The sequence below is a fragment of the Diceros bicornis genome, chromosome 12 (assembly GCF_020826845.1).
Source record: "Diceros bicornis minor isolate mBicDic1 chromosome 12, mDicBic1.mat.cur, whole genome shotgun sequence".
In the NCBI taxonomy this organism is placed as follows: Eukaryota; Metazoa; Chordata; class Mammalia; order Perissodactyla; family Rhinocerotidae; genus Diceros; species Diceros bicornis.
Window position 1 is genome coordinate 49,781,636 of NC_080751.1, and position 61,219 is coordinate 49,842,854.

Genomic DNA, 61,219 nt, shown 5'->3' on the forward strand with positions numbered 1-61,219 from the left:
TGGCTAATTGGATTCTAAGCCAAAAGTGCCATTTATACCAATGGTAGTAATACGCCAAAACTAACTGTATCCCAGGTCACTCCAGCTAACATTGCAATTGCCTCTGAAAAATAGGAAAGACAGATATAAAAAATTATTTCCAAGTTCCCCACAAGAGAAGTAAAATCTATAATCACTGAAAATTTCAAACAAGGAAAGAAAGCAGATGAAAACATGTTTACGCCTCATATCTGCCAAAGAGAATTAACTACCAAGCACTTTAAAACTCTTCTTTCCGTGGGGGATTAGGTGCAATAAAGCCCAGCACATTTTGTCTCAACCACGAAATATAATGATCATCTGCTTATCCGCCATTCATTTCACACAGAGGGCTCACACCAATACAGCTCTGATTTTATAGAGCTATGAAGGAAGATAAAACCCATAAAACATGCTGTACACTTTTATGGCTCAAAGATATGTCTCTCAGAAAGGTGAACCAAATATTTACAAACAAGCCTATCTCATTATCTTTTTTTCAGATTGATTTTTTTTCACAATATGGTAATTCCTCGGGTATCTGGAGGTCAGATTCCCGCAATCCTTTAGGTATCTGAGCATGATCATTGAATCAGAATTTCCTTATTAGGAGGAAAATATTCTTGGCACTGTTGTCTAATGTCAATGGGGTGGGAACAGCCCTGAGCTGACAGTAGAAAAAAATTGTCAGCCCCTCCCCTACTCACTGAAGCAGGAGGAAAGGATGGGACCAGAAGGCATAGCCGGAGTGGGACAGAGAGAGACAGCCTCTCTTCTGAATCAGCACTTAATTTGGGGGATTATTTTGCGGAATCTTGATTTTTTACTCTTTGGATTCTGTCTGTTCAATTCAACAGAAATTTATTTAATAACACTATAATCCAGACACTGGAGAGTTAATAAGGCCCCTCAAGGAGCTTATTACCTGGGAGGGAAACAGACAAGCAAACAGATGATTCCAATATAGTCTGTTATGGGTAAAATAGAAGGTACAAGCTCTGGTGGAGGACGTGGAGGAGGTCAACCCTGTTGGAGACAGGTGGGTTTGTGCAGATACTGCAGAAGGGTTCTCAGAAGATGCTTCAACATAATTGAAATGACGTATTATGATTGTATTAAACACTAACATTTTATATCTGTTAATGAGGTTGTAAAATACATAAACTACTTAATTTTTTAAAAAGATGACTATTTTTTTCTCATAAAATCATATAAAAAAGTATTACCTACAAGAAACCATACACTCTGACCCTGCTGTCATCATAGACAGGTCTCTGATTCCCTCTCCTTCTACCCATTCACAGGAGGTGGGGATAGAGATCAGAAACTGTGATTAGAACGATAGGGAAGAAGGAGTAAAAGTGCCAGGTATAAAGGAGAAAAGAAGCAGACCATACTCTCCCTTTTCTGACTTCAGACTTCCCATCTGCAGCAGCCTAAGCTGGAGAAAGAAAGATTTAACTTTAAATCAAGATTAAACATTTAACTACGACATGGGACTGGAAAGCATTTTTGGTTATCTGAAAATGATGAGAAAAGTTATGGGAATGGCCTTAAATTTCATTCAAGGGCAAAGAAAGAACTAGTCCCACAGAATAATAAAAAAAGAGTAGTAGACAAAAATAAAATTGCTTCATGATTTAACTCCAAAGCAGTGTTTATTCAAAATAAGAGACATAGCTGAAATCTCAGAAAGAAAGGGAGGGAGGGAGAGAGAGAAGAAAGGAAAAAAGACGAAGAAAAGAAATTTAGAAAGAGAGAAGAGTTGAAAACCACAGAAAAGGAAAACTTCCAAAAAGCAGAATAAAAAGGAAAGTCAAATGGGAGGAGAAAAAAGATAAGAAAAGAATCGATCTGAGAATTCTAACATCCAACTAATAGGATTTCAAAATTAAAAACAAGTGAAAGCCATATGATTCAGCAATTCCACTTCTGAGTATAAACCCCAAAAGTATTGAAAGCAGGGACTTGAAGAGATATTTGCACATCCAGGTTCATAGCAGCATTATTCACAATAACCACAAGGTGGAAGCAACCTAAGTGTCCATCAACAGATGAATGGATAAACAAAATATGATATATACATACAATGGAATATTATTAAGCCTTAAAAAGGAAGGAAATTCTGACATATGCTGCAACATGGAAGAACCTTGATAACATAATGCTAAGTGAAATAAGCCCGTTGCAGAAGGATAAATATTGTATGATTCTTCTTATATGAGACCAATGATTAATTTTATACGTCAACTTGGCTAGGCCGTGGTACTCAGATATTTGGTCAAACATCTGTCTAGGGGCCGGCCCTGTGGCATAGTGGTTAAGTGCACACGCTCCACTGCTGGTGGCCCGTGTTCGGATTCCAGGCACGCACTGACGGACGTGCCGCTTGTCAGGCCATGCTGTGGCAGCATCCCATAGAAAATGGAGGAAGATCGGCACAGATGTTAGCTCAGGGCCAGTCTTTCTCTGCAAGCTCAGGGCTGATCTTCCTCATCAAAAAAAAATCTGTCTAGATGTTGCTATGAAGGTATTTTTTATTTTTTTGTGTGAGGAAGATCAGCCCTGAGCTAACATCCATGCCAATCCTCCTCTTTTTGCTGAGGAAGACTGGCCCTGGGCTAACATCTGTGCCCATCTTCCTCCACTTTATATGGGACACCGCCACAGCATGGCCTGACAAGCGGTGCATTGGTGCGTGCCCGGGATCCGAACCCAGGCCACCAGCAGCGGAGTGCACGCACTTAACTGCTATGCCATGGGGCCGGCCCCTGAAGGTATTTTTCAGATGAGATTAATATTTAAATCAGTAGACTCTGAGTAAAGCAGATTACCCTCCATAATGTGAGTGGGCCTCACCCAATCAGTTGAAGGCCTGAACTGTACACTTAAAAAGGGTTAAGATGGTAAATTTTGCATTATGTATATTTTACCACAATTAAGAAAAAGCAAAACAAAACAAATGAGAGGACATTGTCATTCAAGGAGAACATGAATCCAGAGACTGGAAAAGACCACCAAAAGCCAGACTAGAGAATAAGAAAAGATCCACAATCAAGGCTTACCACTGTGAAATTCCAGAACACCAAGGTTAAAGAGAAGATTATAAGAGCTTTCATAAAGAAAAAAACATATAAAAGGTCACTTATAAAAGGATACCAGAGTGACTAAATTAGACTTCTCAAAAACAACAATGCAATCTGGAAGCAATGTTTCTAAAATTCTGAGGGAGGGACTGGCCCCATAGCCTAGTGGTTAAGTCCGGTGCCCCCCACATCAGCTGTCAAGTTGCAGTTCCTGAGCACGGACCTACACCACTCATCGGCGGCCATGCTGTGTGGCAGTGACCCACATACAAAATAGAGGAAGATTGACAGAGATGTTAGCTCAGGGTGAATCTTTCTCAGCAAAAAAATAATAAAAAAATAAAAATAAAATTCTGAGGGAAAATTATCTTCAACATGGATCTCTATACTTAGCCAAAGTATTAATAAAGTACAAGAGTAATTTAATATATTTGTTAGACATAGTGTAGAATATTCTTCTCCAAAATAAGTAAGTAAATCAAGAAACAGAGAGACTTAGTATCCATGAAACAGGGATCCAAAAGGGTGACAATGAATATCCCCAGAGGATGACTGTGCAACAGGCCTAGAGATAGGGACAGGAAATTTGTGGGCTAAAGGAAGGTCTCCAGAGAACAAGAGAACCTGGTAAATTATCTGAAGAGCTCGTCCAGGACAAAATTATATTGAAAAGTTCTCCCTCTCTCTCTCTCTCTTTCTCTCTCTCCCTCCCTCCATCCCCCCTCCCTTTCTCATTCTCTCCTTTTTTCTCTCTCTCTACTTATTCATATGTATATTTGTGTATATTATTCATAGGTATATAAATACATTTGTATAAACATTTTAATATATTTGTATGTACATAATAAAGCAAATAAAAAAGCTATGCAATTACTAATTTCAGGATAAATTTTTAAAAACTATACAAAAAATAAACACAAATAAGAAAAGCAAGCAATGAAATTGAAATTAGGCTGAGGAAAAGCATAGTTTCCAAGTGTTAAATCTTCATCCTTCATAATAGGAAATGAATAGATACTGTATAGAATTAATAAATTAAAACATTGCAGTGATATTTTAAAATACAGAGGCAGATACCAAAAGAAACAGGCAAAAAGAGTTAAAAGTATTTGCCTCTGAGAAACAGGACTCAGGATTGGGGAGGAGTGAATCCAATAGGTTGACTTTTTCCTTAAAAGCCTTTTTAGCTTTATTTAAATGTTAAAACCATATTAGAAAAAATGTTTTAAAAATTATGTAGGGACTACACACCTAGAAAAATCCAGGACACTGACAACACCAAATGCTGGCGAGGATGTGAAGCAACAGGAACTCATTCATTACTGGTGGGAACGCAAAATGGTACAGCCACTTTGGAAGACAATTTGGCAGTTTCTCACAAAACCGAACATGCTTTTTGCATATAATCCAGCAATTGCACTACTTGATATTTACCCAAATGAGCTGAAAATTTATGTCCACACAAAAACCTACACACAAATGTTTGCAGCAGCTTTATTCATAAATGCCAAATATTGGAAGCAACCAAGATGTCCTTCAGTGGGTCAATAGATGAATATACTGTGTATCTAGTATCTAGATAGATAGATACTATTCATCTATCTAGAATAAACTGTGGTACATCTAGATAACGGAATAGTATTCAGTGTGAAAAAGAAATGAGCTATCAAACCATGAAAGACATGGACAAACACTATACATATTACTAGTGAAAGAAGCCAATCTGCAAAGGCTCTGAAGGGGAGCAGAATATGCCGCCCCAAAATGTGCCACTTGGGGCTAAGAATTATTTTGAGCTAAAGGGAATCAAAAAGAAGCAGATACAAGAAAAGATCTCTGCCTTTCCCTTATTTGCTTAAAAACAGGATATAAATTTGTAAGATGTCCCCTCCTCCCCTCTTAACCAGGGGAGACAGAGGTGAAGGTTAAGAGGTTAAGACAGTCTTAACCTTAAGGACAGAAGTTAATCACCAGAGATAACTGTAGATGGCACCAGAGGAATCTACATAACAAACCTTGCTGAAACTAGCCTTTGTCTTCCATTAATTTCCTCATATATTTGCCTTCCCACAATTTGCCACCCTAGAAACTCAAAGTCCTTTTCTTTTGTCTTGTCGCTTTTCTAAAAATTTATTGTTCTTTTGTTAAGATGCTATATAAGCCCAGGTTCTAATCACCCCTTTGTGTTTCTCATCTCTGAGTGTTCCCATGTGAATGCACGATGCATATGTTAATAAACTTCTGTTTGCTTTTCTCTTGCTAATTTGTCCTTTGTCAGTCTAATTTATGGTTCCTAGCTGGAGAACCTAGGAGAGTAGAGGGGAAAAAGTTAAGTTTTTCCTCCCCTAAAACTGTACTGTATGATTCCAACTATATTACATTCTGGAAAAGGCAAAACTATGGAGACAATAAAGGACCAGCAGTTGCCGGGTTAGGGGGAAGGAAAGGATGACTAGGAGGAACACAGAGGATTTTGAGGGCAGTGAAACTACTCTGTATGATATTATAATAGTGGATACATGTCATTATGTTTATCAAAACCCATAGAATGTACACCACCAAGAGTGAATCCTAATGTAAACAACAGGCTTTGTGTGGTAATGACATATTAATGTAGGTTCATCTATTGTAACAAATGTACCACTCTGATGGAAGATGTCGATAAAGGGGGAGGTTATGGGAAACCTCTGTACTGTCAGCTCAGTTTTGCTATAAAACTGCATGTCATGAAAAAAAAAAGTGGTCTTCACGTAGGAAAGCATAACCAGGGCCAGCCCCATGGCTTAGCAGTTAAGTGCGAGCGCTTCGCTGCTGGTGGCCCGGGTTCGGATTCCGGGCGCGCACCGACACACCGCTTCTCCAGCCATGCTGAGGCTGCATCCCACATACAGCAACTAGAAGGATGTGCAACTATGACGTACAACTATCTGCTGGGGCTTTAGGGGGAAAAAAATAAATAAATAAATAAATCTTTAAAAAAAAATAAAAAGAGAAAGCATAACCAGGTGGAGCCAGTGTGGCATCGTGGAAAGAACGCAGATGTGGGGAGCTTGGTTCCAGCCTTGAGGCAAGCCCTTCACCACCTGGGTGATCTTGGGCATGTCGGTTTCCTCTTCTGGGTCCCATTTTCTACTGAAGCATGAAGGAGCCACACTAGACCAGCACTTGCCCTTGTTTGTTTGACTAAACAAGAGCCCCACAAAATGAAATGCTGGAAAAAAATTAATTTGTGGTCAAATAACCTTGGGAAGCACAATATAATATATTTCTTGGAGACTCCAATCCATATTAACATTTTAAAGGGGATGTGAAATCTTATAATAAAGAAAACTTTATATTTTTTTAACCTGCTTCGTAAATCTCTTGGACCATGTTTTCTCCTCACCAAGTTTCTTCTTTGTACCTATTGACAGTTCTCTAAACTATTGTTCTGTGGAAAACCAATCCTAGTCAATTCAGGCTGCTATAACAAAGTACCATAGACTGGATGGCTTATAGACAACAGAAATTTATTTCTCACATTCTGGAGGCTAGAAGTTTGAGATCAGGGTGCCAGCATGGTCAGGTTCTGGTGAAAGCCCTCTTCTGGGCTGCAGACTGCTGCCTTCCTGTTATAGCCTCACATGGAAGAAAGAGGGCAGAGAGAGCTCTCTGAGGCCCCTTTTATGGGACACTAATCCCATCATGAGGGCTCTACCCTCATGACCTCATTACCTCCCAAAGGACCCACCTCCTAAGACCATCACATTGGGGGTTAGGATTTCAAAATATGAATTTGGGAGGGACACAAACATTCAGTCTATAACACTACCCTAAGATAATTTCTAAGATGAATATTCTAACATTCCTTCGTTATATAAGACTCCACAGCAATCTCCATACAATGGCCCTTGGAGCAGTGATAGATTTGGGAAAATGCATATACTTAAATCATTTCTTTCTCTGATTTCTTTCTTCACTGCTACGTAATAACTTCATACGAAGTCGTTTAATATGGAGTTATGAATGTCATTTCAGAAATAAAATTCCCATAAAATGAATGATCATTCCAAAGCACAGCTTGGATCTACAGAATTGTTTTATCTAAAACTTTTTTATGTGGCATAAACTACATAACAGATAAATGTCTTCTTATCTGAAAATGAACACACACACAGAGGCCCTGCCAAAGTGTCATTCAGTGTTATAACAAAGAACAGAACCCATTCTGTTCTTAACAATTCAGTCCTTCCTAGGCAAATAGCAAATCTTCCTCTTTTGATAGAAATAAATCTGAATAAGAAAAATATAACATATTATTTCACAACTGTGAACTAATTTTCTCATGAATTTATGAACACAGCTGGTGAGAGCCTGTATCTGTCAATGCCACAATACAGAAAACACTTCTACTCAGAAGCAGAGAAGAGAGAACCTGATTAAAATGCAGTCGATAAGAGTGTCCGTCATAGATCACAGAGAGCTGAGAGGAGCTCTTGCTTTAAAGCCCTGCAAACCGTGGGAGCAGATGCTGTTATTGGCTCAGGAGAGTCATCAAGGAAACATAAATATAAAATAGCAGTAATGCAAGAATGTTTAGGGGCCTTGTGGTAGCAAAGGGAGAGGGTCTTCAAAGCGTATCTACAGAGATAAGGCACCAGAGAGAAGTCTAAATTTATAACAGTCATCAGCTATGGAAGAAACTGGAGACCTGGACACCATTAGCAACACCTCCAAGTAGATCTTTCCCCTGTGGGAAGTATTTATTGGTCAACTTACAGTCATTATCCCCGATCCTTCCAATTAGGATTACATGAAAAATCTAACCTGCCAGAATTAACATTCTATGGAGGCTTGTCTTCCCGAAATCATCACCAAAGCCAAGAAAAAAAAAAAATATCCCTGTCCAGGCCAATTTAAAAATAAATTGCCATCTGCCACCGGCAGGAAAATCTCATTGGCCACAGAACAAAGAGATTGTTCCAAAGCCATCGTTGAGTATATGCTGCAGCAAAGAATAAAAACAAGTGTCCCCATAGGCTCTGGCGAGCATAGTTACTAAAACAAAATACAAATATTTTCCACTCAGAGTTTAGTCAACTCATCTTTTGTCTTTTCAAGATCCACAGGCACACAATTGACTTGAAAAAGATACTTTCTCTAAATGTTATCTTTCAGATTAGAAAAAATACTGTATACCCAGTCCTCAATAGAGACTAGAATAAACCAAGCTGGTAAACCATCAAGCAGATAAAAACTTGTCAAGTAGGAAAGAATATTGTTAGATGTTAAGGACTACAAGCTAAACGCCAAAGAGTAGAAAAATTAAAGCTAAGAAACCCAGCTTTTATTGTGTGAGGAGGTAATTGCATTTTCACCTCCTACACCAATGTGTCACATGAGCCAGCAGCCCCCTCACCCCTTCTATACCATGAGGCACCATGGAATTGACCACGAGAGACACCAGTCAAGGTCCACTGACATAAGAATTCATTCCTGCTACTGGCTGAGGTTGCACAGTAAAGGGAATTCCAAGAAGCTCCTTTGTCTCACATCCATCGGAAGGAACACATATTTAGAGTTAAAATTAATCATGGTTGGCTTTCTAGGGAGATTAGGGAATATTTGGGGGTTTTTTTAATTGATATTTGTTAAAGTGAATTATACTTTTCTTCAAAAGGAACAGGAAATTATCCTCTGTATATTTTAAAAGGTTGTTATATTTTATAATGTTCAAATGAGTTGGTCTTTTTTGAAGGGGATCGGGACATGGCATCCCAAAATACGCCACTGTGACATAAAAATTATTTTGAACTGAATGCATTTGAGTTCCTGAAATCCCTCCTGAAATCCCAAAAGCAGAGACTCCCAAAAGAACTCAACTGTCATAACTGAGGCAACTTTTATTCTTCTCAAAGGCTAGGACTCAAGAAGTAGGCACCACAACCAAACAGACATTGTCACAAGACTATCGTATCTGGGGACGGCCCAGTGGCGGAGCGGTTGAGTGCACACGCTCCACTTCAGTGGCCCTGGGTTCGCAGGTTCAGATCCCGGGCGCGCACCAATGCACTGCTTGTCAAGCCATGCTGTGGTGGCATCCCATATAAAGTAGAGGAAGACGGGCATGGATGTTAGCCCAGGGCCAATCTTACTCGGCAAAAAAGAGGAGGATTGGCATCGGATGTTAGCTCAGGGCTGATCTTCCTCGCAAAAAAAAAAGAGACTATCATATCTCCTACTTATTCTCTTAAGAGCCCATTTATCTTAACAAAAAGTCATTTGTCTTCCATAAGTGCCCTTTCTCCCGTGCCACTTCTAAGAAGTCATTTGTTTTCCCAATGCGTTTCTCCTCTTCTCCTTCACCTATTAAGATAGTATATAAACCCCAAATTGTAACCCCCTTTGAGTTACTCATCACTGAGCATTCCCATGCGTATGCATGTTGCACTCGTAAGTAAACTCTGTTTTTAATCTTGCTAATGTGTCTTTTGTCAGTTTAATTTGCAGGCCTCCAGATACAGAATATGAGAGGGTAGAGGAAAAGTTTTTTCCTCTCCTACATTTTTCAGACAGAGGTCCAATTTGTTTTAGGATACATACAGAGATTTCTATTCAACAACACGAACACACTCAGATTCAAAAACTCATACCTCCTTTTGCATGCCCTCAAATCCTTCCTTTTGTTGCCCTATTATTGGCAGCACATGGCCTTGGATGGGTATTTGGAGTCTCAGATGAGGAAAAATTAAAAATTACGGCAGCTGCCTCTGGGTCTAAAGTTGAGACACAACTTATCTAGGGGCAGATTGTCTTGTTAAATGAGCTATTATTTGAATAGTAGCTCTTTTAGTGATGCACGTAAAAGGCAGGCATGCAGCTATGTCCTGCAGGAAGATGTAACAGAATTCTGTGGGCCTTGATAAATGTCCTCCACCAAGGACTCGCTTGTACGAAGCACTCAGGAGGAGAGGTTGACCGCTTTGCTTAAGGATCCCAAGACCCCTGGGAGAGAAGATACTTGAGGCCCCACATGACCCAGATAGGTTGGGGTGGCTTACACAGTAGTCCACTGGCAGGAAAAGATGTCAAGAGCCCCAAAGTGGAATCACTACAGGGAAACGGAGAGTCTGGACTGGTAGTCCAGGTTCAACTAAAAGGCGAAGTGTGGGAACTGACCCTGACACAGAGTCGGGCTGAGCCTGGAGCCCCTCTGGATCCACTGCGGCACAAAGTCAGGCTGTGGGGAAAACAGCCAAGCATGTATGTTGTTGGGGCCCAGGGCAGGCCACCCCAAAATATCCCACAACAGCATATTGATTATCTTGAATTAAAGTTACTTGAGAAGCAAAAAGGGCGTTCTGACCCTCCTGTCTGTTCCCCTGAAAGCAGGAAATAAATCTCCCCTGTGAAAGGTGTTCTCCCTGCATTCTTATCACCAGAGCGAGGGAATTCAGGGCCAAGAAGCCTGAATAAACAAAGTTTGCTAATTTACTACCTCAAGCCTAAACTCTGCTTAAATTCCTCACTAATTATGTACCTCAAATCTCAGTTTCTTTGTCCCGTCATTCTTTACAAATTTGTTTCTTTGTGTAAAATATACATACACTCCCTGCTTTCTTCACTCTCCAAGCTTCATTTCTCTATGATCTCCAATATGTACATATTTTTTTTAATAATTTTTATTTATTTATTTTTTTCCCCCAAAGCCCCAGTAGATAGTTGTATGTCATAGTTGCACAGCCTTCTAGTTGCTGTATGTGGGACGCTGCCTCAGCATGGCCGGAGAAGCAGTGTGTAGGTGCGCGCCCGGAATCCGAACCGGGGCCGCCAGCAGCAGAGCACGCGCACATAACCGCTAAGCCACAGGGCCGGCCCTAATATGTACATATTAAACTGGGTTTTTTTCCTATTAACCTGGTCTTTGTCAATTTTATTATTAGTCTAGCCGTAAGAACACAAGACGAGTAGAACAGGGATTTTCCCTCAATCCGACAATGTCCATGTAACCTTGGAGCCCAAGTCAGGGCACCAACAGCAGCCTTTGCAAGGATCTATGCCAGGAAAGGCATCACTGAAGGAAGAGTAATCCATCAGGCTGTCCAAGAGAGCCAGCAGTGGAACTCAGCAACAGCATCTGCAGCAACAGGCAGTTAACAAGCTGACTGGACTTCACACCTTGATCTCTGCCTGGTATGTGGAAGGACTGAAGCTATGGTCCAAGGGTTCTTGGACAATTGGGAAGGGCAGAAAAAAACCACAGTGGGAAATATTTGTGTTCTTGCCAAGTAAAACATGTGAGGATGAAGAACACAAAGTGATGTTTTTCCCCAAGCTGGTGAAACAGGTCATATCAATTTCAGAAAGATCATTTAAGTTACTTGAGTTAATAAATGTATATCTAACAGCTGTTAATTTAAATAAAACTGTTAATCATTTTTAAATGATGAAAACTAGCAGTCATACCCACCCCTCAACCACAGAAAGGAGAAGAAAGGGTCACTGGTTTGAGAAAAACATCTTATAAATATTTTTCCTTTTTAGGAATATACAGATGTCAATTTCAACAATATTACTAAGGTAAAAAGAAAAACAATCAGAATTACATGTTTCTCTTTGAAGGTTATTTTCACAGGACATAGCACTATTTTCTAAGGTCTTTAGAATCTTACAAGTTTCCTTTGTTTCAATTTTGCTTCCAAGCACAGATTTATATTAGCAGAAAACAAGTTAGCAACACCTATGAATATTCACAGAAATCTCTTTATTTCACAGAAAAGCAAGATTGAGAGTCTAATGAATGTTTCCAGTGCTTTATCAAATTAGATTATTCGGCCACTTTGAGGGCACAGAAAGCTCTCTCTCCCCTAGATGCTGTGAGGCAGAGAGAACCTCTCTTTTTCTCTTCTTGAGTCTCCTCATTAAATAGAAAGACACTTGCACTCACTAGAATTATAGGCAAAAAGCAGGCTGTAGATATCAATTTTACTGGTAGAAATGGGGTAAAAAATGGGTAGAGTCTTACTAACAGTGAAATAAAGAGATTATAGCACTACTCTTTCATTTTACTACACTGAGAATTTTGAGATTACTTTGGGTGACATGCAAATTGGATAACCCGTAATAACATGCGTACATGGCCTCTAAGAATTTTGAGAGAGAGAGGTCATAGCCAAAGAGAGATGGAGATGCCTCTCCTAGAATTTTATTTCATTGGTACTACCCAAGTGTGTGTGTTATTTTTTTTTCACTCTTATATACTGGGAGAGAGTATAAGAACAGAAAGTTGTGAATACAATTTACCTTTATTAGCTCTGCGTGTTTGGATAATTTAACTCAAGCTCTCTGAGCTGCAGCTTCATTCATAAAGATGAGAAACCGCCTATACTCTTCAGGTTTTCTGGGTGCTTCCTCACTTCAGGCACCTGGCGACGCTACATCACAGCCACGCTCCACACGTCCTTTTCACCGCTGTCCCTATGGCTCAGCCTTAGTTCCCCAATTTTCCAATTCCAAATTCACGATGGAGAAAAATGCCTGGCCCAGCTCATCTTTTCATGTGAGGGATCTTGGAGGACATTATTCTTAAGTTGTGTATTCTCCTCTCATACGGTCAACTACAACAGATGTGGGAGGACACGAGGTCATTTTGTTGGTGGTGGTTTAGTAAAGCAGAGAAAATTTCAACAGAGGGAAGGGGGGGAGGGCAGACAATGATCAACAGCTCTGGGCTAACAATAAAATATTTTAAAACTTGAAATAAAATATCTATTTTAGCGTTGCATTTGGAATAAATGTTTCTAAGGTTTCTCTTATCACTTCAGTACTAAACAAACTCTGAGATATCTTTTTTGTAACAGTGAAATAAAAAAGTGAAGCTCCATAAAATACAAATGCAGAAGGAAAAGGCAAGGCAATTCAAACAAATTTTAAGAATTTTAGTCACTTCAGAATACTATAGTTTGAGATCTGATAGATAATATGATCATGGGGCAAATAAACCACCGAGACATTTATTGGAACAGACTTTTTTTTTTTGTCTCAAGAACCAAATGCCATCAAGTAATTTGTAAATAATAATTGGTCTACTCTAGTAGACAGCTGGGGAGGGGAGCCCAGGAGTCGCCCAGGCCCTGGATCTTCATTAAATATGATACCACATAGTGGGTACTCAGTAAATGTTTGTCACATGCATTAAGGAATCAATGCTTTGGTTTTCTACTACTTTGGCAAAGTGAAGCAATTCGGCAGTTTTAACTAAGATGGAATCTAATGCAAGGTATTTTGTAAAAGATAGGTTATAATGTAAACAGAAGAGGTGGCTTTAAGTAGGCAAGAACTGGCCAGGGTGGGGAGAGGCATATGATGAGCAAAGATGGGCGAAGGTGTGCTCTTGTTTGAGTTTTTCTTTTTTTTTTTCTTGTGAGGAAGATCTGCCCTGAGCTAACATCTGCCAATCCTCCTCTTTTTGCTAAGGAAGACTGGCCGTGGGCTAACATCCATGCCCATCTTCCTCCATTTTATATGGGATGCAGTCACGGCGTGGCTTGCCAAGCGGTGCATCGGTGTACACCTGGGATCCGAACCAGTGAACCCCGGGCCGCCGCAGCAGAGTGTGCGCACTTAACCACTTGCGCCACCTGGCCGGCCCCTGAGTTTTTCTTAATGTGAATGAATTTACCAAAGAATGTTACTTCCAAGGAGAAAGCATATGCCTCAGTTCCGTAGTAAGGCGGTTTCCAGGAACCCGGATCCCAATCTCAGAGCATCTCTGCATAAGCAGCAGAGACAACCAGGCCTTCTGGGGAGCTGTCTGCTCTCAAGGACAGGAGCTGGTGGTCTGATCAGATGCTCCACACTCTCATGTTTTTCTGTTCCTTTTGCCTTACCCACTCTTCCCTTTCCCCTTTCTCCCAACTCTCTCTTCTGCCACCTTTCTACCAATGGAGAGCAACGCAGTGAAGTGTGCTTCTGGAGTCACTTGGCCTTGGTTCTTACTCTGACACTCTCAGCTACCGGCTATGTGAGAAGTTACTCACCCTCCCTGAGTCTCGATGCTCTCATTAGTCAAATGGGGTAATAACTGTACCAATCTCTTACGGCTATTGTGGGCATGAGTAAGATAACATTTGTTAGGCCCTGAGAACAGTACCTGGCACATTGTAAGTGCTCGATCCACTAGCTGTTGGTATTCTGACATCTGAAACAGAGGCTAGCACTGGTTGTACAGACTGGAAAAGATGCTTGAGCATCACATGCTTATCTTTGTCTTGGCCTCTCAAACTGGACCAAACTACAAGGGTCCTCATAGCTCGAAAGTCCAAACTCAGTGTATCAACAGTTGTACCATCTCAGACAGTTCACTTTGTGGATACTGAACGGCTGGAAGGCAAGTTTGAATTCAGTGCCTCTGAGAAAAGGAGGCTGCATCTTTATCCATAAAACAAGCTGCCATCTTTCTTTTTTTTTTTTATAATTTTATTTATTTATTTATTTTTTACCCCAAAGCCCCAGTAGATAGTTGTATGTCATAGTTGCACATCCTTCTAGTTGCTATATGTGGGATGCGGCCTTAGCATGGCCAGAGAAGCAGAGCGTAGTTGCACTCCCAGGATCCAAACCCGGGTCGCCAGTAGCAGAGCGCGTGCACCCAACCGCTAAGCCACGGGGCCGGCCCCAACAAGCTGCAATCTTGAAAGCCAAGTGTGTTTGTTCATCTCCGTCTCTCTCCACTGCTATTTTTTTTCTGGCTTCTCTTTCCATAGCATTTTTATAGATAAAATGTGATCCAACGAGATGCCCTATTCAATGAACTCCTTTATTGGCAAATTTGTCTAGCAAGAAAGTTGGCCAGCTGAATTCTCCAGGCTCTTTAAGAGAAATAACTTTTATTATAAATTTTCATTTTAAGGAGGCTCAGTGATGTCACCCTGTGTAAACTGAGAACAATACCTCTTTGCCTTTAGTTTTTTATATGTAAAAAGGGACTATGTGGTTTTTTTTTCTCGTTCAAATGCACTATTCAACAGTTTACAGAAAAGAGCTATAAGCTCTGTTTTACATTTCTGCAAAATAATAATAAAAACCAACATTTACTGATAGCTTACTATATGCCAGGCATTGTTTTAAACCCATTGCATAGATTGTGTCATTCAAACCTCAAAACAGCACCATGAGGTGGATTCTAATATAACACCCATTATACAGATGAGCAGGCTGAGGCACAAAACAGTCTTACAACTTTCCTAAAATCACCTAGGTAATAAGTCATAGAGCCAGGGAGTCTGTTAAGAACCTAGGCTTTTATCCACTCTATCATATATAGAAAGAGAACAGTTAAGACCACTCTGCTTTTAGGAACTTCACATGGAAGAATGAAGAAAAGCCATATGTTGCATAGTGCTATTATTGTGGCTTAGAGGTAGAGACATATTTAACAAAAGGCATAATGTTGAACCTCTTGATATCTAATGCCTTCACTCATTAAACAAATATTTATTTAATGCTTACATTGTGCCATACCCTGTTCTAAATATTCACAATGGTGGACAGGTGTTTGATATCACTAGCCATCAGAGAAATAAAAATTAAACCACAATAAGGTGAAACACGACAACCCACCAGAATGGCTAAAGTGAAAAAGACAAACAATAACAAGGGTTGACAATAACAAGGATGTGGGGCAACTGGAATTCTCACTTATTCCTGATAGGAATGTAAAATGCTACAACCTCTTTGGGAAACTTGGTAGTTAATAAAATTAAACATACAACTACCCTATGACTCTGTAATACTGCTGCTAAGTACATATTCAAACGAAATTAATACATATAGACCCACCCGTAAAGACTTACATAGGAATATTTATAGTGAGCCAGCCTTGATGGCCTAATTTGGTTAGGTTAAATTTTGGCGCACTCTTCTTCAGCAGCCCAGCTTTGGTTCCTGGGTGTGGAACCATATCACTTGTCTGTCAGTAGCCATGCTGTGGTGGTGGTTCACGTAGAAGAACTAGAAGGACTTGCAACTAGGATATACAACCATGTAGTGGGGCTCTGGGGAGATAAAAAAAAAAAGAGAGAGAGAGAGAAAGGAATATTGGCAAGAAAGGAAGATGTTAGCTCAGAGTGAATTTTTCCCAGCAAAAAAAAAGAATATAGCATAGCATACAAACAGAAAGTACACAACCCATAAGTGTACAGATTGATAAATCTTCAGAAACATCTCAGAAGCCCACGTTTTTTTCCCTTCTCAGTCACTAACCCCCCAAAGGTTGTCTTGACTTCAAGGATGATAGTTTTGCTATTTTTGATCTTCATATAAATGGACTCACACACTATGTACTCTTTTGTGTTTTGCTTTTGTTATTCAATTTGTTTGCAGGCTCATCAATATTGTATGTAGTGGTGGTTTGTACATTGTCATTTCTGCATAGTATTCCAACATACAAGTACACATTTGGCCAGTTTCCATAACAGAGTAAAGGGAATACCCAGATCTGTTAGATACAAAGTCTGAGCTGACATAGGTATGAAGGGAACTAAAATGCTGTCATGCCCCACTGCACTTTAGGGTGGGAGCATAATGGAGTCATAGCTCAAGTCCATCTCCCAGTTAGCCAAATAGATCCAACCTATGGTAATTTCCCCAGCCTCTGTGTGTACAATAGAGGTGGATATACTCAGCAGCTGAAAGAACCTTCACACTGGCTCTCTGACCTATGGAACAAGAGCCATTACAGTGGGAAAGATCCAGAAGAAGCCCCTGAAACTGCCTCTGTGACCCTTCAAGTTCCACCCTCTTGGAGGTTCTTCCTTTTCCATCATCCTCTTTGGCCACACATGAAGCAGAATTGGGTAGAAGCCCCTCCTTGAGTACTGAGCAGCGTTCTCAGGCTGCTTCCCACCCATGGAAGTTTCAGGACAACCCAAGGTCATTGTTAAGTCTGAGTCAGTCCTGGGCTTCTTCAACCAGGCATGTGGTTTTTTTTTTGGCCAGATTAATTCCCTTAACCATGTCTCTCATCTTCTGATTCTTGTCAATTCTACATCCCTAGTTTTATTTTTCTTTTTTAGGCAGAGTTCTCAGAATCACTACATCCCTTTGCTTTCTTGCCCTCAAGACTCTCACATAAATGAATCGTGCACACCTTGTTTATAAGGCTTCATTGGGATTGCCTCAAATTTAATCTCTTTTTCTTGAGTCCTTGAAGGGATTTCCTGAGCAGGACACATTTAGGTGGATGCTTACTCTGAAACATCTTAGTTCATTCCATTGTTTTAATGCCACAGAGTTTGACCCTTGACACAAGACTGAGTTGTAATTGACTTTTGTTCCTCAGAAGCCTTCTTAGTATTGGCTCTTTCTAGTTGAAGTTAAGAAGCAATTGCCTCTTCCAAAAGTAAGTCCCTGACTTTGAGGACTTTCTTTACTCTTTTCCTTCCTTATTGCAAACAGCAATTCTTCTCTGAGTTCATCTCTTTCAAAGAATACCTTGCAAATGCAGCCAACAGAAACCTACATAAGCTTCTAACATTCTGTTTTCCCATCTTGTTCCCTAAAGCTAAAATTTATTAGATATATGCCTCCCAAGTTATTGCAGGAAATAGTTTTATCAACTATTTTGCCTTTGAATAACATGGATTACCATCCGTCCAACCTCCAAGCCTCATTTATACCCTAGGACTGTTAAAGAAAAAATTATTCATGACACTTTTTAAAGACAGTAAGGCATACTTTATTCAGGGAAACCAGTCTAATGGGGTCTTTGCAGGAAAGGAGAGAGGTTGGGCTCAACTCCGAATACAACAAAGACAAGTGGAGATTTACAGCCAAGGAACAGGGTGGGGGTAGGTGGATGGAAAATTACTAAGAGGAAACATCAGGGGTAAGGGGGATTCTGGCTAAACTGACAGGATTTTTGCTGAAGACAGGCCAGGGTGATAAGATATGGAGGGCGGGGAATAAGGAATGTGATCAGATATCAAGGGTGGGGGATTTTTGCTAAACTGACTCATCAGGATTCTTGTTAAAATTGGACTAAATAGGGCAGAGCCACTGGATAAGGACAGAGCCCAAGGTCAGGGCCTAGTCACAAAGAGGACTCGGGGGAGCCTGACTCGAGTTTGGTCAAAGGAGAGACTCTTCCTCAGTACTTTGGGTCTTCTCCCCTCCCAAACTTTTAAAAACATCATTATCAATTTGGTCTTCTGTCACTTTTATAAAATCCCTTACTCTCAGCTAGATCCTTTTTATTAGCTTTTAAACATGCTCAAATTGTAAACAACAAAACTCCCTTGAGTCCACATATCTGTCTACCGAATCTCTATTGCTTTCATCTGTATCCCTTAAAAATCAAACTTCTCAAAAGTTTTTCTCCAAACTCACCATCCTCACTTCCTCACCTGTCATTCAATCAAGGACATATTTCAGCCTTACTTTAGGCTCTATCACTACACTGAAACAGCTCTTCCTGAGGTCATTAATGACTCTAGGTAACTAAACTAACTGGACATTTTTTGATCTTCATCTTATTAGATCTGTCAGCAGCATTTAACACAGCTGTCCCTATCTTCCATCCTGAAACTCTCTATTCTTAACATAGTACAACACTCTCTGATTTTCCTCCTCTCTGTCTGCCTTTTCCCTACCTCATTTGTAGCTTCACCTCTTTTATCTGCCACTAAATACTGGGGTTTCTCAAGCAATTCTTTTCCTCTCTCACTATAGTCTCTCTTTAGGTAATCCCACCCCTCTCTAGTTTCAAATCTTACCTTTTCAGAGGTAACTCAAGAATCTAGATCTCCAGCCTAGACCTCTCCACTCAAGTCCAGACTCTTTTATCCAATTGTATATCCAACAGCTCCATCTGAATGTCTCAAAGGAATGTTTCAAAATGTCTCCACATGTCCAAAACTCATCTCATGATCTTGTTTCACAAATACGGTCTTTTTCCACGGCTCCCTAGAGCAGGTGAAAGGCAGCACCCTCCATTCAATCACACAAAGTTCATCCCGGGCCTCATTCCTCATCCCCTGATATTGCTCAGTCATCCTATCCAAGTGATGTCAATGTTACCACGATGCTGTGCAAGTTTGTCAATGGTAAAAAGTGACCCAGAAGAATCTTTAGATTCTAAATGTATAAAAGGATTAAACGCAAACTTAGATTGTGATCTTGTAATATGTATTTTTTTAATCTGAAAAGAAATTCATGAGCATCATTTGCTTTCCCCAAAATCTGTTATTATATTGATAAAGTATCTAACAAAACCTCACAATCAAAGAAGTATTTTTATATAAAGAAAACACCTTGGATTAAAAACAACCAGAGCTAGTGGCTGGCTGGTGACCCAGTGGTTAAGTATGGTGCTCCCCTTCCGCAACCCATTTCAGTTCCGGGTGTGGACCTACACTACTTGTTGGCAGCCATGCTATGGTGGGGGACCCACATACAAAATTGAGGAAGATTGGCACAGATGTTAGCTCAGGGACAAATCTTCCTCAGTCAAAAAAAAAAAAAAAACCCACAACAAGGACTGCCATACAGGCCCGTAGTCCCATAAGAACAGCAGGGCCATATGGAGTCTGACGGTAACCATCATTCAAACCTCCTCATCAATGTCCTACTGAAGGGAACCGAGCCCCAGGAGGTTGGCCTAGTGGGTGAGGGCAGGCCCTGCCCAGCAGGCCAGGAGGGCCTGGTGCCTGAGGGCAGGTGCTCCAGAGCAAACTTCGCCTTGCGGGCTGAGTGGCTCAGCAACCAGGCACCCTGGGATCAGTTCCAGTCAGGGAGTTGTAGGGATCAACCAGGCACTAGAAGGGACTTCTGGGGAAAAAACCCCGGGGACACATCGTGATGCCAAGGTCCACCCTGCTCCAAAACAGAGTTACCTGTTTCCCTGAAGCCAGATCTCACTGGATCTCCTTAGCCTTGCCATTCTGGGCATGGCAGGAAGTCTGCTGATGAGAGTCACCTGGGAGACCTGACTCCCACAGATGCCCTGTGTATCTTCCTGACATAGGATCACAAGGGGTCTGACTCCAGCGACCTTCCCCACTCCACATCGGGAGTGTAGTGCAGGGAACCAGTAGCTCCAGGAAAAATGGCCTGCTGGGCTGGGGCGGCCCCTGTTCACACAGGCCTAGAGGTCTTGGGGCCAGTGTGCATGCAACGAACTATCAGGGCGGGGGAAATCCCCCTTCTTCCTTTCTTGTGTTCTTGTGGCTGGACTAATAGTAAAACTGACACAAGACCAGATTAACAGGAGAAAAAGCCAAATTAATCATGTGCACACAGGAGAATCATAAAGATGAAGCTCAGAGAGTGAACAAAGCAGGCAGCATATATATATCTTTTACACACGGACAAGACAAAGAAACTTAGGTTTGGGGTACATAATTAGCAAGGTTTGTTTATGCGGGCTTCTGGGCCTTGAATCCCCTAGCTCTAGTGATAAGGAGGCAGGGAGAGCACCTTTCGCATGGGAGATTTATTTCCTGCTTGCAGAGGAAACAGAGACAGGAGGATCAGAAAGCCCTCTTGTCTTTTTAAGTACCTTTAACTCTAAATAATTAATATTTTATTGTGGGATATTTTGGGGTGGCCTGCCCTAGGCCCCAACAGAACTGTGTGTGCGCATGCCGCTCAGCCTGCTGGTAACGGCTCTCTGGGATCAGTCCCAGGTTCAGGGTCGTGGAGGTGTGACCAGAAACCAGGCAAGGAAAGGGTTAATGAAAATCTGACCCATAACTAAGCATAGTCTGTCAAATGTTTTCCAGACAAGGAGGAAACTAAATGTGCTGTTCATCAGAAGTTGCTGGCCACAGTGAAACTTACAAGGTTGCAGCAGGAACCCTGCAAATTGCTCCAGCTCTAGATGGCATGCGGCATTGAACCTGTAATATAATGGCATTGAACCCATTATGTAATGGCCTGCACATGCACCCTGATCAGGCCCAGTTGTTACACAGTAACATATCTTCTGCACTCTGGTGTATAAAACCTCCACCTGCACTAAGTTGGAGGGGTGGGGAGGGGGAGGCACTGCTTTGGGAGCTATCCCGGGTGTTCTCCATTGCTTGTGCAAGCAATAAACCTTTTTCTTCACCCACTTCAGCCTTAGTTGTGCTTTTCGGCTCTACACTTAGCAAGAGATGGACCCACTGAGTCTGGATACAGAGGGATAGTTGCAGTCACTTCGGGAGAGTCTTCTTGGGGGATGCACAGTCACGTGGGGACTTCTGGGGGGCACCCTTGGCTGCCAGGGTCCATCTTGCTCAATAAATAAATAAATATATCTATTGTCACCAGCACTGGTCAGATCAGTGTGGTGAGGTCCCAGGTTCTGGGTCCACAGACACAAAAGAATTTGAGAGCGGACACACAGTGGAAGTTTTAACAGAGGAGGATTTATTAGCAAAGCGAAAGTACACCCCCAAGGGGAGGGGTGGGCAGGCTTGAAGTGAGCAACTACCAAAGTTGGCGGTGGTCGGTGGCTTTGAAATGTGGGGTTCTGGGGGTGGGTGAGGGTCTTGGAAGATGGACCAATCAGGGCATTGTCTCCATCCCCACGTCGGGAGGGGAAGAGTTTTTCCTTAAATAGGCATCTCCAGAACTGTCATGGCGGTGATCCCCCCCAAGGGGACTCAAAACTGCAATGCAAACGAGAGTATAATGAGGCTTGGGGCTACTCTCGGTCAGGGTTGGGAGGAGTGGTGCACGTCCGAAGAGCCGCTGCCCGGTAATGAGGATGCTGCACCTGGTGGAGTGACCTTGTTTCCAGCTCATATCTAGCTTTCTGCCTATCTCATCCATCCATCCATACAACAACCAAAATGATTATGCACCAGGTTGAGAATCAGAGGGTATGGGTTCAGGTAGCAGTTCATCATTACTCATGGCCTGGGGTAGGTCAGTTCACGCAAACCAGGAACTCTCTTTCCTAAGTAAATATACTTCCCAGGACGCATCAGCCTGGTGAACAATCAGATTATGAATCTCCCTAAAAAAATCCTCAGACTTCAGATAGTCCTCATCAGTGAATTCCAGGTAGTAATCTGTTCCTCTCTTAGCATAGCTCCTGACATCACTTCTGGTGTGGATGCTGTTCCCATGCTAATAACATTGTCATCCATAGTTTTCCCATCTCCAAGGTCACAATAATAAAGTGGACAAAGAAGAGAACAAAAGCCTTTGCTCTCCCAACCCCCCTCATGTCTTTAGGCCATTATACAAGGCTTCCTTGTAGTCTGTCTGTCATACCCCTATAATGGTAAAAAGTAAAATAAAAATTTCCTTGCAGTTCTCTTTTGTCTCTCTTTTCATACTCTAGGAATTAGACCCAGGTCTCCTTTGAGCCAAGTCAGAAGTCCAGTTAAGTGTCATTGCCCTATAATATGCTCCTTCCTCCTGGAGAAGCCCTGGTCAGTATCTCTGATTAAGTTCGTACAGTCATGCTCTCTGCTTACGGTGAGTTCTTTCCCCTATCCAGTTGAGTGCTTGGAAGTTGGTTTTTCACCACTAAAGGATGCTGACAGTAAGCCTTCAGCTTCAGGTATTTACTCATTGGGTACCAAACATCATCCATTGTTTTTCAGACTGCTGCTCACAACCTATTAGTGACCTGGAAGATCAACTTAGTGGCTGCCAACCAGCGTATTTTAATAAATGGAATAGAGTAAAAAAAAAAAATGTGCACAGCACATAGCAGGGAGTGTGTCTTGTTTCATGAAACTTTCAGCTGTGTGCATGTGTGCACACGCCTATGTGTACTGGGTCATGAGGTAAATTCATTTTCTTGCTGACTGACATAAGCTTTTTTAAACAATGTAAGAGTTGGTCTAGATGGGCAGTTCTCAAATTCTCAAATTATGGTCTCTATACCAGCAGTCAGCTATTACCTAGGAAGGCATTAGAAACGCAAATTCTTAGGCCTCATCCCAGACCTACTGAATCAGAACCCCCGGTGTGGGGGGGATCTGGCAATAGATGTTTTAAAAAGCCTCCAGGTAATTATGATACACAAAAAAGTTTGAAAATCACCAGGGTCTAGATCATTTTGCCTTTCTCAATCATAGGAGAGATCTGAGCCACAGAGAAAATGATTTCAGTGACTTTTGTCTCATTTCTCCCAAGAATAATACATAAAGAGCAGGCACTCTAGATGCATAGGAGAGAAGCCAATTACTATATACAATGGATGCCTTAGGGCATTAGGGCTTAATTCTCTCTTGGAAGTGGTTGAGAAGGGCTGGTCTAGAATGATGGCCCAAAGTTCTCTCTAGAGTCAAATTCATGAGACTTGACCCAAATTCTCCAAAACATACAGTAATCCAACACAAGGATTTGAATAGAATTGTTTCTGCTTAAAATATATTTTCTTCTTATCTCTATTGTGTTTGTAAACAATGATCCATTGTAATAATAAAGAAATTAAGTATGTAACTGTTACTAAAAATTGGAAACTAAGATTTGCTGAGGACATTCAAAACCAGCCTCAAGTTCACTTATCTAATCATAATGGTCATATTGACAAGCTCTCCCTAGGTCAGTGATTCACAGTCTTTATTCTGCTTTAGCCCTGTTTTGTTCACAGCACACTCCCAATAGGTAGCATCTCTCATTACAATGCTATGATTCTCACAGGGACTACTGTGGATGGAGAGCTTGAAAAGTCTTCTTGAGGATTCTAACCCCCCACACCATAAAGGATCACTGCACTAGGATAAAAGACAAAGTCACTAATAACAATGTAAGTCAGCAGAGAACATATCATCTTACCAGAATAGCGTAGTTTTAAATAGGCATTGACTGAATTCCAGGATGATCCAAGAACTCAGAGCATAATTCATTGCTGTATACTTATTTATTCCCTGCAAAGAATCACTTTATTCTTTCTGAAGAAAGCAAAATCTGGTCATGAAAAAGGGAAAATTTTCTTGTGAATCAACTAATTAACTTTTTTTACGCCTATTGTGTATGCATCAATGTACTAAGCAATATGTGTGACAGGCATGGTTTTATAGCAACTGGATAGAAAAGATCAGAACATATTAAACAAGCAACATAAAAATATAACCTTAATAAATGTTAAATGATGAAGGACTAACTATGAAACCACCTGAGGTGGTTTTAAAAAAAATAGATTCCTGGGACCAGCCCTGTGGCCGAATGGTTAAAGCTCTATGCACTCCGTTTTGGCAGCTAGGGTTCACAGGTTTGGATCCTGGGCACGGGCCTGCACCACTCACCAGCCATGCTGTGGCAGCGACCCACATACAAAGTAGAGGAAGACTGTCACAGATGTTAGCTCAGGGCTAATCTTCCTCAAGCAAAAAAAAAAAAAAGAAAGAGGAAGATTGGCAATGGATGTAAACTCCGGGCGAATCTTCCTCAGCAAAAAAATAAAAATAAAAAATAGATTCCTAAACCCAACCCCAGAAATGTTGACGTAAGAGTCATCAGAGGCAAGGCCCAGGAATCTTCATTTAAGTCCCCCAGATAGTTATGATAGTATCAAGTTAGGCACCACTACCTTAGAAATCCAGAACAAGAAAATTAACTTTAACCAGTACAGTCAGGGAATACCCTCTCTCTGGAGCAGTGAAGCTGAGCTAAACCTTGGGGGTGGGGTAGAATGCAACCAAAGCAGCAGAGAAAGCAGAAGGCATCTGTGTGCACTTGCCTGGAGAAGGAACATTATTTGGGACAAAGTGCTAAGGAAGCTTTGGGAGGCAGAGAATGAGTGCCTAACGCAGTCAGAGAAGCTTCCTCCAAACTGACTCTTAAAAAATGAGCAAGAGGAATCTGCCAGGCAGAGAATGAGGGAAAGGGGATTCCAGGCAGAGGAAACAACTTGTACAAAGTACAGAGACATGGAAGGACAAGATGTGTCAAGTGAATAGTAGAAGTTCCATGTGACTAGTGAAGGAGATCAGAATACGCCACCCGAAAATATGCCACTTTGGCATATGCATTATTTTGAGCTGAAGGTAATTAAGAATCAACAGATGCAGAAAGAAGTCTTCTCAGAGCTTCCGTTAATGGACTAAAAGCAGAAACTTCGGAGAAACTAGGACTGCCATAAATCCCCACTCCAGGAGAGTATTAAGACCATGAAGAAGAAAGAAAGTTGGCACCAAAAGGAGTCTGCAAAAATAAATCTTACTAAAATAATCCTCATCTTTCATTAGTTTCCCCATATATTTACCTTCCTACAATTTACCACCCCTAGAAGCTCAAAATCCTTTCCCTCTATTTAGTCATTTCTCCACAATTTACCACTCTTTGTTAAAATAGCATATAAACTCTCAAGTCTAACCACCTCTTTGGAGTTTTGACTTCTTTTCTGTGAAGCATAATGAACAAAAAAATTAAATAAAATAACATCAATAAAATTTGGGTGCCTTTTCTCCTGTTAATCTATGTCAGTTTAATTTGCACGCCCCCATTCATAAACCTAGGAGGGTAGAGGAAAAAATTTTCTTCCCCTACACTAGAATGGGCAGAGGAGAAAGGAGGAGAGGCCTGTGAGAGGTAGGGCAGGAGAAATGATCAACATGATTAAGAAGTAAAAGAATAACAGAGATTGGAATCTCAAACCTACAGAGGGGCAAGTAAATTGCTGGGTGTACATGCATATGATATATTGTGTGAGTGACAGGATCCAGAAACCATAGAGAACTAGTAGATTCATGCCCAATCTAGAAGGGGTGGGCTTCTCAAACCAAGCCGATCATTGCCTTGATGGGCGATAAGAGCCTAGTGCTGCCAACTCATCAGATGTATGTTTTCAAGAAAACCCAGAAATTCAGATTTTTAGATATTATCTACAAACTTTTAAATGACTCAAAATTCTTTAAATTATTAGTTAGACCAAACAAAACATAACTCTTGGCCTGATATGGATGCTAGTTTATCACCCCTGGGCTAGAGTCTAATAAACTCATACTGTATCCAAATTAGACCAGTGTCTATCTAGTTCACTATGTGCCTGATTCACAGGTTGGCAGAACATGGCAACTAGGCTGAAGCCTTGTTGGGGAAAAAACAGAAATCAAGTTTGGAGCTTTTATTCTAGAAGGACTTAGGTATGTCTATATGTATCTATATCATCTATATCTATATTAATGCCTATTCCTCAATTTAAACATAGGAAAGATATTGTTCTCAAACTTTGTAACATTCTCTAAAAATTTCCAGGGCTCAGAAAATATATTAACACAGCCAGAGGCTTGATTTGAAAAAAAGCATTCTTTAGTAATGTGAGAGTATTTGCGACCCTACGAGATTAATTCTACATGCTGATATTTAGGGAGAAAAAAGTACTGTTTTCACTGTGCAAGCTGAAAGGGACTTTACTTAGTAGGATATACAAACTTTCATTTCATGAGCAAATCTATGGTCTTTCTTGTTTTCTCCTTGCTAGAGGGTCATTGTAAAGGCAAATTATTTGCCATTATAAAAATTACCTTTCTACAGATTTTAAAAGTTACTTTCTTAAGAACCTCAGCTGCATAAATTTTTAACTACTACATAATTCAAAATTTCCCTTATAATAATCTTGAAGGTTATGACACAAAAGATGCTCTTCTGAAAACTGAAATGAGTTTTCATTTCAATCTTCTCCTCTACATTTTTTTCACAAGTATAAAATATGATTACTCTTTTCAAGAAGATCTGGAAATGCTGGTCTTTAAACTAAGATCATTCATGATTCTAGTGGAACACGTTCTACACAGAAAACTCATCTCTCAAAGATACCTGACGGACTTTAGACAATGCTAAGTGTTAGAAAATTCTTTCTTATATTGATCTGAGGCAAAAAGCCAGGGGCCCCAACACCCAGATCGGTTTTCTTTTAATTCTACTAAATTCAGCTTGAATGAAGTCTTTAGATATCCAGGTTAAAATATAAACAATTACAAAATAAAATGCAAAAGATTCCTAGTAGATCCTATAGCAACGATGACAAAATTTACTTTTAATTTTATTTATTTATTTTTTTTCCCCCAAAGCCCCAGTAGATAGTTGTATGTCATAGCTGCACAGCCTTCTAGTTGCTGTATGTGGGACGCAGCCCCAGCACGGCTGGAGAAGCGGTGCATCGGTGCGCGCCCAGGATCCGAATCCGGGCCGCCAGCAGCGGAGCGCACACACTTAACCGCTAAGCCATGGGGCCGGGCCCAAAATTTACTTTTAAAACCATTGTTTTTTTGGCTTTTTTTTGTGAGGCAGATTAGCCTTGAGCTAACATCTGTTGCCAATCCTCCTCTTTTTACTGAGGAATACTGGCCCTGGACTAACATCTGTGCCCACCTCCCTCTACTTTATGTGTAGGACGCCTGCCACAGCTCGATAAGCGGTGCATAGGTCAACGCCTGGGATCCCAACCTTCGAACCCTAGGCCACCAAAGCAGAGTGTGCAAATTTAACCACTACACCACGGGGCTGGCCACTAAAAGCATTGTTTTTATCGCAGCAAAATCCATTATAGAATTATTTTAAATAACAATATTTTTAAAAACCCTTTGTACCCTCCATTTAATCTAACAATTTTCATTAGAAAGAAAACAATAAGAAACTTAGGGGAATCTTCATTTGTTCACTCAATAATAGTAAAACTTACATCAAAAAATGAGTCAAGAATGAAACCTTTTTTTCAGACTGATTTTGCTTTAAGCATTACTTTTTGTTTAGCACCTTCAACGCTATGAGAACAAATAATTATTCTATTTTTATTATAATAAGGTAATTATGTATAATATATACAAGCCTAAACAAATTCAACTAGCTAGATCTTCCCATCTTTTCACATCCTGCTTATAAATCCTTCTTTGACTAGTCAAATAAAAAGGAATACGTATTCAGATATGCCTCAATCTCAAAATCCAAGTCCTTATTGGTCTTACTATTTTTGACAGATCATTAAGCCATTGATGATCTGTATAATGGGAGTAATACTTACACAGCCTTATGATGACTGCATAAAATAATATGGATCAAGAGAGTAATACCATGTCAAGCACACACTAGGTACTGTACACAATAAATGTTAATTCCTTCCCCTACTCCAGATGAGGCAAAATAAAGAACTATAAAAGGCATGATTAAGGGTAGGGGGCATTTATCCATTAGACACAAAAATGTTTGAGAACTACAAAATAAAATCTACTGGTACCGATGTGAAAACTCTTTAATTAAATGCCTACACAATGCAACACACGCCAACTTACGGTTAAATATAATTTTCTAAATATGCCATCATTTTGAAAAAAATTTTTCTCATTTTCAATAATTTCTAAGCACATATCCAACCAATAACTGCCAAAAAATCATAACCCATCGTGAAGTGACTGTCATATCCAGCCAAATAATGTCAAAACCAATAACATTAACAGCAAAAAAAGTTTATTCACTGTCTAAACTGCGTGGATTTAAATATATTCTATTTGTTACAGAATGAAACCCTCCTCCGCCCCCTTTTTAAAATAAGATGCTTAGTGTCTGGGAAGGGCTTAAGAAATCAGGTAGAAAATGCAAAGGGGGTTGACGAAACAACTTTCTGAATACATCCGTGTCAAAGCCAAGTTGACTCCTCCGTAACACTGAAATACACCTACTGCAGCTGCAAGGAAATCAAATGGCATGTTTTCTGCCGCCCTCGGCACTTGGCCAGGCTACCCCTGTCCTAAGGAAACAGAAGGGAGCTTGTGAATTTTCTCTTTCTCCATGACCCCCAACTAATGCTAGAACACGCCAACACGCTACGGACAACCACTGACCCTACTCCCTGGGATCCAGTAACTCCGTTTCACTGCCTGCACCCACCCAACTCTTGAGAGGCCCCCGTGCCCTCCCCAGCTCCTCCCCCGCCCGCCTCGCCCCAAAATTCGCACATGCGTACACTCAATTAGGAGAGTTTAGAGCGCTCCCCCCTCGCCGGGTCCCCACGCCCAGCTGCCACGCAGCCAGTCTTCCTGCCCTTCTTTGGGCCGCCGGCTTCACTTTTCAGTAATACGCATGTGCAAAACTGTGCCGCCCGGCAATCCTGTAGCCGGCAGGGGTGGGGCGGCAGGCGGGACCAAGTTTGTTGCGCACGCTCGGGACATGCGCAGTGAGAGGGCTGAAGCGCCAGCTGTCGATTTGGAAGTTCCGGGGAGGCAGCGCATGCGCGAGTGGACGCGTTGCCGGCGAAGAGGGGAGCCTGACGACTCGGAAATTTGAATACCACAGTAGCATGGAGTGTGACCTCATGGAGACTGACATCTTGGAGTCGTTAGAAGATCTAGGGTAAGGCTGTCAGGGCACGGGTCTCCTAAACCCCACACTACTGGCCCCCCGGGAACACCTCCTCCGCCCAGTCGGAGACACCTGCCTTTCCACGCCGCACCCCGTGGCTCCTGGCTGTCGCCTCCGTATGGCTCCGGGACCCCAATGCCACGTCCACTGCCTGCCCTGCCGGCTCGGGTCCCTCCAGCTGCGACGCCCCTAGGCCTGCCCTGTGCTCCCTGCAGCCGAGTTACCCGCAGCGTTTGTCAGTCATGCGTGTCATTGTCTGGGTTCCAGTTCTCGCCAACCCCCTCCCCGAGCTTTTTTCCTTGCTCCCCATTCTCCCTGCCCTGCCCCCTCACTCTGGAGGTTGCCCAAGTTGATTCTGTGTTTTCCTACATGTCCTCCAAACTTCCAGCTCTTGTCTTGAGCCCCTACTCCTACCCCACCCCACTTCCCTCAGAAAATCTCCTTTGCCCAGTCATCTTTGCATGCACCCAGGCTTTCCTCAGCCACATGTCTGTGCGCTGCATTCGTTCCGCCAGCCAGCTCACTTGTGCACCTAACCTGTCACCACCTTCGTGGGAACCACTAGCAGTTTCCCTTGACTCTGACACTGCTTCGTTGAGCCACTATTAGCGCTTGCCCTTAGGGTCGTCTTTGCCCACAAGTCCCTCCTTATTTGTTGTGCATTTTCTCTCTCCTGCTGACAGTTACCCAACCATAATTCATTAGTATCTAGAAGCTGGAAATAGGGCTTCTTATCTCACTGGGTCACCCAGATCGGTGTACTCTATTAAAACTTGAGGACTTAGAACCTCTTGGGCTAAATGTGGTTCCAGAAACAAATTGTATGATTAAATATTGGCCTACAGGTACGGTGTCAAAAAAATGTATAGATTTAGCTAACTGTGTTTATAAAGTAACAAGTCCTTTCTCAAAACCTTCCCTTAGGCTTTTTCAAGACTTGGAAACCTTTCTCCTTTCGGAAGGGACACTGAGAGGGTTCCCAAAGTCTGCCCATATAAGTAACTTGCTGTCCTGGTAGAAATTTCTACAAAAGGAAGTGGTAGTGCTTATTATCTTTCTTTGTCACAATGAATTGCCATTGTTCTTTTCTTTGCAACTTGCTCTGAGTTTTCATGAATTTTCCAGACTTTAGGGGGCCTGTTTCTTTGATTAGAGCATAAGTAAAAGTCACATTCAGCAAAATGGTCTCTTTTTGGTGGACATCTCAGACTAAATTGCTTGCTCACACGTGAAGCCATTCATTCAGTAGACATTTTTGAGGAACACTTGCTCTGTGGCGATGTTGGGCTGAGCACTTAAGGGTACAAAGTGAGGTGGAAGTTCACATTATGAGAATCTGCTGTGAGAAGAACGGAGGAGAGTCAGGAAAAGGAAAGGAAATGGGAAACAAAACTAGGAAAGGAAGTGAAGTTCTAAGCTTCCTTCAAGAAGTGGCACTTAAGATGAGAGGATAGAGTAGAATTCAAGAGGATAGAGGTAAACCTTATTTAAATGTAGACAAGCAGCATGGAGAGAGATCCCTTAACAGTTCGTGACGGAGGCCGTTTCTTCCCATTATTGTTCTTTTACCCTCTTTTAACTATGTTTTTCTTCTCTTGGGTACCATAAAAGTCATTGTTACTGTAATTAAACTAATCAAATAAATAATTGAGATGGATTGTAATGTAAACCATGGGATTTTCTGAAAACTGCTATAAATTTTAACCATCACTTAGTTTGGTGACATTCAGTCTTTAAAACTCAGGCTTAATCCATGAGTACTTTCAAGGATTCTCTGAGAAATATTAGAATTAAATGACTGTCCTTTATCTCTAACCTGGCACACAGTAGGAATAAACTAAGAAAGTCTAAATGTGTAACACAAGGAGAAATTTCTAGGCCTAGTCTCATTATTCCAGTGTCTAATAATGTGCGGTTTTGAATCTAGATGCCAGACTATATATAATCTCATTCTTTGTGTAAGATTTTCTCCATTCTATTCAATATATAAACATATAATTGTATTTTAAAAGCATCAAGTATTGTCATTTCTCTAACATCTCTATACCTCTAAAATTGAATTATCTTAAGCATATTTAATGCATCTTTAATAACTTTTTATCAATATTTCATTTAAAAGAAGATAAAATAACTTTCTGAAATATATATATTTTAAAATTACTTTGAGAATGACATTTAATTCTAGCTATATTCTAGATTGGAGTTCATTATTATTGTCTTTTATGAATGTTTGAATATTTAATAATTTTTTTAAATTACATTTGAAGCATTTACAAGGGATTAGGATTCAGTTGTACCAGTTCACTCAAACATCAGGTCACCAGCAATTATTAAATTAATTTTGACATTTCTCTGGTACTAGAATGTCTTAGTAATCTTAACTGTCATTAAATATAGGAAAAAGAAATAAATGATTAATTGTAAAGTTTTTGCTTTTGAAGAAGGTCATTAAAAACCTAACCTAATTGATTTCTGGAAAAATTTCTAGAAAAGATAACCTAAGTTTTATTTCTGAAATAATAAACTATAGTATAATTAGCTGTCACTTATTAATCTAGTTTTAATACTCAATTCAGTTAAAGAAAGAAAATAAACCTTGGCACAACAAGAGCTTTCAGTAAATATACAGAAGTTGAAATAATTTATTAATATATTATATGTGATTCTGTTAAGCATTCACGTGTATTTTGAAGGGCTTAGCTTATTTTTCGAATGGTTTAGTATAATTCTGAATTTTATTTATATTTGTAAGTTTAGAAATTGGTCAGCATGACATTTATTAAACTATTGCTTAATTATACAAATAGTACATAAATATATTGTATCTGTAATATATTAGATGTGATTTTATGTTCTTTCTGAAGTGTAATTTCTTACTCACCAGTTACAAGGGTCCATTGTTAGAAGATGGCGCTCTATCTCAGGCAGTCTCTGCTGGAGCCAGTTCCCCTGAGTTTACCAAACTCTGTGCTTGGCTGGTATCTGAATTAAGAGTGCTGTGTAAACTAGAGGAAAATGTGCAAGCAACTAACAGTAAGTAAACGTTCAATTTTAGGGGCAAAATATAAAAATAAAATTAGGGTATTGTGAAATGAACATTATCAGTACTGCAGCTGAAATTTCACTTCTTTATAAACGTAAAAAAAATTTTGTAAAGAAACCAAATACTTTTTTTCCCTATATTATTATTAGTATTTTTTTTGATGAGGAAGATTGGCCTTCAGCTAACATCTGTTGCCAATCTTCCTCTTTTTGCTGAGGGCGATTGGCCCTGAGCTAACGTCTATGGCCATCATCCTCTATTTTGTATGTGGGTCACCGCCACAGTGCGGCTTGATGAGCCATGCATAGGTCCTCGCCCAGGATCCAACCTGCAAACCCCGGGCCGCGGAATCGGAGCACGTAAACTTAACCACTACACCACTGGGCCGGCCCGTCCCAATATTATTTTTAGAGATAAGGTGATTCAGAAGTTGAAAAACCAGAATGTAGTCCTACAACTGTTAAAAATTTGTAGAAGTTGAAAAGACGCTATTACTGAGATACAGAAAAATGGAGACAAATATGACATCTATGAACTTTTTATTCTTTGTAAAACATGTCTTACTAGATCTTAAATTGGTGGCTGAAACTAGAAATTGCAATGTTTTTCTCGTAGGACTGCCAGATTCTAGAAGTACATATGGCATGTAAAGTAAATGCATTATAATTCTGCTATGCATGGGGAGAAAGAGAATGCTTTATTAAGAAAGTTTCTCTATCAGGAATGTATCGCTAGATACATCCCAACCAGATCCAGCACCATCAGATTTATGGTGTTGACAGCTGCTTTATATTTGCCGATTTTGTTATTGCTTTAGCACTAGTTCGTCGATGCTGCCAAAGAGACAAAAGCTTGGAACCTGACACTCCACCATCTGGTTCCCTCCTACCATAGGTAAACCTGTGGTAGGAGGCAAAGAAAAATGCCCACCTCTTAACCCACCCTTATAGAAAACTATATACATAATCTCATTTTTTTTTTCACAAAATCCCATTTGAAGAGCGCAGTCTCTTGCATGTTTAGTATATTTAATGTGTTCATGTTAGTTGCATCCAATTCTAATTATTAAGGAGAGTATAATGTAACAGTAATGATAGTAGCAGCTCACACTTATTGAGCACTAGCCCTCTTCTAAGCACTTTACCTGTGTTAACTCATTTAAACCTCAGGGCAACCCTATGAGGCAGGTTTTATTACTCTTTTATACATTAAGCAAGGAAGAACAAAGAGGTTAAATACATTGCCTAGGTCACACAGCCAGTAAGTGATACAGCCAGGATCCCGGCAGTTAACTTTGGGAGCCAGTGTTATAAACGTTGCCTCTTGGCCTAACATTTCAGAGATAGGAAGAACCTTTGAAAACACCTATACTAGATGGTAACTGTTTATAACCTGGAGCCCCTTTGTTCAAATGAAGACATTTTATAGAAGCCAACATATAAAACAGGTAAAAGTATGGCTGTCCTAGTTGAAGCTGAGAGGGAGTACTTTTACTTAGCACAACTCTCCCCTCAGCCTCCCCAGCTGCCTCTAACGGAGTTCTCTGGAATTCTGACGTTAACAGAACACAGTTTGCAAAACACTGAGAATATACTCTTCCCATTTTACAGATGAGAAAGTGGACTCAAGTCAGTGACTCTTTCAAAGTTTGCTAGTTAATTTTCCCCCCTCTGTGATATTGAATAGAGAACCATCAAAATAGAAAGGAAGAAAGAGCATTGTTTTCTCTTGGTTCACCCAAGAAACTCTATATTTGACATGTTATGGGAGTACAGAACTACAAGTCATGTTTGCTATCTCCAAATTTAGTCTTAACTGGGACTATTAGGCACAAATGAGACAACTGGAGATTAATACAGTAATTAAATGCATCACTTTATGGTTCACAGGGGAAGGAAATCATTGAGTGCAACAGTACTTGGGGAAGGATTCATCAAGAAGCAAGACCACTGGGCTTTGATGGATAGGTGGGATTTGATGGAGGAGGAAAGGGTCGAGGGCATGTCAATCACAGAGAATAACTTAAATGAAGGCCCAGAAGTGGAAATGAGACTGACCATCCCTGGGGCAGTAAGGAGACAAGCCTGGCACAAATAGAGGGAATATTTGTGGAGGTAGTAGGTAACTGCTACATCCATGTAGAAGCTGCTCCTACATAGCAGTGTGCTAGGAAGGGCAAAGTGGAGAGTCTGTGAAGAATCTTTAATGGCAGACAGAAAAAATTAGATGAGATTAGGTAGAAATTAGGAAGCCATTAAAGATTGTCAAATAAGGGAATAACCTCATGAAAACTTTAAGAAAGAAAATCGGCAGTGGTGTGAGAAAGGATGAATTAGAAGACAAAGGAAGATCTTGTGTTAGGAAAATCCTATTAAAAATTTCAATTTATATATAACTGTTATGCTAATTGGAAAAACAATCATTTTTATTAAATAAGATTATTTTAATTCTTAAAAGGCCCGAGTGAAGCTGAAGAATTCCAGCTTGAGGTGAGTGGGCTCCTAGGGGAGATGAACTGTCCGTATGTTTCACTGACATCTGGGGATGTGACCAAGCGCCTTCTCGTTCAGAAGAACTGCCTCCTCTTGCTCAGTAAGTTCATGGCTACCGAACATAGCTCTTATTTTCTGTTTATGTTTTCCATGACTAATAAACTGATTGTTACTGTTGTACTTCGTTACGGATTTAATTCAGAATACTACTTATTTTAAAGAAAACTTTGTTTATTTCCAACGTAGAAGCTAACAGTGGGGCTGTGCCCTGGCAGCACCGTTGTGTTGTGATTGCTACTCTTCTGTCGATCAGCTTTACTGGTACTCAGGCTGTTGTGCTTCACCCAGTGTTGTTCAAGTGTGTGATCCTTAAACCTTAGTGTTCTAGACTGGAAGCACATTTTAAAATAGACTGGGAAGATAGTGTGGAGGTAATGAAGATTTTTTTAAAAAATTAATTTAAGGTATTTTGTCTTGTTGATATTTGTATTAGGGCAATTGTTTGAGGGTTTTGGTTTTGTTTGTAAATATGTCAAATTACAATGTAAAATTTTCTGGAATAGTATTTGGGTTGTTCCTGTACTTACTGATCATTCTAGGAAATAAATTATTATGAAAAGTTCTTTCCTTCCATGTTTTTTATATACTGACTACTATTTCTCGCTTCACCCTGAAAAACAGTAAGTAGACTCACAAATTTTATTGCCTTTAAATAAACTCGTCGGTAAACACAGCCAGTAGTCTTAACTCAAAATTTTAGTAGCGTTCTGAGATACATTTAGATTAAGCTTTGGTTAACTGAATATTATAGTTCTTATTTTGACAAACACAACTCGGAGGATATTTTAAATGTTTGTCTTTACAACTGTACTATGGTTTTTGAATAACAATACAACTCCACTTTTGAAGATTCTAAAGTTTAAAAAAAAAATGTATTCATAGCCGTTACACTTAGGCACTGAGTTATTCCAGAATCACTTTCTTAACTTACCTTTTGTCAAATGATTGTTGCAGGGGTGGGGGAAGGGTGGAGGTGGATATACACATAAGGTTAGATGTTGCTTTAGATACTGATATTGCTGCATATAATTCTTATGCATGCAGTCAGTATCCTTCAAATTGTATAATTTCTATAACTGGCTCAGCCACAGTATACTCATTAATTCTTCTTTTGTAGCACTCCTTTCCTTACTAATACCTAATATTTGGCATTTAGAATATGTTATCTTACATAGGAAGATAACAGCTCTATGGAAAGCTTAGTAATGACCCTGAATAGCTAATTCTTCCAAAGATCTCAGAATTGGGCTTTTTTAGTGCTGATACTTATGAAAACCACTTTGAATATAAATCTTTACAAAATGCCTATTACTCTTTCCTGTTTCTTAAGCAAATTGGACTGAACATTATTATTTTGGACTCAGCGTCATAATTGTAGACTTTATTTTAATGTGCTATCACCTTAAAAGCTCTTCAAGAATATACAACTATTTGCTCTCAACTGAATGATTAAATCAACTAAAGTTACTCTGCTCTTGGAACTCTTCATGCATGCATAGGCACCACTCACTTCCCTCCTTATCTTTGCTTCTGCTGTTTCCCCTTTCTAAAATGTTCCCCTCGGTTTGTATCCTCTCTTTCATGCTAGTATTTATGTACATGTCCTCATTCCCTGCTCACTCTGTGTAAATATTCCTCATCTTTCCAAGTATCAGTTGTCACATCTTGATGCTATAATTTTACTTAGTTCTTCCAGCAACCTTACTTTGCTAATTTGAATCTTTTAATACATTGTGTTTTGAGGGGGAAAATAAACCAACCTTATTAGAATTGTTAGTAAAATAGAATAGTCTTTGAATGAGTGGCTGAAAAACTCTCACGTGTCAGGTTAAGAACTGTTTCGGCTGTTCATTGGCCTTTCTGGTTGTCAGATTATTTCCCTTAGGTCAAATAACTCAGATATCTGAGTTCCCAATAGATAAAGACCTATTTATCTTTTTATGCATATATTCTTTATTCCTAACTAGATTGTCAGTAGAGATAATCTTTTTTGTTTTGTGTTATATCTCCAGTGCCTTTCCTAGTACTTTGAATACATCAGTTAACAGCTAATGTTTTTTGATGATAATTGTATTGGTGAACTACTTTTGTGAATGCCTGAGCTATTGTCCCAAATTTAGAGACCAGTTTATTTTTTTTTTATTTTTTATTTTTTGGTGAGGAGATCAGCCCTGTGCTAACATCTGCCAATCCTCCTCTTTTTTTTTGCTGAGGAAGACGGCCCTGGGCTAACATCCGTGCCCATCTTCCTCCACTTTATGGGACGCCGCCACAGCATGGCTTGCCAAATGGTGCATCGGTGCGCGCCTGGGATCCGAACCAGCGAAACCCAGACCGCCACAGCAGAGCGCGTGCACTTAACCGCTTGCGCCACTGGGCCGACCCCGAGACCAGTTTATTAAATCATATAACGTATGATTTTCTAGAACAAGGGTTGGCAAACTTTTTTAAAGGGCCAGATAGTAAATATCTTCGGCTTTGAGACCTATAAGGTCTCTGTTACAACTAACTTAACTCTGTTGTAGCATGAAAGCAGCCTTAGACGATATGTAAATGAATGAGTGTGGCGGTATTCCAGTAAAACATTATTTATGAAAGCAGTGATTATTTTCATGACAGTGAAGTTTTCCTGTTTTGATCTTTTAACTCATACAGTTTGCGTAGGAGCACGTTAAGATTTTATCAAACCCACTTAGAATGACCTTTCTAGAAACTTATCTGTCTTTATTGTTCTAGAATAGGAGTTGGCAGCTTTTCAGAAATGATCTGCCAAAATTATGACCCCTATGCTTCTAGCATTGTAGGAAATGAGACATTCAAGCTGATCATTCTTTTCTACTTCTAATAGGGCTTAAGAGCCCAGAAAATGTCTTTTTCCAAAACTATCTCCCTCATATTGTCAGAAGGTTCTCACTTGGTCGTATAATCTGAAATCCTAAGATCCAAATGATTATTAATTATCTTTTATAAAAATTGAAATGTCTTTGGAAAAGTTAAAGGAATAAGGTTGAATAATTTATACCTTCAGCCAAATTACCTGAAGCAGATTGCAGCCCTCATTATACCTGACTGACACAAGGGGATGATACTGATACAAAAGTACTCTGCCAAGAAATGATTAGAAAGTTTTGTTTTTTTGTTTTTTTTTCAGAGGAGGGGGCGAGAATGAGGAAAGTAGGGGGAAAAGGAATACTGAGAAGAATATAGATGGAAGAGGGTTTTCTTTGAACATCCAGAGGGTGACATTAGGCTACAGGAGACCGTGAAGAAGGAACTTTTGGGAGTTGAGTACCCTCTTCTCCTGTAAGTTAAGCTTTGACTACTTAAAAATATTGTTGTTTCATGCCAGTTCTAAACAGACTACCTAAGTATTGGAAGGTAAGAGGGCAAGATGGGGATATTACTGGTGCGTGTCAGTGGTGAGAAGTAAAAGAAAAATAACCTCTTTAACCGTCCTGAAAATTGGCCACCTGCCACCTTTTGCAGATTTCTTAACAGATGCCAACCCCTGTTCTGGAGGTTGCTTACTAGTGGAATGCAAGAAACCAGATTTTTAGATGTGATCTACCTTGATCCTTTGGTTTCAAAGAAGAATCACTTATTTTTAAACCAATCTTTAAACACATATTGGTTAAATATCTGATTTACAGACTCATTTTATGTGTTATTTCATTTGCAGGTAACAATGGTTTTCCTTTTTTGTTTTTATCCATTCTTGCAGCTTTAAAAGTTACATATCATTAGGTCTATAGAGTTGTAACTCCAGACTTATGACTACTAACTGTAGCTGTATCTCATTTTGAAATCTTATTTTGTTTACTTCAGCATACCTCATCTCAGAACTAGAAGCTGCCAGAATGCTCTGTGTGAATACTCCTCCAAAAAAAGCTCAAGAAGGAGGCGGTAGTGAGGTCTTTCAAGAGTTGAAAGGCATATGTATTGCTCTAGGAATGTCCAAACCTCCAGCCAATATAACTATGTTCCAATTCTTCAGCGGGATTGAAAAAAAAGTAAGACCTTTAGTACCAGATTGTAGTGTATTAAAGGCATAGTCCTACAGTTGTTTGAAATGAACAAGTTAATTTCTCTTAATGGGAACCTAATGTGCATATTATTAAGTACATGTTACTAAATGAGTTTTGGGTTTTAAATCCTAGATACCTTAAAGAGAAATTAGTATTTTACTATTTTTTTTAACATATTAGCATGTTTCTTTTTCAAAAAGGAAACTTTACACTTTGATTTATAAGCTGAAATAAGCTAGATATAATGTAAAAAGAATAGAGACTTAAGTCCTTTTTAAAATTATTTTATCATTGAACTTTGATGCAATTAATTTTAAGGTCTTTATCATTAAATGTTACCACCCTCCTCCCCATTGACTGGACAGAAAAGAATGTTAATATTTTTGGGTTTTAATCCAGTCACTTCGAGTCTTATATGTTTCAGTTGGCAAACTAGATTTGTTGACTGCTAACATATTCTAGTATGTGAAAATAAGTCAGAATTATTTCTATACCGCACATTATCAACAGTTAAGAGTTTTTTTATATAATTGATTAGGAACAAGCAATTTTAATAAAAAAAATTAATGAATAGAAGAGAATGATATTTGTTATAGCAGAGTTATTCTCTATATGCATATCTGCTGAACTCTAAGAATTGGTACATTTGCGTTGTGGGGTAGATGGGGACACCATGATGCACAAATTTGGCTGAACTCTACAGGGGAGCAGCAGTGTATCCATAGTCCATATTTTTCTGTGTGTTCATTCATCCATTCAGCAAATACACATGGAGTGCCTACTGTTGTCAGGCACTATTCTAGGTGCAGTGAAGGAATCATGCTTCCATAGGCACGTGAGGAGTGGGACAAGTGAGTGTCTTTATTATCATGCGGGTCTTGTACATTTCAAAACATCCTCCACCTTTGCCTCTGTCAGGAATCTTCTTTTGATGGCAAGATATGATGGGAATTGGGAAGATGAGGAGGATATGTTTACTTTTAGATTTGTTCATTCGTTCATTTATGTTTTTGTGTCAGTTAAAGGAAACATTAGCAAAAGTTCCACCTAATCATGTGGGAAAGCCTTTATTGAGGAAGCCAATGGGACCGGCCCACTGGGTGAGTAGTGATCATCGCGAGTAAACTTTGTAAGGAACCATCTATTTATCTCATGATATTTGTGTTGACACTTACAGTTTGGCTTTTTAAGTTGTGTTTTCTAATATGTAGTTTAATAGGTGGACAGCCTTAGAATCATTTTTGCGAATCTTAAGATTTATACAGAATAATTTTATTTGTGTAAGAATAGAAGCACTTATCTCGTAATTTATAATTTACGCAACTGATTAACTAGAAATTCAGTATGATGCGTGTTTCTAATTGCCAAGTGGATTGCCTTGAAACCAAAAACTTCAATGATCTGAGCTTCACACAGTGAATTAAGGGAAAGCTAAATGAGAATTTTGTACTTGTATTATGTTTTGAATCAACGTTATTTCGCCTATCATTTCACTAACTTAATTTATTATTATAACTTTTGTTATTATATTTATTAAATAATTTATTTTGTGCTGAGTGCTGGGGCTTCGGTTATGAATGAAACAGACACAGTTTATGCCCTTTTGGAAGAGAAGGTCAAGCAGATGTAAATTCTAACTGGTCTTTTTAATTTCGTTTCAGGAAAAGATAGAAGCAATTAACCAAGCCGTAGCCAATGAATATGAAGTTCGGAGAAAGCTGCTAATAAAGCGTTTGGATGTCACTGTCCAGTCCTTTGGCTGGTCTGACAGAGCTAAGGTACGCATTAAATAATTTAAAAGAGCAGGGTATTTATAGACGTGATCCTTAAACATTCCTAGCACAGTTAGATACAGTGGAGACTACAAGAGAAATGCATAGGAGACACACGTAGAAATTTTTCTTTAGTGAGTTGCTGAGTAGCAATTCTTTCAGCTATTCAGCAATAATGAAAACATTTATTTTTCAATTTTTTAAATATTTTTCAACAAAATTGTGTGTTATATGCTCTACTGGAAGTACTCATTTGTAAGAGAAATGGAAAGAGTGTCTGAAAATTACTAAAATAATAAATTTTTAAATTACTTGTTTACTATACTTTAAACTAAGGATTTAATTTGCTAATTAAAGTTAGAAATACTGGCCTTAGCAAGACCTAATATTATGATCTGTTTATAGAGTATTGGAGAGTCTGGTAAAACTTAAGTTTTATTTCAGCTTAAATTAGATAACCTAGACAAAGGTCTTGGTCATTCAACAGATATTTATTAAATATCTACTATATGTTCAGTAAGTAGGAATTAATTGGCACAGTTGATTCATTTGACCTTCTTAGAACCCTGAAATGGAACTAATCCTTGAGTTTATGTGGAGGTTGGTCCAGATGTGTTACTATTAGACGTTCCCTTAATAGTACATTCATTTTTTTTTTTTTTTTGGTGAGGAAGATTGGCCCTAAGCTAACATCCATTGCCAATCTTCCTCTTTTTTCCTGAGGAAGATTAGCCCTGAGCTAACTTCTGTGCCCATCTTCTTCTATTTTGTATATGGGATGCCACCACAGCATGGCTTGATGAGTGGTGCGTATGTCCGTGCCCGGGATCCAAACCTGCAAATCCTGGGCCACCAAAGCAGAGCACGTGAACTTAACCGTTATGCCACCAGGCCGACCCCAATAGTACATTCATTTTTGAAAGTAGTTTTTTCTCTGAGTTTTTGTTAATTGACTCATAGAATGTTTTGTTTAGTGTCTAATTATCTTTCTAATATGTTAGTTTCACCTAAGATCTTTAAACCTTAGTACAGCCTTATTTTGGCTGCTAAATTGTTGCAGTAGATATTTATTGAGTTACAGTATTTCAGTGTTGGAAAGGAGTCTTAGAGGTCAGTCTTAACTCCCCTCGTTTTGCAACTAAAAAAATGGAGACCCAGATAAATAGGAGACTTTGTCTGCCATCTCAGAGCTAGTCACTAGTAACACCAGGGTAAATTGTTCTCTCCTGTGAGTGCTGTTTAGGAAATATCAGTCCTTTCTTAAATTATCTTTGCTAAACACAATCATTTCCCTCTCAGCATGGTAGGCACACTTCAAAAACAATAACCTGCAGCTTTCAGCTATAAAACATAATGATCGATGACAGTGCACTGACCGATCAACACACTGTGGTTCTGGTCTTGGCACTGCCATTAATGGACTTTACAGCTGGCATCCTGATACAGCGTGTCTGAGTGCCAGTTTATTTTCCTCGTTTTTGACATCTTTAAAATGCCATCTTCAATCTAGGTGATATTTAAGATCCTTTTGAACTATAATACACAATGATTCTATGAAATACATAAGTATACTAGGGAGAATAAGGAAAGTATACGAATTAACTTGCACAAATCTATTGTTTCATTTAATGGAATTTATGTACTGATATCTCACTTTGACACTTCATTTTAAATCACTTTATAGAAATTGCTTTGATATGCACAAAGTGAATTTTTGTTTCTCGTAATGAAGTTTATGTACTTATATCTCACTTTGAAATTGCATTTTAAATCAGTTTTATTTGAAACATACGTGAAATCATTTTCTCAAAAGTGTTTCCATTCAACATTGGTTGAGCCCTTATTGTAGGTACTATAGTGACTGCAAGAAAAAGAAATATGACATATTCTTATAATTTTCATAATGACAATCTTTTTATCTTTTTAATTATTAAAGAAAAATTTTTTAAATAAAGTTACTGATCATCCTATTGTCTTAACCACGACTACTTTCATTTTTAGTATTACTATCTTCCGTACTTTGTCCATATATCCAATCATAGTAAAAATACCTTTTTACATCCTATTTTTTCACATTATATGATCTAAACATTTACCATCAATATTTGAAGACCTGCATATAACCAGCAGACTTACCAGATACTTTTTGTTCTTGTGCTGTTTTGCTGTGTATTGTAGTTGTAACTGTTGTTTCCAAAATTGAGTGAATAGGAGTTTGTTGTTGTTTCTCAAAATTTAGGTTACTTGATTTACATTTATTGATTCCTGTGCGGAAAAAATGTTTTATATTTGTTCGAGTTTATATTCTCTTGTGAACTTTCTCTTGTATGCTTTGTTCATTTATCTTTTGGGAGCTTGTGTTTCAAATACGTTTAAATGATGTATTCAAGTTTCCTAATTTCCCAACAATCTTAATCATTAACTTATACTTCTACTAGATGGTTAAAGTATAGACCCCTTTTTTCTTATTTATTATTTATAATAGAGGAAAGTGTTAAATGGGGGAGTTACTTTTACAAGAAATGTATACAATATCATTAGTACGAATTAGTCACAGCTAACATTTTTTATCTCATAGTAAGCAAAATGGGAAAATTAAAAAGCACAATTGTTGAAATGAGCCTATATTCTTATATTTAAACAGATAAGATGAATATGTTTGATCTGAGACCAGTGACAAGGGGAACCTTTTTACCTTCTCAGCCCCACAGTCCTAAAGGGAAGCCCCCTAGCCCTGTGTCCCCCTACCACCCACTCCCCACCATCACTCCTTGCTGTATCACCAAGTCTGACAGTTGTACTGTGAGAGAGTTCTTGACTAGGTAGGAGCAATGGTGAGTATGTAACTGTTTCCCTCCCACCTGGAGCCTAGTATATATTATCATCAGCCATTTTGGAGATGTTTGATATGAATGTTTCTATGTCATTTTGAAAATTGACATTTGTCTTTGAACACTTTCTTTCAACAGAGTCAGACGGAAAAATTAGCAAAGGTTTACCAGCCAAAACGCTCAGTCTTATCTCCTAAGAGTACTATTTCTGTTGCCCATCTTTTGGCTGCAAGACAAGACTTGTCAAAGATTTTAAGGACAAGCAGTGGCTCTATAAGAGAAAAGACTGCCTGTGCCATCAATAAGGTGATTAGAATACCTTTAATTTTCCTTCAAATACATTTCTTTCTATTTTTAAAATAAAATAGTTTACAATATCTTTCTTATCCCATAGGTGTTGATGGGCAGGGTGCCTGACAGAGGAGGTAGACCCAATGAAATTGAACCTCCACCGCCAGAGATGCCACCATGGCAGAAAAGGCAAGATGGCCCCCAGCAGCAAGCAGGAGGCCGAGGAGGAGGGCGAGGTGGTTATGAACATTCCTCATATGGAGGACGAGGAGGTCATGAACAAGGAGGAGGGCGAGGTGGACGTGGTGGCTATGACCATGGTGGCCGAGGGGGAGGAAGAGGAAATAAGCATCAAGGAGGCTGGACAGATGGAGGGAGTGGAGGAGGAGGAGGAGGTGGCTACCAAGATGGTGGTTATCGAGATTCAGGATTCCAGCCAGGTGGCTATCATGGTGGCCACAGTGGTGGTTATCAAGGTGGTGGTGGTTATAGTGGCTTCCAAACATCTACATATACAGGAAGTGGCTACCAGGGTAGTGGATACCAGCAGGACAATAGATATCAAGATGGTGGGCACCACGGTGATCGAGGCAGTGGTCGTGGAGGGAGAGGTGGTCGTGGAGGCCGAGGTGGTCGCGGAGGCCAAGGAGGAGGTTGGGGAGGAAGGGGGAGCCAGAATTATCACCAGGGGGGACAATTTGAACAGCACTTCCAACATGGAGGTTATCAGTATAATCATTCTGGATTTGGACAGGGAAGACATTATACTAGTTGAGGCTACAGAACCTTACATTTTGCTAGAGCTCAAGTAATAGAAACTTAGTTTCAGAATCCTGAACCAGCATAGATTTTGAATTTATGTGAGACCACAGGTGGCAGGCAGTATCCTGCTTGGCATAAGCATTTGTAGGTCTTCATTCAATTCTGGTGGTTTTTTTTTTTTTTAATGACTTGCATAATGCTGTTTATTTGAGAAACACATCATCTCTCCTTTGTATGAAGAATTTTTAAGAGGTAATTAAAATTGCCTTTAATTGACCAGTAGACTAATTCCACAGTCAGAACATGCATACTTTTTTGAAGAAATTACTTGAATAAGTAGTTTTCATGTTTTCAATATGCAGTTTTGAAAATGAGGATTCTCCTAGATTTTTTTTAGATTTACAACTAGGAAACCTTCCTCATATTAACAATCCATTTATATGTGTTTTCTTTAAAGTATTCTAATGCCTATTTTCCAAGCACAGTTCTGCTCTGATTGGCTTTTTTTTTTCAGAGAGATTATGCCACATTTGCTTCATGGTAGAACTTTTAGGTCAGTTCCTATTAAATGAGCTCTTCTGCAGATAGCACATTCGGTAGCCTTATCCTTTTGGTGGAATACTGTACCATATGCTCAACTCTGAAAAAACCTTGAACATGGCCAAAATCCATAAAGATTATAAAAGCAAACTAAGTTGTGAACTATAGTACATGTAGGCATTTAGTTAAGTATAGCAATTCAAACTGACATGCATCCATTCAAAACAAGTTCCTCCTTCAACCTTATTTTTACTTGAAATCTGCTAGAAGAAACAGCAAACTGAAATTTGTTTTATGCACGAGTTAATACCACTGGCTCAGCAAATACAAGTTAGTTTGCTTTGGGCAGAAGACTCTTTTGTAATGGAAGAAATGCACTACCAAGTAAGAGGACGGATTTTTGCTTAGTGCAGGAGGCCCTTTATTATTGCTGCAGAAAACAAAAGCCTGGCTGAGTTGATGTTTGACATTCTCCTTTACTGAAATCTACATGACGCTTCGTGCTGGGTTTTTGTATACGTGAACATTGTCAAGCTGTGAAAGAAAATGGCTGGAGGTGTGCTTTGTGTGAAAGGTGAGCAATAAAGTATCTGTACGTTCTCGCTTTGGTTTGAGTTTTATTTTAGCTTTCTTAAACTGAATTATTCTGCACACTTGCTTCAAGCTTCTGCGCAAAGGCTTTGTTCCCCAAAGATTCTTGAGTGTTTCCTTGAAACATAATTTGTAGTGAAAGATAGCCCCCACCCTAAAACTTTAAATAAACTGAAAAATAGCTATTTCCAAATTTACCTTTTACCATACCATTATAGCTAGAAAACTTCACTACTCATCGCTGGCCACTGGGTGTAGCTGTTGCTACACAGTGTTAGGCAAAGAACTTAATAGTGCTACTATTTTAGGGTTTTTGTTTTGTTTCGTTTCGTTTCTCCATTTTTCCTAAGAATGAGGGACATTTTTCTTAAAAGAAAGTAAATTGAAAATATAAATATACGTTTGTGAAAAAGAGAAATAGTATATCCTTTTCCTACTAAATTGGGCTTTTTAGAGGAAAAAATCAACTCATGTCTTAACATTAAAAATATTCTATTTGCTATTAAGGTAAGCACATTCTTTGGATAGCTGAAACCATTTTTGAAAGTCTGCCTTGAACATTTTGTTAATTTTGCGTGTTTATTAGATTTTTCAGCTAGCATTTACCATTCTAAAATGTGCAAAATTGAAGACAATTTAAAATACTTTTATTTCTCATTAAAGATTTTAAGTTCTGTCTTGAAAGTTTTAAGTGTTGGTCTCCTTACTTTACGCTGTTAAGTATATTTAGTATGTATAGGAGTTTCCTGTTAGAAATTAAATTGTCAAGGTTTCATATCTCAAAATGATTTCTTAGAATGTATGCACATTTACCTTAGCATTTGCTTTAATCTGGTTTATAGCCTCAGACTCCACAATATACCTAGTGAATGTTTCATTCTTTTGACAAATATAATTTTAATTTATTTTTATTGTTAATAAATAGCTTTTCAAATATAAGAAAGCAAATGATACATTTCCCCATGATGGCACTAAAATTTGCATCTTCATTTTCTGCTTCAAACTAGAATTTTTTTTTTTCACATTATAAACTCAGTTGTCTTTCAGTTTCTCCTTTTTGACATAGATTAAGTTTTCTGGAAAAAGGATATTTCAAACCACTGGTTAGTTTTGTTATTATATTAAAGTTCTTAGATTTTGTATAGACTGTGTCTGTTGATTTTACGCACATACTTAACCTTAACCTGTAGTAAATAATTACTTACTGGAGTAGGGAATGTGGGAATTTCTTGGAGAAACGAGAAAGCAGTTTTTTAGGAGGGAATTTTTGACATTGAGATCTTAAAATGCTATCTCTTCAACAGACTGAGACAGACAGTACCTTTGTTAGTGCTTTGTTTCCAACCTGAAACCAGGAACTAGAACAGGATGTCAACATTCTCTATGAAAATTATCAAGGATATGCCACTATCATTTTCATTTTTTGCTGTAGATCCAAACTGAGTTAGTGTCCAACTGTGCCAGGCATAGAATATAGAGTTAAATAAATTCTTGCTAAGTGAAAGCATTTGAAATCATTTCCATGTATACTTACTGTTTTCCCACTGCCGAAATCACTGATATTCTTTTTTTTTTTTTTTGTGAGGAAGATCAGCCTTGAGCTAACATCCATGCCAGTCCTCCTCTTTTTGCTGAGGAAGACCGGCTCTGAGCTAACATCTATTGCCAATTCTCCTCCTTTTTCTCCCCAAAGCCCCAGTAGATAGGTGTATGTCATAGTTGCACATCTTTCTAGTTGCCGTATGTGGGATGCGGCCTCAGCATGGCCTGACGAGTGGTGTGTCGGTGCGCGCCCGGGAACCGAACCTGGGCCGCCAGTAGCGGAGCGCGCGCACTTAACCGCTAAGCCACAGGGCCAGCCCCTCACTGATATTCTTATACTTAGTCTTTTTAGGTTGTGCCCATTCTACTGTTCTGAGTGTTCTATCTACCTAGATTATATCCTTTTGAAAATAGATTTTAAATGTGTATAGATAATTGTCTTCCCCTTAAGTAATTTGGGTGGTATTTGATTCATTTTTTTTTTTTTTTTTTAACAGAGCCATGGGTTTACCTAAATAAAAAAATACATTCAGGGGTCGGCTTGTTGGTGTAGCGGTTAAGTGCGCGTGCTCCACTTCAGCAGCCCAGGGTCCGCAGGTTCAGATCCCGGGCGTGGACCCGTGCACCACTTGTCAGGCCATGCTGAGGCAGCGTCCCATATAAAGTGGAGGAAGATGGGCACGGATGTTAGCTCAGGGTCAATTTTCCTCAGCAAAAAGAGGATTGGCAATGGATGTTAGCTCTGGGCTAATCTTCCTCACCAAAAAAAAAACCAAACATTCATCACAGGCTATCAAACATTATATAAAACTTTTTTTTTCCTGCTTGTTTCTCTCCTCACCCACGTGATTATAATCACTAGAAATGCCCTTTTTGTTGTTTTTATTCAGCACTACATTTCCACATTTGTATATATCAATGTATTCCTAGGATTCAGTTGCTGAAGTGGGTATGCATGTCAGTGTTTGAACTCATTTATTCGCCTCGGGTACTTTTAGTCACCTGCAAAATTGTGTTGGTAAAGAAGTTGGATAAACATAACTGTTGGTGTGAGAACAGTTCTTCCACGGTACTTCCGTGAGTTACTTCCACGGCAATCATTCACTGCCCACTAAATGTAAGTGAAGAAGCCTAGGGTGGGAGTAGAAAAAACTTTAACATGTTCCCCAGCAATTTGAAGGAAAAATCTTGAAAAAAATCTACTAAAATGACCAGTATTTGTTAAATTATGTTAATATACTTTCTTCCAGAAGAAAAAAGGCCTGCAGATCAGCTTAGTAAACACTTGAGTGCCTGCTCTATTCCAGGCACTGTGTTGGGCATTTGAAGCACAAAGATAAGTTAGAAAGTCCCTGCCTTGAAAAATGTCTGGTGGCATAGCCAGAAACATGTAATTGCAAATATAATAAAAATCTAAAGTTATGCCAGGGTACGAGGATAGCACGGTGTTCAGTATTTCTCGTATGAGGTGGAAATTGGCAGGAGAATTTGGAAAGGTGCAGGGGCCAGGTAATAGAGGGCTCTACACGTACCGTCCTAAGTAACTTAGAGTATGCCAAGGCATGTAGCATGGTCAGACTTGGAGTCTGTATGAGTCATTGGCTAAAGAGTAGAGAATAGATTTAAGGAGGGGAGCAAAGATTGGAATCAGAAGCATAGAGCTTAAATTAATGTATAATAGGGACAGAAGGCACAAATTTGGGAAGTATTTCGGAGGTAAAATTACAGATTGGTTGGAATGAGAACAAGAAATTTAGTATGACTTCTGGTTTTTTGTTTTGTAATTGAATGGATGACAATACCATTGATTGTAGTCAAAATTATAAGAAGGGGTAACGGTATGCAGAGGAGGAGGGATGATTTCAATGTGAAACTCAGGAAAATGCCTGGAGATAGAGATTTGGGCATGATGGGCGTCCAGTGATTTTGCGTTGAACGATGCAATCAGCATAATGATTCCATATTAAATCACCCAAGACGGGAAAAAGAGCATTGGACCAAGGGTGGAATCTTGGAGAATAATCATTTAAGGGGTGATAGGGTCACAGAAGTAAGGAAACCAAGAGCACAGTGGCATGAAAGTCTAGGGTTTTTTGTAACAGCAGTGGTTTGTTACTGTTCACTGAGAGCCATGTGGGTACTACTGTTACCCCCATTTCACACATGGGGGGGGAGAATGGAACCTAGGATGCTTGCGTAGACTGCCAACATCCGTGTAGCTAGTAGGCTGGAATCAAAACTAGGTCATCTGGCTCCAGAGCTCAGTAACCAGCAATTCCAGATGCTACAGAGACTCGACAAACCAGGGCTTCAAAATACCCATTACGTCTTGTGACCTTTTCAGGAGCACTTTCAGAATAAATACTGAAGCCAGTTTTCTGGAGTTTGAGGAAAGAAGGAGGCAAGAGAAAGAAGTTTTGACTAGTTCCAGAAGCTTCACTGAGAAAGGAAGGACAGAGTAAAATAACTATAAAACTCCATGGGGATAAGTGTTATACTCTGAAAGGTTACAAAAAGCCAAGGAAATTTTCAAGAAAATGGAGTAATTGAACATCTTTAAGAACCCAAAAGTGTCAGCTGCAGAATTCTTTAGGAATTCAAAGCGAACCTATTATTTTTTGTGCGGCATTTATGAGATGGTTGAGATAAGTCAGGTTTTCTTGGGGAAAGGTATGAAAGTACCATCAAGTGGTCAGAGCAGGTGGGTTTACTCCCAGTTACACATAGCTTCCAGCATTTACCAAGGCCTTAGCCAACACCATCTCTAATGTCTCCTAGGCTTACCTGCTTCAGAATCCTTTCTCTCGCAATAGGAACTAGTTCACGTGGCATAGCAGACGACCAATCACAAGTCAACTACACTAATGTGAAACTGCAGAGAAACCTGTTTCATTCTCACTAATCCTCACTTAACAGAAATGAAAATTCGAATGAAACAAGCAGAAAGTAAATCCCAACCTAACGGGATGAGCGAGGACTACTGTCATCTTATTTGCAACGATGATGAAATATAATAGTTTTAAATCTTGCGGTGCTGCTCTCTGTTCAGTTAACTTCTTATCCAGCTATTTATATGCTTACTATGGAAAAACGAATGGAAAGCATGTTCCCCCTAGAGGCACTCACTCTGTAACAAACTAGGGCAATGAAATGTGTACCCACATTAAAATTTGAAAGCACTTTTGGTACTTTGGTGGATGAAACAAATACTTGCCTAATGATTCATTTAGAACACCAGGAAGCAGGCAATCTGGGTTCAGAATTCTGGTGCACTGGCCGTGTGACTTTGAGCAAATTGTTTAACTTAGCTAAACCATAATCGTCTCTTCCTGTTCAAGTTTGGAACAAGTGTTACAAAGAAGTGCATAGCACTCAGTTCCCCTTCCTACAACTTCAAAACAGCCTAGAATATCCTGATCGCCCACACATACGGAGCCTGTGATGGGCAATCTGCTATGCATCCTTTAGCTTTTTAATTCTAGTTTTTTTTCCTAATATGAGAATCTTTTCCATCGTGTTTACTGTGTGACTGTAGAACAGAGCAGCTTTGCAGCAACATTGTCAAGGACAACAGAGGGAGTGAGTGGAAGATTAGGAGACTCATTGCTCGTTGGCTCATGTTACAGAATTCTCTTTTATCTCTTTCAAACATTCCCCCAAAAACAAAGTAAAATAAGGTAGGATGATGCCTGTGATTTAGCATAGTGTTTTCCGAAATGGAATAATCAATAATACACAAAGTCATTCCAAGGGATATGCTGTTTGAATGGATTGCTTTAAGCAAGGGAATTAATTTCCAATGCTCATCTACCACAAGTACTCTCCCAAAACTAGCTGAGAAAATAACTTTTCCCACTTTATAAAAAACCAAACCCAAAATGCATCCGACATCTTCCTATTGTGAATTGCCCCAGACTGGAAAATCCTCTGACTGCCAAACAGAGACAATTCAAAATACTGGTTCAAGGAAGTCTCCTTTAACATCTCTTCAAAGCGTTCTAGCCCTTTAAATCCCTTTATACTTATTTCCTTAAGGATCAAATTGCCCTGTCTAAGGATATTCTGAGTTCAGAGCCACCAAAAGAGTATTGGTTAGTTATATGGTGTTTTTTTTTTTTTTTAAATATAACTAGATTATTTTACAAAAACCAAATCTGTTAACATGCATTGGAGAAAACTCATAAAATGTTAAATGACTTCTTTCAGATTCAGGGGTCTTTATTCAACACCATAGTTAAAACCTATTTTATCAAATCGTGTCAAGAGATTCAAATCACAGTCAATGCTCATTTCATTTTACAGCAAACAATGAGCTGATTTAAGTTTATGGTAAAACATTTTATATATAAGTTTAAAAATGTGCAGGTGAGAAGGAAGGCTTGAAGAGTACTAATTGGTAAAAGTCTCCATGTGTGTCTGAGGAATACTTCATTACTAATGCATTGTCCTAAGCCAGAGAGATCTCTCTGTATATTGGGCAGACATGAGCCCCTTTTTGAGAATACAATCTCTGCTATATTTGGAATGTATAGAATACCACCTTTGAAGTTGTTTTAGCCATAGGAAAAATAAGAGTGATGGTGTGAGGTACTGGAAAGAGGACTACATTAGGAGTTCAAAAAAAATTGGTTCTTGTCTCAGTTCTGCTTATAACTAATTCTCTGATTTTTCTATTTTATTAAGTGATTATTAAAAGCTTGGCTATGCATTCTTCTGCAGACATTCTTTAGAGAGGAATTTGCTGCAAGGGAGCGTTTGTCACCCTCTTTCACCCTGCCTCAATTTGTTCCTCTGTGACACAGACCCTAAGGAATATTCATGCCATTTTATTATTATTATTTAATTTTTGAATAGGTAATACACGGCTTAAAATTCAAAATGTAGAAAAAAGTTATTCAATGAAGTCTCCTCACTTTTGCCCCTCAGCGACACAGTTTCCCTCCATGGACATCTAATTTGTTAGGGAGGGGTGTGTGTGTGTGTGTGTGTGTGTGTCATCTTTCAGAGATGTTTTAAACATGTAAAGAGGACAAATATATCCATTCTTTCCCCGCACTTGTACACAAATGACAGCATGCAATACATGCTGTTTTTCATCATGATTTTTATTTAAAATTTATTTTGGAGACCTTTCCATATCAATTCATAAAGAGTTTCTTCCTTATTTTTTTTTAACATCTGAATGATATTACATTGTATGGATGTAGTAATTTATTTAACCAGGGCTTTACTAATAGATACTGGATTAATTCCAGTTGTTTCCTATCCCAAACAATACTGTTGTGAAAAAACGTGTTTGCTTTGTATTTCTCTTATGTCCAAGGACGTCTTGAGACGTCACAAGTAAGAGCCTGACTTCTGGAGACAAACTGCTGGAGTCTGAAGCCTGGCTCCACCACTTCCTAGCTGTGTGTCCTTGGGCCTGTTACTTAACTTCTCTGTGCCTCAAGTTTCTCATCAGTGGGAATTCACATTAGCAGGGAGATTCACTGAATGGCGCTATGTAAACTACTTGGAACAGTGCTTGACATACAGTAAATGCTGTAAGTATTAGTTGCTGCTACTGCTCCTATTGTTATCATCGTCATCCTTATCTTTAGAATAAATTCCCAGATGTGGAATTACTAGGTCAAAAAAATACTTTTCTAATTTTGATGGATATTGCCAAAATGGTCTGCATCGAGGTTCCAGATTTACATTCCGAACAATGATGTGTGAATAGAATGTCTATTTCCCCACACTCCATGTGCCAATAAAGTATTTAAAATTTTTGAGTCTGATGAATGAAAACTGTTATCACAATGTGGTTTTAAGTTACATTTCTTTTTAGTGAAGAGGATGGCATGCTTTCATGAGTCCTTTGGATTTCTTTTGGTGTGAATTATCTGTTCAATTCTTTTGTTCATTTTATTTGAAACCAGGATGTTGAATTTGTCTTATGAATTTGTAGCTCTTTTTATATAGTAAATTAGCTCTGTCTTAGTGCTATGACTTGCGCATATTCTAAAATGTTTTTTATTTGTGTCTTGATTTAGCTTTTGGTGAGATGAGCCTCTCAGACTTTTTTTATTTATTTTTACATAGCTAATTTTATTAATCTTCTCTTTTATTGCTTCTGGATACTGTGTCAAACTTAGAAGACATTCTTTATCCAAAATAATAATTTAAAATAATTATTCCATAGTTTATAATATGGTTTGATTTTTTTCATTTAAATCTTGCGTTCATTTGGAAATTATCATGATGAAAGTTTTGAGCTATAAATCCAAATTTATTTTAAGATTGCTACCCAGTTATCTCAAATTATTTTACTGAATAATATTTTTTTGGAATAATATGAGATGCCCACTTTATCATATACTTGATTGCCATATTGCTTCTTCTATTTCTGGACTTGCTATTTTATTTCTATCGATTTGTACCTTTGTAATAGACTGTTTCACTGTATGTTTTATTATCTGATGGGGCTAATTAGTACTCATTCATTACTCTTTTTCAGATATTTCCTAGCTATTCGTGTTTATTTTCCCACCTATGAACTTTAAAATCAATTTGTTAATGCAAAAAAAAAATTAAAAATTCCTCTTAGTGTTTTTTGGGGATTGCAGTAGGAAATTCAGAGGTTAACTTGAAGAAGACTCAAATCTTCATGATATGTTCTTCCTACCCAAGAACTTAGTGCCTTTCCGTTCATTTCAATCTCGTTTTGTGTCTCTCAGAAGCGTTTTAAAGTTTATCTTGCTTGTTTCCTATTAAGTTTATTCCTTGATATCTTAACTATTTTTGTCACTCATAAATGAGGTATTTTATTTTATATCTTCTGATTGCTGTCTGTATTTATGAAAACTATTTCTATTAATTTAATGCTCAACTACCTTACTGATTTTTTTTGTTTGTAGTAAGTTTTCAGTTGATTCTCTTGGGTTTCTAAATATAGAGTCATGTTATATTAATTATTTTGCCTACGTTTAAATATTTATACCCTTATTTTCTTTTTCATCTGTTTATATTACCTGATACCTCAAAGGCAATGTTAGATAATAGTGATGACCAGCCTTCTTATCTTAGACAAGTCTTTTTTTTTTTTTTAAAGATTTTGTTTATTTATTTTTTCCCCCCAAAGCCCCAGTATAGTTGTATGTCATAGCTGCACATCCTTCTAGTTGCTGTATGTGGGACGTGCCTCAGCATGGCTGGAGAAGTGGTGCATCGGGTGCGCGCCCAGATCCGGCCGGGCCGCCAGCAGCGGACCGCGCGCACTTAACCGCTAAGCCACGGGGAGGGCCCAAGACAAGTCTTAGTAAAAATGCTTACAGTGTTTCGTCACTAAGTATCATGCTGGTTTGAGGGTTAAGAGAGAAAAATTTTAATCGCATTTAGAGGTTTTCATCTATTTTTATTTTTAAGAGTTTTTAAATCAAAATGTGTGTTGAATTTTGTCAAATGTTTATTTAGCATTTATTAAGATGATCATATAATTTTACTCTTAAGATTTTATTAACATAATCACTTATATTCATGGGTAAATAAATATTGAACCATTCTTGAATTCCTAGCATGAACCTTGATATTTTTTACTATATTTCCGATTTGCCCTGATATTCATAAATGAGATTATTCCAGTTTTCATATTTGGGGCAATTCTTACTGGGTTTTGGTGTCAGTATTGTGTTTCCTTTATTTAAAAGATTTTAGAAGCTTTTTTCTTGTGTTTAGAACAATGTAAGTTACACTGAAATTGTACTTTAGAAGTTTGATGAAATTTTCTAATAGAACCCTCTGAGACTGACGATACTTTTGGGCAGTGGCTCTTCAACAACCCCACTTTTTTATTCTCATGTCATTTTTTGCAGATTTTATTTTCCTAGAAAATTATCCATTTTAAGTAGATTTTCTTTTTTTTTCTCATCTAGGTTGAGCAAAGTAGCCATTTATTTTTATTAATTCTTGTCTGTTAATGTATTCATATATTTATGACTTTATCTTTTCCTCTGAGTAGTGCTTATGCTGAATCCTATAGGTAGTATGTACAGTATTTTTTCTTTCTTTCTTTTTTTGTTTTGTGAGGAGATCAGCCCTGTGCTAACATCTGCCAAACCTCCTCTTTTTTTGCTGAGGAAGACTGGCCCTGGGCTAACATCCGTGCCCATCTTCCTCCGCTTTATATGGGACGCCGCCACAGCATGGCTTGCCAAGCCGTGCGTCGGTGCGCGCCGGGATCCAAACCGGCGAACCCCGGGCCGCCACAGCAAAGCTCACACACTTAACCGCTTGTGCCATCGGGCCGGCCCTGTACAGTATTTTTATGATCATTTGTTATACATTCTTCAATTTCAATTTCCTCTCTGATTCAGGAGTTGTTGGAAAGATTTGCAGGAGGAGAGTTTAGTGTTTTTTTTGTTTTAATTTCTATATTTTGGGGACTTCATTTTTCTGGTTTTGCCATTAAGTTCTAATTTTACAATATTATGATAAAGTTTTATCTATATTATTTCTAAATTTTTGAACTTTACTGATGTTTTCCTTGTGATCTAACATATGGTCAAGTTTTGTGAATGTTTCATTGAAGAGGATGGAGCAGGAAATGTATCTCTGTTTTCAGAGGACAGAGTTCAATATGTAACTGTATCAATTTTTAACATCAAGGTTTAGAGTACAGACTCTGGAACCAGACTGACAGAATCCAAGTCCCAGATTCACTACTGTGATCTTATGAAAATTACTTAATTTCTCCGTGCCTCAGTTTCCTCATCTGTAAAATGACTGTAATGATAACATTTGCCTCTTAGGGTTGTTGCGAGAATTAAATGGGTTAATATGGGCAAAACATTGAGAACAGTGTCTGGAATGAAATGAGTACCTTATACATATTAGCTGTTATAATTACTTAGATCTACCTTGTTAATTTTTTAGTTCTTCTAGAGCGGCACTGTCCAAATGAAATATAAACAAGTCACATATGCAATTTTAAATTTTATAGTAGCCATGTTAAGAAAGCACGGAAAAAAGGTAAAATTATTTTTAATAATATATATTTTTAATCCATTATATCAAAATGTCATCATTGCAATATGTAATCAATATACAGAATTTATTAGTGATGTATTTTACCTTCTTTGTTTTGTAGTGTCTTTGAAATCTGGCATGTTTTGTACTCACAGCATACTTCAGTTTGGACTAGCCACATTTCAGGTGTTAAATAGCCACATATGACTAGTGGCTACTGTACTGGGTGACACAAATCTAGCAACTTATTTTTTGTGTACTTGGTATATCATGAGCTGAGTAAGGTGAAAATAGATGTCTGATATAATTAATATATTTCTGTGTATTTCTCCTTGAATCTCCTCTACTTTTTGTTCTATAAATGCTGTTGCTCTGTAATTTGGTGCAAAAATATTTGTAATTATTATATTTTCATTGGAAACCGCATCTTTGAGCATTAAAAGGGGCTATCTTTTTCTCTTTTTGTACCTTTTGCCTTGAATTTAATTTTGTATGATAGTGTATTTATGACCAATGTTTTCTCTTTCTTTGCATTTGCCTGGTATATCTTTGCCCATTTTTAAATTTTTCAACCATCTGAATCACTTACGATAAATCTCTTGTACACATTATAGAATTGGATTTTTCTTTGTTATCAATCTGAGAATCTTTTTTCTTTTAATAGTTGAGTTTAGCCCATTTATATTTATATGATGGATATGTTTGAACTTAGTTCTGCCTTATTATTTTAGTTTCTGTTTTTATAACTTTTAAAAGTCATATAGGGTCTCTGCTTTGGCTTTCATATTTATTCTGATATTTAGAAAGATTTAGAGTTTTGTTCCAATGTTTACTTCCATAACTACATAGAATTGCTTTCACCTTATATTTCTTTAGAAAGAATTACTAAGAAAAGTGATCCAAAACCTGGAGATAAGACAAAAGATGGCTGCATGTCCTTTGAGGGGGGTCCTTCTAAAGCAATGTCTAACGAGACTGCCTAAGGGTCATCTGACTTTCTAGAGTAGTGATTCTCAAGTGTAGTACTCAACAAGCAGCATCAGCACCAGCATCACCTGGGGACTTGTTAGAAATGCAAGTTCCGGGGCTGGCCCCATGGCGTAGCTATTAAGTGCACGTGCTCCACCGCTGTGTTCCAGGTTCGAATCCTGGGCGCGCACTGACGCACCGCTTGTCAGGCCATGCTGTGGCGGTGTCCCACATAAAGTGGAAGAAGGTGGGCAGAGATGTTATCTCAGGGCCAGTCTTCCTCAGCAAAAAAGAGGAGGATTGGCATGGATGTTGGCTTAGGGCTGATCTTCCTCACACACACACACACAAAAATAAAATAAAATAAAAATGCAAAAAAAAAAAAAAACAAATGCAGGTTCTCAGCCCCCACCCCAGACCAACAAAATCAGAAACTCCATGGATGGCACCCAGCAATCTGTGTTTGAACAAGTCATTCAGATGATTCTGATGCATGGGCAGTGGTTCTTGGCTAGTGGCAATTTTGCCTCATGGAGGACATTTACAAATATCTAGAGATATTTTTGGTTGTCACAGCTTAAATGGGGAGAGGGAATGCTACTGGCATCTAGTGGGCAGAGGCCAGGGATACTGTTAAATACCCTATAATGAAAAAGACAGCCCCCACCCCATCCCAACAAAAAATGATCCGAACCCAAACGTCGACAGCGCAGAGGTTAAAAAAGCTCTCCTCCAGGGGAATATAACTTTGTTTGACATACTATTTATTATGGATTAGAGCCCGTATGCTAACTTGAAGAAAACTCAGTAAGATGCGAATAATTTTTATCTAGTAGAGATGCAAATTATATCTGTTCAGTAGAGAAGATAACCCAAAAGTTATGGTTTAATCGCCCAGTAGGATATTGTATTAGTTATCTACTGTGTAATGAAATACCCTAAAACTTAGTAGCTTAAAACAACAATAAGCATTTATTATTGTCATGGTTTCTGTGGATCAGGAATTCATTAAGAGGCTTTAATTCTTGGAGAAATTCTTAGAGAAACAATTTTCATATGCTCTGTAACAGTGTTGTTCATTTGGTTGGGTTTCTTTTTCCTTCGGGTAAGAGGTCTTGTGACGTTTGTTTAACTGTCCTTTTTTTTTCCTCTAGTATGCCCTGGGTTTTTGTTTTGTCTTAATTCTGTTTTAATTTTGAGCTTCATCCAAAATTGGTGGGAAGTTCATGTAGGGAAGGAGGCAGGATAGTGTCCAGGCCAGGTGAAATTAGTTTTATATCCTACATTTTGCATGTGAATTCAGTTTGCCTTTACATTCTGGCAGGATTGGCAACTGTGGGATTTTTTTTTTTTGTCACAAAGCCTCTCTAGCACTCTGCTATCCTAGAGACAGATCCCTTCTTGCAAATATTCCACATCTGTGTGCTCTGCCTCTTCTGCTTCTCAGAACCAAACCAGGTCCAGGAAGAGCCTGTCACCAGCTGGTATATCTGTTCCTTCTGTTGTAAACAAGAGATTGAGTATGTGGACATCAGAATGTGCCCCTTTGCTCTGAGAAGGATATTTGTTGCTGCTTGTTTTTTGTTTATTTGTTTATACTGCAGCCATTGAATCCCTGTCTACTGTAGCAGTTTCTCTCCATGTCCTCCTACAATCCTCTCTGATCAATCTTTAATGCTTTTGGCTACCTTTCCTCTGTTGGACCTAGGATTTCAGATCTCCCCTAGTTTCTCTGCAAATGAAACTTGTTTTTTGTTTTTATTCTCATTGTTGTTTTTTAAATGATTTCCAGTAAGAGAGGTAATGATTTCTTTTTCCCTCAACTTTTTTTCTTCACTACAAACCTTCAGAAAAGTTTAAAAAATAGTGCAACGAATATCCATGTACTCTTCACCTAGATTCAACAATTGTTAACATGTTGCCGTATTTGCTTTACCTCTCTACATAATGACTTTTTTCTTGTACTGAATCGTTTGAAGGAAGTAAATTTCAGATGTTGATACTTCATCCCTAACTACTTCAGCAGGCATCTCCTAAAAATAGACATCCTCCTACATAACCATAAAATCATTGTCACACTAGCACTTCATAAACATTCACTCAACACATTTATTTATTTATTTATTTATTTATTTTTGGGGAGGAAGATCAGCCCTGAGCTAACATCCATGCCAATCCTCCTCTTTTTTTCTGAGGAAGACTGGCCCTGGGCTAATATCCGTGCCTATCTTCCTCTACTTTATGTGGGACGCCCACACAGCATGGCCTGACAAGCAGTGCATCGGTGCTTGCCCAGGATCCAAACCCGGGCCGCCAGCAGCGAGCGCGTGCACTTAACTGCTACGCCACGGGGCCGGCCCTACATCATTTAATATATAGTTTATATTTAAATTTCCCCAATTGCCCCCCCCCAAAGAGTCTGCTTTATTTATTTTTTGATCCAGAATCCAATTAAGGCTTACATCTTTCCATTTGATTGTTGTGTTCCATTAAATCTCTTTTGATCCAGAACTGCCCTTGCTCTCCTTTTTTTGTTTTTTATGACATTTCATTTTTGAAGTGTTCAGGCCAGCTGCCTTATAGAATGCCCCCACATGATGCTTTCCTTACGCTATTGTGTATAAACTGCAAGTCACTTAGATTCTGAATGGATGTGAATTGCAATATACTCGCCATTGACATTTTTAAGAGAAAATAAAGTAAATATTTTTGCTTGAAGTCCAGTACTCTCCAGACTTCAGCAAGCAGTTTTTGGATGCAGCCTGGAGGAAGCTATTTCCTGATGAGCCTGAAATTCCAGGTAGTTTCCTATCATTACCACCTTCAATAGTTGTAAAAGACATTCTGGTTGTCAAATATATGGCGTACTTTTTATTTTAAATGTTAATTTTTTTTTTCTCTTGTCTTCCTGGATAAACTAAATTCTTTCAAGAGCTAGCCTCTTAAGCAGACTTATACTTTCACCTATTTTTCTTTAAACTCATTTTGGTTTTTTACCCATTTGGTTTCTTAATCTTGCCTACCTATTTTCAAACAGCAAGAATAGCCAGTGTTAGAAAACAGACCAGAGCTAACACACCACGCAGAGTGCCAGGAATCAGAAATACTCCTTTGAATGTTTTTCATTTAAACTTCTTTGTTTAAATAATTCTTTTTTTGACACAAAATTTAGTTAAGTGTTGTGTTTAGAGTAACTACAAAGCCATGTAATACATAGAGTCTGGGCTCTTGAAGACAATTGTAGAGAAGAGCCCTGTTTAATTGCAAAATAAGATTAACTTATGTATAAGGTTTTTTTTTTTTTTCCTGTGAGGAGATCATCCCTGTGTTAACATCTGCCAAACCTCCTCTTTTTTTGCTGAGGAAGACTCGCCCTGGGCTAACATCTGTGCCCATCTTCCTCCACTTTATATGGGACGCCGCCACAGCATGGCCTGACAAGTGGTGCGTCAGTGCGCGCCTGGGATCCGAACCGGTGAACCCCGGGCCGCCGCAGCGGAGCGCGTGCACTTAACCGCTTGCGCCACCCGGCCGGCCCCTATGTATAAGGTTTTTACAAAATACCTTTACATATATCATTCAACTTGATCTTTACAACAACTCTATGAAGTAGTTGAGGAAGGTGGTGAAATCTCTCTTTTTCAAATAAGGAAATTGAGGCTCAAATAGATGTGACTTGCCCAGGATCTCATGACTATAACTGGCAGAGATGGGGTTTAAATCTGGTTGCAGATTGCATGCCAAAGGTATGCTGTGGTAACCTCATTTGCCTGGATTTACCTCCTCAGTCATCCTAGAGTCTTCTACATTTTGGGAAAATCAATGTGTTTATTTTAGGAATGCTTAAGCTTCCTACTATCAATAACATCTCCCTTCTGTAGGAGTCCTGCCTGCATTGTTAAATAGCAAAC

At 38.9% G+C, this 61,219-nt stretch overlaps 1 protein-coding gene across 1 annotated transcript; it reads left to right on the forward strand.

Moving 5' to 3' along the window:
* Positions 1-29,252: 29,252 nt before the first annotated feature.
* On the forward strand, positions 29,253-45,802 carry FAM98A (family with sequence similarity 98 member A). The gene is made up of 8 exons (XM_058551448.1): positions 29,253-29,375; positions 32,269-32,417; positions 34,885-35,019; positions 38,805-38,989; positions 40,024-40,104; positions 40,666-40,782; positions 43,746-43,913; positions 44,002-45,802. Exons 1-8 carry the CDS (start codon positions 29,323-29,325, stop codon positions 44,671-44,673), a joined length of 1,560 nt encoding a protein of 519 aa, XP_058407431.1. The 5' UTR covers positions 29,253-29,322; the 3' UTR covers positions 44,674-45,802.
* Positions 45,803-61,219: the final 15,417 nt, after the last annotated feature.

What these genes read in the sequence shown, in the direction of transcription:
- FAM98A (XM_058551448.1), top strand. Translation starts at nt 29,323, where the DNA reads ATGGAGTGTGACCTCATGGAGACTGACATCTTGGAGTCGTTAGAAGAT. An exon ending in AAATGTGCAAGCAACTAACA is followed by an intron (nt 32,418 to 34,884) that starts GTAAGTAAACGT and finishes AATTCTTAAAAG; the next exon opens with GCCCGAGTGAAGCTGAAGAA. An exon ending in GAACTGCCTCCTCTTGCTCA is followed by an intron (nt 35,020 to 38,804) that starts GTAAGTTCATGG and finishes TGTTTACTTCAG; the next exon opens with CATACCTCATCTCAGAACTA.